This window comes from Micromys minutus (assembly GCF_963924665.1).
Source record: "Micromys minutus genome assembly, chromosome: 13".
Lineage (NCBI taxonomy): Eukaryota > Metazoa > Chordata > Mammalia > Rodentia > Muridae > Micromys > Micromys minutus.
Window position 1 is genome coordinate 14,345,449 of NC_137982.1, and position 60,948 is coordinate 14,406,396.

Consider the following 60,948-nt stretch of genomic DNA (forward strand, 5'->3'; position numbering starts at 1 on the left):
CCAAGGCACTGATCCATGAGTAAATAAAAACTCTGAAGCAAAATCAAAATCTTGCTTTATTGCTAGTACTAGTTGATATCTTAGCAAGTCCCTTCTCGTCTCTCTGGTTAGTGTATTTTTGAGGGTTACTGGAACTAACTGAAAACCTTCGAGGCTCCCAGCCAAGATCTGATAGGTAAAGATGGAGGAAAGAATCAATTGGTATTAACATGGTTAAAGTGCACATGGCCCTTTACTCATAGTCCCATATAGACCACCAGCATATAGACCAGAGCAAAGCACACTAAGATGGTGGGTCTCAGTAATAAGTGACCAAACTGATCAGTTGGAGCCCCTCCTTTTCCAAGCTCCATTCAGCAGCTGCCCCTTTCTCTGCAGTTTCTCAACTGTTCATGACATGATGCGGATAGCAGAACAGGGACACAAGGCCCTGTAATGAACATTTTTTAGTCACTTCCCACCCCAAGAGTAGCAGCCTACCCTTGTATCCTAAGTGGTCTTAAATACCAAACTGAGTTAAGCCGTGTGTGTGTGTGTGTGTGTGTGTGTGTGTGTGTGTGTGTCTGTTTCCAAAGCTCTGAGGGTTTAATGCTTTCCAGGCCCAGGATATGGATACTGGTTGGATAGAATGAATAGGCCTTTGTAAGTGGGATAAGGAGAAATGAGCAGAGTGTGGATTAGTTTTAAGTAGAAGTCTAAAGGTACAACTTCCCAGATAATCCGGATTGTACAAGTTACGATTATACGTATTTTTGGAAATTTTTTGTGGTGCTAAGATTAGGCCCAGGATTCACAATGTTTTTAATTCCCAATGTATTTGGGTTACATCCCCATCTTTGAAGACAAAAACCTTAAAGGTGCTGTAATCTTCAGCACTTTGCCATCCCTGATGTAATTAATAAGAGCTTTTAAAATGCTTAATTTTTACATGTACCATGTGTGTGGAGTGTCAGCAGAGGTAACTGGATCTCCCTGAAGGTTGAGCTGCAGAGCATTTGGGTTACTATGTGGATGCTAGGAACGGAACCCAGGTCTTCTCGAAGAGTAGCAAGTACTTTTTTTTTTTTTAATTTTTGAGACAGAGTTGAGACAGAGTTTCACTGTGTACTCTTGGCTGATCTGGAAGTATGTAGACCAAATTATCTAGAACTCACAAGAACCCTTTGCCACTGTCTCCTAAGTGCTGGGATTAGAGGCATGTGCCACATTACTGGCTATGTGCAGCAGGAACTCTCCAGCCTGGGATTTCTTTTGAGGCAGGGACTCACTAAATGCACACAGACTGTGGATCCTCTTGGCTTAGTCTCCGGAGGATCAAGTATTACGGGTGTGTAATTACCCGTATTACCACATCAGCTTTCTTATCATGAATTTAAAATCCTATCTGATGGCCATTGGTGGTGCACACCTTTAATCCCAGAACTTGGGAGGCAGAGGCAGGTGGATCTTTCAGAGTTTGAGGTCAGTCTGGTCTACAAAGCAAGTTCCAAGACAGCCAGGGCAAAACAGAGACAACCTGTCTCAAACAAAACAGACAAAGAATCCTTTTTGCCTGAACATACATGAACACAAGCTAGAACATTATTTCATCCATTAGCTTATTTGAAGCCGTTTCCCTGTCAAACCAGTATTTTTGATATTAAGTTCCTTCTGACCAAGAGGTTCTAAGGGAGGGACTGGAGTGATGGCTGGGCAGCTAAGAGTACTGGTTGCTTTTCCAGAGGATTTGGGGTTCCATTCCCAATACCCATAAGACATGGTGGCTGTGTAATTCCAGTTCCAAAAGGATCCCACCTTTCCTGGTCTCCAGCAGGCAATACACCCACGTGGTGCACAGAAACACGTGCAGATAAAACTCTTATAAGTAAAATAATAAAAGAGATTCTGGGGATATAAATTTCTGCTTATCTGACTAGCTGGCCATCCCACATTGCTTCTTAGGTATGGGGCAGGACTACATCCAGGATCTGACACTTTATTCAGTGTCTACTTGCTCCCATGGGTGCTTGCCTTTAGCACCCGAAGGTTAGGATGCATCAGCCTTGTGGTTCTTGATTTGAAGTTCAAGAACTACGTAAAGCAAAACTATGTTTCACCCGATTTTCGCTCGAGTTCTATTAAGTGAAAATATAATACTTTTCATATAATTACAAAAAACAGATTTATTTTAGTCTACGGCTGAAACAGAGAAACCAGCATCCCAAGCGTCCTAGAAAGCCACCTTCCATCAGATTCTGGGAATTCTGCAGCCTTCGCCTTCTAAAATGCGCCTCTTTCAGTCAGGAGTACAGGTATTTTCCGGAACGCCCTCAGGGGTCAGTACATCCTCAGGTAAAAATGCCATCAGCCCCTCGATTACACGCTAACGCCTTTAAAGCCGTTTACTTTTAACAAAGAAATCCCTCGTGGATCAATGCGATTAGTGTTTAAGAGACTCCGGCACTACGCTTCACCCCACTCATCCCTCGGCTCAAAGACTTCCTCCGAAGCAGATAGAAACGCAGTATGTGCCTGCACTGCAGTCTGGCTGCTCAGAGGACAGAGTAACGGTTGCAAGGTCTGAACCTACTACAGCAGCTTTCTACAGTCCCGTGTCGCAGCCCCGCCCACAAGAGCTTCCGGTTCCGGCGCAACCTGGAAGTGGGCGGGCGACGGCGGCTGCGCGCGGAGGAGGGGGGGGAGGTACCTGGCGGCCGCTTCCCGCCCCCGAGCGGAGCCGGTGCGGAGGGGAGCCGGTGCGGAGCGGAGCCTAGGCGACTGAGGGGCCGCCGCGCTCCCGCCATGGCCCGGAACACACTGTCCTCACGCTTCCGCCGAGTGGATATCGACGAATTTGACGAGAACAAATTCGTAGACGAGCACGAAGAGGCGGCGGCGGCGGCTGGCGAGCCAGGCCCCGACCCCTGCGAGGTAGACGGGCTACTGCGGCAATATCCTTCCCGGCGCGGCGGCCCGGTTCGGCCTTCGCAGCCTGATCACCCCAGCCCCAGTCCCCTCCTTCCACCCTCCCCCCTCCCGGCTCCTGCCAGTCACAGGCTCCCCGGGTCCGTCGTTGGTGGCCTCACGCCTTTTTCAGCAGCGCGGCCCTGGAGCTCGTCTCGCTCTGCATCCTTCTGGGTGGCCAAGCTTCGGCCTTGGTATCCCTTTAGTAAGCGGGGTCATTCCTGGGTGCTGGTCGTCAGGAGGGACGGAGTTGAGCCACCTTGGAGTCTTTGAGCAGCCAGGGCCACTGCCCTCCTGCGCTTGTCTAACTGGCTTTCTTGGGCCGGATTGCAGCCCGGCATGAAAATAGGTGGGTGGATGGTTGGAAGATTGACTAGAGGGCGGAGGTGAGTGAGGGAGGTGCTGCTTTAGGACCAGCCCTCAGGTGTGGTATTACCAGATACCTTTTCTCACCTGCCACTTGGGTTTTGGGCCTTTATGGGCCAAGTACATTCAACAAGTAATGCGATTATGCCATTGACCTCCTAGTGCAGAAGGTGTGTAAAAAAAACTAGTGATTCAGAGATAAAAAGCTCCATACAGTGTCAAGTGTAAAAGTGGCTGCCCACGACTGAAAATGACTGTTGGTGGCCACAGAAAACAAGCATTTAGAACAGAAGAGTAAAAATAAGGTGATTGTCACAGCTGGCTTGGTCTGTTAGCAGTTTGAGCACCACAGGAAACTGATTTATTCTCACAGGAAGATTTTTTTTCTTTATTCAAATAGCTTGACAGGAAGTGTGTACCCCTCCCCCGTACTTGCCAGGGTAGGGTTGGAGGCTCTTGGTGTATATAAATCAGTTGACTCAGCCTGGGAAGTCAGGTGTACAGCCTTTGGGAGGAGTCCTGTAGTGCTCCTCTAATATATTTTGAAATCAACCCTTTTAGACTGACTAGGAGTGTTGTTTTTCAGATGTAGATATTTCAAACTTGTATTTCCTGCACCATTCAGATGGTTAAATTGGGTCATGAAAAGGCCTCTAGAGAGAAGATCGTTTTTTTTAGTATGGTGCAGGGTACTTGATTGGTTTGTGTGCAGTCATTGTTAACAAGACTCCACAATGATGCATTTGGGCCAGCATTTTAAGTATATTGATGAAGAGACTGGGATCTGTCAGCTGTTGCCTTGGTGTTGTTGCTGGGACTTGTTGAAGGCCCTGGCTGCTTTTTCTCTTCTTTTTGAGGCAGCCTAGAGGCATTGGCTTAGCTCATAGAGGAGATGGCTTCTACACTCATGGCAGTGTCAGAAGTCTCGTTACCATGGAGAGAGTACCTCTTGGGATTGGGAGAAGGGAGGCTAGCAGATGAGAAGTGAAACCCTAGCAGATGTCAGGCCTAGGTAGGGAGAAGGATGGAACTAGTAATTGAGTCCCTGTCAGGTGCCAGTCATTGCATTCAATCTGTAGAACCTCATGTGAGTTTTAGGAGAGAATAGCAGAGAGGTGTGGGGGAACGTTTGGAGGTGGTGGTCTCAGGGCTGTGCTGGGAATCGTCATTGTGGAAGAGTAGAATGTGGAAATAGAAAGCTGCAGTGCATTGATGTAGGCAGCGTCTCACGTCTGACTGGTCACATACCCTCTCAACCTCAGCTTTCTTTTCTTACCACTTCAATGAGAGTATCACTACACTACACACACAGCAGGTGTACTCCAAAACTTGGGTCCAGGTTGTAGGGGCAAAGGATTGTAGAGAGGGCTTGGATCTGAAGGGCAGCTCTGGATTGTAGCTTTGTGACCTTGGGCAGGTAATTTCCCCTCTGACTCAGTCTATATGTCTTGAGGGCAGAAGTTAGGTATTTGTCCTGGAGGTTTTTTAGAATAAAGTGAAATGTGACTGCATCTGGTCCTGGGTCCAAGACCCCCAGGGAGATTTTTTTCCTCCTCTCCAGCAATTTTAAAGTACCACTGTAGCTCATTTTCTTTCTCAGTGAAACAGTTTCTAGCCCTTGAAGTAGGACTGTAGAGCAGTGGTTTTGAGTGATTTTGTAGTTTTTTTCACTTCACCCCAAGGAAATCTGGCAGTGTTCAGTGACATTTTGATTATTTCAGTTTGGTGATATTACTGGAAACTTTAGGGTAGAGGCCAGGGAGGCTGCTAAGTATCCTGCAGCATACATCAAAGAATCATCTGGTTTAAAATGACTGTAGGGCCATGGCTGACAATGGTCTAGAAGGTTCTTCAGTTGCCACAGCCTGGTCTCTGAAATTACTGGAAGCCATCTGGGTATGGAGGCTAGTTTAGTAAATGTTGTGTGATTGTAGGGGTGCCTCTCTGCTCCCCATTCTACCCACCATTTGTGGGCCTTTGCTTGTCTGTTGTTGCTTGTCAACCTGCAGTACTAAACCTAATGTTTTCATCCTTTGGACTAATTATATCATTTCTGCCTTTCCCTATCAACTGTTTTGTGAATGAAATGATTGTTAGTACTGTTAAGCTTATGGGACCTAGCTTATTGCCTGGGGATACAAAGTTAGAAAAGTTATGGGGTGGAGGGTTATCAGTGATCAGACCCTGTCCACCCTATGAGGTAGGTCCATTCCAGCATGGTTAGGGAATGACTTGTCTGGTGGTGCAGACTAGCTTTCAAGATGGCACTCACTGGGGAAGCCTGGAATACAGGTTTGCACTAGAGGCTAGCTGTTCACACATGGGCATTGCTGCATGGACAAAAGTAAAGACCTGAGCAGAGTCATTCTTTGTTCTATTTTCGAAGCTTTTTGTCTTAAGCCAGTATTTCAAATGAGGAAATGAAAGTTGGCTGATGTAATTCAGTTTAAAATAGGTGTAACCTTTGGGGACATAACCTAGATTGTAATTTGTGTGCTGGGTATTCAGAACTCAGCAGTGAATGTGGAATTAAAATTTTAAGGTTTGTGAGGTAAGGGAGCAAACGGCTCATTGTGTGGGCCAAAGTGATAATGTGCTGACCTGGAAGGTCAACAACACCCCTTCCCTCCATGAGACAAGTTCTATTCTTGTAGCTCTGGCTGGCCTTGAATCTGCCTAAGTGCTGAGATTTAAGGGGATGAACTACAAGCCTAGCCTGAGAAGGTATACTTGTCATACTTGATTTCTTTAGCAGTTTGATAAAAGGCACAGAGTGAAGGTGTGTTTATGTCTAGCCTGGTGGTGGTAATATTGGTGAATCTCAGCACTCAGGAGGCAGAGGCAGATTTCTGAGTTCAAGCTCTACAGACGAGTTCCAGGACAGGCTGAGGCGTACTGGGAAATCCTGCTTTCAAAACAAAACTATTAAGCTGTGTTTGTTTCTGTTCCCTTTTAGAATGAGCGAGGGTGAGAACTCCTTGCAGTCCATTATTGCATGATTTGCCAAGAAGATCCTGTAGAGCAGATAGTTCCTAGCACTAAGGATGTGCAAGTAGGCTATGAAGGGACTTTGGCCAGCTTGAATATGGCAAGCATGGCTCTGGCAGGCATTCCTGAAGCTAGCCCCCAATTTCTATTTGGCTTTATTTAGCTACTTCCTATTCCTAAGGATGACTACCAAGGCCCAGCTATCAAAGTATTGATCAAAAGCTCCATTTGGCTCACCTAATTGACATGCCCAATTAAAATGAAACACCTCATTCTAACATGGGTTTTCCCATTTATACTTTTATTTTTAATTTTTGGGGGTTTCTTTGTATAATTTTGTCTGCCCAGGAATTCACTAGAGACCAGGCTGGCCTCAAACTCGGCAATCCACTTGCCTCTGCCTCCAGAGTGCTGGGATTAAAAGAGTGTGCTACCATTGCCCCACCCATTTTACCTTTATAAACCACCATTTTCCTGTGTGTCCCATCTGTTGTTTCTATCCAGAGGCAGTCATTTGTCTTCATTCTCTGGGATAAATATCTTTGCTCCCTTTCCCTTGCTGCTTTCTCCTTCTCCCTCATCTTCTATCTCCCATGTTTATTTCTTAGTCTCTGCCCTCTGAGGCAAATAACTCTTTTGTGCTGAGAACTTGGTCTTGGGGGTTCTGTGCTAATACTCTTTCTTTCAGGTTCTATTAGATTAAGACATAAAGAGGGCAAGTTTTTGAGGAAGCTTCAGGGAGATGCTTCAGGAAGAGCTTGCAAGTTGGCAGAGGTACCCTCTACTCCTTCCTGTGGCTCAGCAAAGGTCAAGGCTATAGCAGCCTATGCCTGCCTGTAAGAGGCCAGCAGGAGACAGTGGATGGTAGGCATAAGATCCCTTAAACTACTCTTGAGCCGATATGAAGTGAGGTCATTAATGAGAGCATGGACATGTTTGAGCCTAGCCATCCTTAACTGGCTTTGATGCACAGGGGACATGCTTCGGGCGTTCCATGCAGCCTTGCGGAACTCTCCAATCAACACCAAGAATCAAGCTGTGAAGGTAAAGAGGTTGTGCTGCAGCTGCCAGGACCAGGACTTTGATTGTGTCTGTAGCAACAGTTTCAACTCCCTGGGGCCTGGACAGTAACTCTGCATCACTGGGAATATGCTGCTACTTGGCATTGCTTTCCACTGAAGCCACCTGGTATTTATTCCTCAGATACTGGTGCAGTAGGTATCGTGATAACCTTGTAATCTGTAAGTCTAAGGCCTTGCTGATTTATCAAAAGTAGTAATGCTTGAGCTGGGCTAAGATCAGTGGTAGATGGCCTGCTTAGCATATGTATGGTCCTGGGTTCAAGCCCTGACATCATATGAAGTCATATTACCTATAGTAAACCTCTTGTTCTCTCCACAGTAAGTGGAGTCACTTATTTGTAAAAATAAGTGAAATTTAAAGCCAAAAAAGTTTTAGCTCACCTATGTAGCTCTATCCAGGATGAATTAGAAAGGATTGGTGTTTCTGGCATGTATTAGTTTTTGCAGTAGTGTTAGGACTGCAGCTCCTGGCCTCACTCTCACTTTTTCCTTCCTCTATAGGAACGAGCCCAGGGTGTAGTCCTGAAAGTACTCACAAACTTTAAGAGCAGTGAAATTGAACAGGCTGTGCAGTCACTGGACAGAAATGGCATTGACTTGTTAATGAAGTACATTTATAAAGGGTTTGAGAAGCCCACAGAAAATAGCAGTGCAGTGTTACTCCAGTGGCACGAAAAGGTACGTGACTGCATTGCTTCACTGTGGCGTGCAGTTCCCCCAGGGTTTGAACTGGGAGCCCAGATTCAGAACACATGTAGATGGTCTGGTGGGCATTTGGGGATGGCGGGCTGTAACTTTGACACTGAACATTCACCTTAGCCTAGAAGCACCTAATGAGGCTCTTCAAATACTTGCAGTCATATTATTTTTGCTTTTTACCTGTGGATTTTTAGGCTAGGCAGGACAAACTACCCTCTATATAGGACAGGAGCAGGTGGCATGGTGAGGTAGGAAGGGAGTTAGTTGGGGCCTCATTGCTTGTGGAAGAGAGCTGCTGAAAAGGAGTTGTTGAAGACATCTTAAAAGTGCAGACCCAGTCTCACTGTCAGAAGGAGCAGTTGGCAGAAATTGGAGTCATTTATTATGGCTTTTGTTCACTTGAAGCAAAAATGTTTGGCTTTTCCCCCCCTTTACTTGAAGGATAGGGGACCAAAGCATGCGTTAAGCTTTTGTCCTGTCTGTCAACTGCACACCACCCGAAGCCCTGTAACACTTCAGCAAATACACCCACCACTTATGGGTTCCAGACTGTGACGAGCACAGTTCTTGCCATTGGTTTAGAATAAGAGTCTCATGTAGTTCAGGTTGACCTCAAATTTGTTTTTTTTTTTTTTTTAAACTGTGGATGGCCTTGAACTTTTGATCTTAGTGTAGAGATTGTATCACCATCCTGAGCTTTACATGGTGCTGGAATGGAATCCTGGGCTTAATGCATGCTGAGTGGGTATTCCAGCAACTGAAGTACATCTCCAGCTTGGTAGAGACAGAACCAGGGTTCTTGTATGTGATCTTGTACTGAATTATATCCCTTGGCAGTACTGAATTTTAAGAATGTTGCTTTTACTGGTCAGTTTCCAGCCAAGTGTTGGGCTGTGGCCTCTGGCCCTGTTGGGTGCTTAAGCGTCATCTTTGCTTGGGTTCAGAGGTTGTTGGTGGTGGTAAGGTAGTCAGCCTGTCAGTAGGCAGTTCTCTATGGGCTGCCATGTGTTTCTGTGGATAGGCAGGTGCTGGCAGGTAGAAGCAGTGAGCATGTTACAAGGAAACTTAGGCTTTGTTGGATCCCAAGCCAGTTCTGCTGCTTCAGGAGCTGAGCTGGCAATTTTTGAGACCCTTTGGCTCTAGGACAGGGCTGTCCCTAGAACTTGATCTTTCTCAGCAAGCCTGTGACATGGTGGGATTGAGGTCTGGGAACATGTGTCCTCATTTCCAGGTGAGTGAAGCTCCCCTCTGGCCAGTCAGATACCATTTGACATGTTTCCTTCTCCTGTCTCCACAGGCTTTAGCTGTAGGAGGACTAGGCTCCATTATAAGAGTTCTTACAGCAAGAAAGACTGTTTAAAAAAAAAAAAAAAAATCCTGTTACCTTGAGAAGAATTTTGGATGCCCAGGCTGGTGAAGAAGGAACTGACAATGGACCATCTTCCTAGAACTCCCAACTAAATACTTCAGGACACAGCTGCTGGAATGTATTTTACTTTTGAGGTGGAGGGAGAAATTGTCTTATTGATTCCTAAATTCTTTGCAGGATCAGAGTGTCTGCCTTTGTCTACAGAGTAACACAGAACAACACTTGACTATCAGGCTGACTGGCCAGATTATGTCAGGTGTACCTGTGAGCACTGTCTGTTTGAAATGGGGAGGGACTTATGTGGGCAGGTGCAGATCTAAGGGCTGTGGTGAAAAGGAGAGCTTGGATTCTGAATCGGAAAAAACCTGAGAGTTTGTACAGACATCCTGTCTTCTCAGAGAAGACAGGTTCTCTTGGGTTCATTGTAAAGTGCCTGCTGCATCAATAAAGCTCTTGGCTTATTAGTCTATTCATTGCAGTGTGTTCTCTGTATGTTAAATGGTAAAGAAAGGGACAATAATGAATGATGATAGTTTGGTTTGGAAAGCTGATGTGAAAGGGGAACAGGTGTCCCTGCCCTGCCATCCCTAGGGGAGGGGGAGAGCAAGCATGGCAATGCCACAGCTGTGCCAAACTTCAACTACAGTGGTGCTGGATGCTACCGAGAGACATTTTACTGAGTGTATTTTTCTTACTCTTTTTGATTTGTATGTAATTTTGGAGCTTATTTAATAAAGTGCCAAACCTTTAATGATTGAGGCTTCAAAAGTCATCCATTTGTGTGATTATAGGTGTAGTCTGGGCAAGCTCTGGTCACTATTTCCTGATACAGGGTCTGTTCTAAACCCCAGCAATAACAGTCCGCTATTAGCCATAAAGTAAGTGCTCCTGAGCATCCTAATTGCAGCTTAAATATTGCTTAAGGGCCACTGGCCCTGCTCTTCCTAGAACCACTGATGCTTGAGAGGTAAGACTAGCTACTAGCTCATGGGTCATTAAATCACATTTATTCACCTTTAATATGAGGAACTTGCTTCCTTTTGAAAGACATCTGTAGTCCTTGAAATACAATACTCAATACAAAGCTGAGTGGTGGTGGCATATACCTTTAATCTCAGCACTTGGGAGGCAGGTAGATCTCTGAGTTTGAGGCTGGCCAGGACTATGCAGAGAGAGCCTGTCTCAAAAATTCAAAACTTCAAACCAAACACCTGAGGATTAGATTTAAGAAGTCAAAATAAACACATCTTAAGCTTTATCAAGTAAGACTCACTGTAGTTGTATCCTTTAAGAGCTTTAATCAAAAAGTATTGCACCACAAATAACTCTGCTACAGCAGTTTTTAGATAATACTATCCCTATTTACATTGGTAGTAAGATCACAGTCCAGTGCTCATATATAAAGGGCTACTATACACTGTTTCTTACCAAACTTTACAGAAGTAAAGTGCATGAAGCCACTTGGAATAGCTACTGCACTTCTCTAGTGCTGGAGGAGCTCAGCATGCAGCAGGAAAGCCATACTAAATGAGTGGGCCCCACAACCACACCACAACCTTGCAGGTGTGTGTATGTGTGTGTGTGTGTGTGTGTGTGTGTTAGACAGACAGACAGACAGACAGATCAGTTCAAGGGCCTGAGAAACCTCTGGTGTAGAAAAGGCTGCGGACTGCTCAGTCCTCTGGGGTTTCTTACCTGGGACAGGAGGAAGGGAAGGAATTCTATTTGGAGAAGCTACATCTTCCTCTGTAAAATTGTAACAGTGGGACTCTGGTTTCATGTCCCCACTAAATGGGAAGTGGCACCCTAAAGGGAAACTTCTGTAAGAAGAGCCACAGTCAAAGCAGTGCCATCCAGATATAATTTAGAAGGCAAATGCTGCAAATACTTGGAGTTTTTTGTACAACACATAAGCATGTACATACTTATGTCGACTTTAAGCTGAAGAACATGAATTTACCTAGATACACAGTAACTTAAGCTCCAGTTATTGGTTTACTTGCTAATGAAACATTCATCAAACTCAATCAAATGGCTCCTTGAGATCTGATGTGGCTTATCTAGAACAAGTGTAAAAATGAACATAAGTTTCTATCAGCTAAAATGGAGGCATGTGTGCTATCAAGTGTGGCAGCCAGCTGGGCTGCCTCGGTGCTGTGTATCAGTGTAGTGTCATCAGAGATAATGAGGGTAGGAGAGGGACAGCCTGTTTCTATTGCATTCAGTATGTTGTCTTAAGTAGAAGAATGATTGACATTTGCTCAGTGGTAATGAGAGAATTTAGAGCAACGCTGGAGCAACATCTGCTTCAGAGAGCAGGTACCACAGAAGGCAAGAAAAATTACAAAGGGGCATGTGTCCTGGCTCTAGAAAGACTTGAAGCTCTGATTTTCCTTTTTAAATGGATTTTATAATACAGAAGACATGTTTATAATAGCGAAGAACTTTTGCTACAAAAATAGTTTTAAAATGGTTTACCAGCAACCCATCCAAGACGAGTACATTCATTAAGAAGGCAATTGAGTGTATTTGGTGCTATATGTAGAGATCATTCCGTCTGCTTGTTAGTTTTCTCAGGACTGGAAAGTTGCATACTCATCAGTCCACACTGGCCCCGTAACCTATGAGATGAACACATCTCAAGTTCTGGGTGGTTGGGGAAACAAAATGTAATGATACTTTCTTGAGAGGCAACAGTGTGTGAAAGCCCAGACATGCTAGTGGAAGGGGACTCTAAAGACCACCCTTGAGTTGGCTTTTTATGAAATGACTATCTCCACCTTCAGTCATGTTACCTCTGCTTGATAATTAGTTTTCACCTGACATGCCAATCACTTCAATTTTAAGTGCTAATATTAAAAGATAGAGGACTTAGGTACAGCTGGCCAGAGCTGGGATATTAGCAGCACTGTGGAAATCTGGGCTGTGCCCAGAATCCTCCTGTTTAATGACCATTATGATAGAATTGGCTCTCTGAAGTTCATTATCAGTCTGCAGGGAGGTGGGCCTAAAGTCTTGTAAACTGTCTAGACACTTGTACAAAATACTGCAGTCACATCGATTTAAAAACCCACCCAGTCTGGCGTGTCAGTATTCACAGGAAGAGTGTCAGTCCATGTAGCTCTATCCTTGGGTGGGTCTAAGACCATGGTATCCGAGGGTTGGAGATGGATGGCCGGATGCTGCCCTTGGGAGCTGGTTTGGATCCAAACCAAGACATCTGCATTTGAAACAGAAAAGACTTCTGAAGTGAGAAATAACTAGATGCAGTGGGAACAGAAACGGCCCTTGCTTTGCCTTTTAGTTATTCCAGCTGTTAAGAGGAGTAACCAAAAAGCCTTCAATGTGCAGGGTCAAGAGCTAAGATTTAGGGAAAGAAACTAGAAAGACAGAGTTGATGAGAAGACAGTGGAACAGTAGGAAGTTTCTCTCACTCCATTAATAGCATTTATGCAGGTGCCTTAGCAATTTCATGGGGTTTGCTGTGGGTCAATCTGAGACTTTGCACACACTAGGCAAGCACTTGACCACTTAGCTACACTCTAGCCCTGGGGGGAAATGTTAGGTGCAGGTGCCAGCCAGAACTGGAACAGCTGAGAAAGTGCCATCAATGAGATGCTATGAAGAACAAAGTCTGGTGGTGACAAAGGAAAGATTAGCTAAAGAATGTTCTTTGAACTGCCTAATCAACTTCATCCAGCAATGGAAACAGCAGACCTAGGAAACTCACCTTATATTCCAGAGTCTCTTTGAGCATATTCTCCTCCTCTTGTGAGAAATTCAGCAGCACTGACACTGCTTTTATGAGATGAAAAGCCTGAAACAAAACCCACTTTTGCTGCCATAGGCCTTGCGAGGTAGGCAGGAAGTTACGGGGCTAAATGGCAGCATTCTTGTTTCCTTGGTTCATGAAGATGAGGTGGTGGGTGCAGCTCCAGCTTTGAGTCATCTCTCACTTTGGGGACTGAGAGCCAAGAGAGCATCCTACCCTGCTGTTCATGGTGGACAGACTATTTAAAGGTCTCTAGCTTCAGCAGCATTCAAGCTAGACTTCAGAGGGAACCACATCTCCCAGGAGCCGCTTCCCATCATCATCTGCTCAGCAGGTCAGTACTGACAGATGAGTGGAAGAGGCAGAACTCTACAACCACCCCCCATCCCCAAAAAGCAGCTTGGAAGCCTTTACCTCAGATTCTCGACAGGACATGAATTTTAAAACAACATGCTTAAGGTATTCAAAGTTGATCTCTCGGGCATCAGTCAGGTCAGTATTATTAGTGACAGAAGGGGCCATATTTGGTATCTCAGGGCCTGTCTTCTCCCGGACCTCAAAAAGCTCACTGTCAGGTCTGATTTTCTGAAAAGCAATGGGAGATATGCTGTGTCAAACCCCTCAAGCTAGGTCTAGGATTATGGGGATTCTCCAGCCCCAGTTGTGATCATTTATTCCTCGTTGACTGACTGTCCCCATCACTGGGTAAAAGGGCCTTTGACTAGAGGTCAAGTGCCTGACCTAAGGAAAGCTCTACTACTCCTCTTGGGGGGAGTGGCTGAGAGGAGTAGCCATGTTTTTCTATCTATTCGAGAACACAGGTAGGTATGGAGAAGACAGATTCAGACCTTTACCCAAGGTCACATGGTCACAAGAACACTTCTCAAGATCTAAGGCCATACTCTCACCAGCCCACACCTGATCTCTGCAATCAACAAAGAGCATACCAGGTAGCCAAGGACCCTGGGTGGACCAGAGTCAAGGGAGGGTATAGGAGCTGGGGTGGGGTGGGGAGGGGAGAAGTAGGGCTGATTATGTGGCGGGCACTCACCAACTCTTTCTGCAAAGTCTTCTTAAGTTCCAGCATCCTCTGCTGCATTTGCTTCATAATCTGAGGTAACCCACCCCAAAGCCAGCTGTCAGTGTCAGGTTAGAAGGCTCATCCCCCTTATCACTTGAGCTGCCTTCCTTTCTTGCTGTTCTACCCCTTGCTTTCCTAGGCCCTTATCGTCCTCTCTACAGTACACTCCCTACCCAGCCTTTCGCGCTGGGTCCTCAAGCCTATTAGCAGTGCTCATGTACTTTGAGAGTGCTGCTTTCAGTGGCTCTGCAGAATATATTCCACTTTAAAAAAAAACAAAACAACTATTTTATGTATGAGTACCCTGTCCCTCTTCAGACACACCAGAAGACGGCACCAGATCCATTACGGATGGTTGTGAGCCATCATGTGGTTGCTGGAAACTGAACTCAGGACATCTGGAAGAGCAGCCAGTGCTCTTAACCGCTGAGCCACTCTCCAGACTCTATTCCGCTTTTTAAGAATAATTAGTTTTATGTGTATGGGTGTTCTGCTTGAGGATGTGTCAGATCCAATGAGACTGGAGCTGCCCTGTGGATTTGAACCAGGTTCTCTGAACAAGTGTGCTCTTAACTGCTGGTCCATCTCTCCAGCCCCTCAGATTACCCACCCCACCCCCCTTTTTTTCTGGTTTGCTTTTCACACTTATCACCATTGCACTGGTAATTTGCAGTATAATTCGGATAATGTAAAAGTACAATCCATGAACACTAGTTTTAGACACACACACACTTTTTTTTTCATGTGCAGTGGTGTTTTGCCTGCATGTATGTTGTGTGAAGGTGTTGAATCCCTTGGAACAGGAGTTACAGACATTATGAGCTGCCATGTGAGTGCCACGTGGGAACTGAACACGGGTCCTCTGGGAATGCAGCCAGTGCTCTTAACTACTGAGCTTTCTCTCCAGACCCTTTATTTTTATATTTAATTAGTGGGTTTATTATTACAAGGCTTAAATGTGGTTTGGTACACATTCATTAGAAAGGCTGGGTTTTATTTTCCTAATTTAAAACTTTATAATCTGTAACACAGGAATTTTATTTTCCTCAGTGACAGGGATCAAACTAAATGAGAAATTGTTAAAGATTTATTTTTAAAAACCTTTGCATATGTGTGTGTGCCTGCCTCAATTTATGGGCTGCACCTGCATACAGGAGCCCATGGAGGCCAGAGAGGGCACTGGATCCCTTGTAACTGGAGTTATACCTGTGATCCAGGCACTTGAGAGGCTGAGACAAGAGGACTGGCTTTGAATTCACAGTAGTTCTCTTGCCTCAGCCTCTCAAGTGCTAGGATCACAGGTGTACATCAGAATGCCCCGCTTTTTTTTTTTTTTTCCTTTTCCATGTATCATTTTCACTGTTTCCATTTCCTCAGTGGTTGTGTGTATGTGTATAAGGGGAGGCAGAGTCTCATATATACCAGACTGGCCTCAGACTTGCTATGTACTCGAGGATGACTTTGAACTTGTTTCCTGTGTCTACTCATAAGTACTGGTATTAGAGTCATGTATAACCATGCCTGGCTTCCTGGCTTCCTAGTGCTAATTTGTAGGGGATGCTGATGCTTTACTGTGACTGGGTTTCCATTTTATTTCATTTTATTTTTGTAATGCTTGGGATGGAACTCAGGATCTTATGCATGCTAATTAGTAAGTGTTCTATTATTGAGCCCCATTTCAGTCCTGTTTCCCCCCACCCCTGGCCTTTCTTTATGGAGACAGGGAAGAGCCCTGGCTGGCCTTGAACTCAAATGAATCAACTTGCCTCTGCCTCCAGAGTGCTAAGGTTAAAGGCGTATACTACCATGACTGAATTTCCCCGTTAGCTACTCTTGAAAGCAGAACTCAAGACATACACCATAATTCCAGGACTGGAAAGGTATGAACAGGTAGATATTTGTGAGTTCCAGGCCCAACAAGGCTACACAGTGAGGTCTTGTCTCAAAAAAAAAAAAAAAAAAAAAAAAAAAAAAAAAAAAAAAAAAAAGGTGAAACCCATCTTTAAAGAAAGCTTAACATAACCATAACCCAGGCTGGCCCTATTTTCTGGCCTTTCTGTATCTGTCTCTAGAGTGCAGGATTACAGGTGTGGGTCACTACATTCAGCAAGAACTGCAGTTTGCACTGAGAGAGATATAAGCAGAGTAGGTCTGAGGAGTGAGGCCAAAAGCTACATGCCTTTAGTCCAGCACTCAGGGGACAGAGGCAGGCAGATCTGAGTTTGAGGCCAGCCTGGTCTACAGAGAAGAGTTCCAGGACAGCACAGTTGGGGTGAGGGTAGGGGTGGGAGAAGCCATGATAAAACTAGCACCAACCTCTAGAGGAAAAATGGCAGACTTGGGAGAGGCTGGGTTTAGAGAAGATCCATCACAGCTAGCCATGTGTGGTATCCTCACCTTATTTTTCTCTGTAAGTTGCTGTTCTAAGTCCTGCTTTTCTTTCTGTAGCTGCTTTAAATCCATGGCTCCAACCTCACCATTTGGAGTTTCTTCTGCAGCTGGAAGCTCATACTCAGAATTCTGCATGGCTTTTGAGATGACCTACAGGATAGTGGAAACAGGACAAAAGGCATAGGGTAAGCTGCAGGTCTGTGGGGAAGGAGTGCCAGCTCCACAGGAAACTTGTGAACCGGTGAACTACTGGCTTTTGGTGATCAATTGGCATATACACATACCACATAGGTGCTGCCACACAGATGCTGCTACAGATCTCAAGCCTCCTAGGCAGCTGAGTACCTTTACCAGAAAGGAAGGGCCCTAACAGTGCAGAGCAGGCACTCTACCCTCCACAACTCTCCCACCAGTATAGGGATAGCTCTTACAAGTGGCTCCTGGCCCTGCAATGGCAGGTGGTCCTCTCCTGTTGTGGCTGGCATTGCCTCCTGGGCCCTGAAAGTCTTCAAGGTCTCTAGTTCCCTCTGCAGTTGGTGCATTTGCATCAGGGCAGAATTGTGACCTAGGATGGTGGGAGTATAGTGTGAACTAGTGACTGCTTTGTGACAGGCTGGCTCACTAATGACACTTGCTGGCCAGGGGTCGACTCCTTACCTTTTTCCAGCTGTTGAAGTTCCTGCTCCTTCTGGAGAAGTACCTCATCCTTTTCACGCAGGCTCTGATTTTTCTCTTCTATGATGGTTGTCAGCTCAGTGGCCTTAGCAGGAAACTCAGCATAAGGGGGGGGGGGGTGACATATTCGCCTCTCCTATAGACCCCTTCATTATATCTGTCGCTTAGAACAAACCTATGGCAATGGGATCCATTCTCTTAAATGGCCTTGCATAGGGTGCTCCCTCTCACTACTCCTCTGGCCCATGCTGGGCTAGCCAGAGTGTGGATATTCTGGTTAGCCTCTCAATACATCCTTTCCTGAGCACCCATACTTCACTAGCCTGTTGCATACCTCATGCTGGTATCAGAAGTTTTTTCTAGAAGGCCTAAGATTGGTCAAGAACTCACGAAGGCCTCTAGCCAGAAGAACTAGAGGCAAGTACTCTGCTTGTCCCCACATATAGTTTTCCCTTGGGGATGGCAGGTGGCGATGTACCACTTGATAGAATCAATGTTTTACAACTAAGTAACCATGAAAATTTATGAAGGGCATCATCTGGAGTAAGGTTTCTTGGTAACAATTTATTGTAGTCACCTATAGGTCATAGGGCATCTTCTAATTGACTATGTTCCTAGAGACCCTTGACATGCTTACCCTGGGTATATGGGGTCTCTCTGATAGCCCCATTACAGGAGGTGCAGTGCCACTGAGACTGCAGGGGAACATGGTTTTGGTCCACACCTTGGTATCCAGTTAGGGACCTACCTGTTGCTGGAACTCTTCTCTCTGTTTCCGCACCTCCTCTAGGGCTTGAGCCATTGCCACACTCACAATTTCTCTTTGGCTCCATTCATCCTAGAATCCAGGAAACAGGTAGGTGACTGAGTCCCAAACAGTCTCTTATCTGTATCCTTTACCTGAAGCCCAACAGAGAGAGGTCCCCTTCCCCCACTTTGCAGGGCCATTCTCCCTGCATCCCTCTGATGACTGTCTTGTTGGACACTTCACCTATTTTCACAAATGAGCACATTAATGAGGACCAGTGGTTCTTGGAGCTCACAATCCAAAATCTAGAACTAGCCCAATAGAACAAGAAAGCTCACAGGCACAGCCTGGTCACAGGAAATGTAATGAAGCAGCTGCTGAGCTTTCCAAGAAGCTTTTTCTTTTTCTCACTCTCACTCACTCATCCATAGAAGCCCTTTTATGAGATCTATTTTTATTATTTTAAGTGTGCAAGTTTATGTCATATGTGTATAGACACCTGTGGAGGCCAGAAGGGGACCATGGATGCCCTGCAGTTACAGACTGGGCAGTTATAAACTAACTTAGGTGTTAGGGTGTCCTCTGTGAGAGCAAGATGTTCTCTTAACTGCTGAGCAATCTCTCTAGTCCCATAATACCATTAAAAATTTAAAGTTATTAACTTAAAGTTATATTTGTTTATTTATTGTGTATTTATGCATGTGGGTTGGCAAGTCATTGTGTGGCTGTGGAGGCCAGGGGCAACTTGTAAGAGCTAATTCTCTCCTTCCACCATGTGGATCCAGGCACAAAATTCAGGCCAGAGGCTTGGTAGCAAGGCCTTTATTTACTTAGTCATATTACTAGTCTACAAGCCCATTTTGTAAGAGTGAAAAAGACCTCCAAGAGGTTAAAGAGATGTGCCTCAGCTTCCAGTACTAGCTGGTGGCAAGACCAGACTGAGAGCCAAAACCAGATGGACCCAAGTCCAGAGACTCTAGATACCAGCCTGTCCTACCTCAAGCATCTTCAATGTGATCAGGAACATCAGTCCCCTAGCTGACTGGAAACACTTGTGCAGAACAGGACTGTTATCACTGCCCTCCTCTGAGAGTTATGTTCATGTTTGTCAAGAGTCACAAGTGCAACCTCTCAGGTCCTGATCACTTACTTGGTCAGGGAAATGCCCTGAGGATAACACAAAGTAATACCTGCTGTTTCTGTGCCCCTGGGTTCTGTGTAAGCTCTTTGTTTCTGTACTCCATTCCAACTTTGAGACTTTACACGGCAAGGGTTGGGCTGTCAATAATAATACCCTAATTTTGTGGCATATGATTCAAGTCTGCCCTTTCATAGTATTTCTTCCCCTTGATTAATAAATTTGGTTAGCAGGTGGTTATGTCACTAAGATGAACAACCAAGAGTCTTTTCTATCAGAGCTCTCTTTATACTTTGAGCTAGGGTGAAGAAAGATCTCACGAAATGTTCCAAGATTAGAATTGACATTATGCCCATCCCCAACACAGGAAACTGTGTACATTGACCAGCCAGCAAAATATCACTGAAGGAGAAAGACCATCAGTTTTTCTAGGTCTGTGGGCTGTCTCTTCCTAACAATTCTCCCCGAGTCAGCTATAGAAACATGGGATATTGCTACTTTAATAGTCACAGTTGTCTTCACAGTGAATCTAGCTCCAACAGAAAAAGACAACTGGTACACTGTGCAAGACTCCTTGCCAGGATCCTTTGATCATTTCTTATTACCAAATGTGGGTTTAGGATGTGGCTGTTGGCATGGGAAGTAGCTAGAGATTCAGGCTTGGTAAGAATTCTTTGCCTGCTCAGGGATACTTTTTGGTGAAGTCTAGAGAGATGCTAATGACTCCTGGTGTCCAGAAAATATGTCTGAGAAGACAGGAAGGCAGGCTGGGAAAGACAACTCATGCTGGGGAACTATCCTTGGTACTTTTCTTCTGTAGTTATGCTTGATCCTCAAAATAGTCTTCTTGGGGTCATAACTTAAAATTTCCATTTTTGAAAAGAGAGGGTGGGCCACGTGTGGAAGCACAGACCTATAATCCTATTGCCTGGGATGGGGTAGTCTAGGCAGAGAATTCTAAGTCCCAGGCCAGTCTGAGCTACATGAAGATACCGTCTCAAAAAGGCAAATCAATGAGGCTAGGGGTTTCTCTGTAGTAGAGCACTCAACTAGCACAAGGGAGGCTCTAGCTTTTGGCCCCCCCCTCCAAACTCCTCCAACACATATTGGATTTCTGATAGTGTGTAGTTCATTGGCATACATGGTCCGGTTAAACTCTGAAGTGCCTCAGAGCCCTATAAGCCCCCAACCAGAAGACTCCAGGCTAATACTCTGCCTGTTAAGTAATCATGGCTTGTATCTTACAGGAGCTGTTAGGCCTCCTATACATGGTAGCTATGACCTGAAACTGAGCCTGTTTACTTTTGAGGAAGGTGTTCAGGGAACAGCTCTATTTTTTTAAAAAATTTATTATTATATTTATATGAGCACAGTGTAGCTGTCTTAAGACACACCAGAAAAGGGCATTGGATCCCTTTACAGATGGTTGTGAGCCACCACATAATTGTTGGGATTTGAACTCGGGATCTCAGGAAAAGCAGCCAGTGCCCTTAACTGCTGAGCCATCTCTCTAGCTTGGAAACAGCTTAAAAAAAAAAAAAACAAAAAAACCAAAAAAACCATATGGTGATGAACACCTTTAATCCCACTGCTTCGGAGGCAGAGTCAGGCAGATCTTTGTGAATTCCAGACCAAATGGGAATACAGAGTGAGACCCTTTCTTTAAAACAACAGCAACATGTTGGAGATTTAGCTCAGTGGTAGAGTGCTTGCCTAGCAAGCACAAGGCCCTGGGTTTGGTCCTCAGCTCTGGAAAAAAAATTTGAATAAAACAACAAACCCTAAAGATATGCATATATCAATTTACAGTCCTTTAAAAATTCATGAAGACAGGAAAAAGGGAGAAAGACAGATCTAGGCATATTAGAGATCTCTTGAACTCTGAGTGAGAAACAAGAACCAAATAGAAAAACCAAATAAGTAAAATACTCGTTGATTTCAACCATGCTATCCTGCAAAGGATGTCTTAGAACTTGCTTTGTAGACTGGCTGACCTCAAAATCGGCCTGCTTCTGCCTTCCTAGGTCAGCTGTGTGAAACTGTGTCTCAGGGGCATTCCAGGAAGATAGGAAGGCTGTTTCTTCCTGGTCCTTATGCATGCCCTTTTGCACTGGCAGCAGCAACTTTGTTCTGAACTAGCAGTCCCATCCACTTTGCGGTTTTCCTAAGACTACCTCCTTCCTACACATACCATCACAGCTGTGTAGGAAGTTTTTTAAGTTCGAATTTAAGTTGTAACTTCCTCACGTTATCCCTTCTCTGAGGCTCTAAAGATGCCCCTGTTGTTGTCACCTCTGTGACATCTTTTTCCTGTTTTACGTCATCTATTGCATCATAAAATATCACAAATAATTTTATCACCCAGGGTCTGGTTTCTGTAGTTGGGCCACAGATTTTATTCATCAGCCTCCTGTACTGTTTTTTTTTTTTTTCTAAAATATGGATGCCACCCCCAAATGGGTAAGACTCTTGTTTTTAACTGTGCGGCTTGCTGAATCAAATTAGCTAAGTTCAGTATCTTTCCTTCAAGGACTAATTTGTCTGGGCTTGAGATGCTCAACAAGTGACACGTGTCCTGATCAGAATCCTGCCAATGCATTTGTCACCCAAAATTGTGGATTTCAACAAGAGACCCACCTCCTGAGTGACTATGATGAAGAAGGAAGCATCCACAGGCCTTCTGTGGCAATGGAAGCTCAGTGTCATGTCTTGTGCATGCCTGTTGACAGCACCAACAGTAGCCAGTTCTATTTCCTAACTGTAAGTCAACGCAAAAGCTGTCATTCTCACAGATGTTTTAAAAAATGTTCCTTTTCAGTTTGTTCTGAGTTATGGTTCCATAATGTGGCATTGGTAGACTTCCAATTGGCTACTAATTGGCCAAGAACGTCACATTAGAATACTTTCTTATTCAAATGGCTATGGTGACAACTGTCTATTTACTGACCCAAAAATGATGTCCTAGACTGTATAGCTTCTGTTGTTATATTAGTTTTTTATAGCTACTGTAACACATTACCTTGAACTTGCTAACATGCTCGATCATGTTAGTAGGTCTACAGGCCTTTGTGTATGCAGAACAAACATGACCAATTAAGCTAAATCCTTAGTTCTTCTGATAGGACTTAACCAAGATATTAGTAGGCTATGCTCCCTCAGGAGCAAAGTCCTTTCTTTGCCTCTCCGAGTTTCCAAGCTACAATCCTCAGACCTAAGCCCATTCCTCAGCCTTCAAAGGCAGCAGTGGAGCATCTCTGAACCTCTACTGGTATTTGAACATGGTGGTTCATGCCTGTAAATCTAGCACTTGGGAGATGGAGACAGGAGGATGGCAAGTTCAAAAACAGCCTTGGCTAGTGATTTTTGAGGCAAGTCTAGGCTATGTGAATCCTTGTCTCAAAAACCAAAACACTTCTGCGTGTTTCTGCTGTCACAGTCATGTTTGCTGTCTTGTGTGGAATCATGCCGCTGCCTCACTCCTTAAGGACTCTTGATCATTTAGAGCTCACCCAAATAACCTAGGAAGAACTCTCTAGTTTCATTCCTTCATTTGATCTCACCCACAGTGCTCTTTGCCAGAGCAAACAAGTATGAATTAGGATGTGCATACAGAGGAAGGCTGCCCTTTAGCTTCTGTACCTGCCTCAGCTCCTGAGTATGGGACGATGGCATACATTGCTATACACAATTTCATATAATTTTTATTTTGTTTTGCAGACAGGGTTTCTCTGTGTAGTCCTGGCTGTCCTGGAACTCCTTCTGTAGACAAGGCTAGCCTCAAACTTGGGGATCCACCTGCCTCTGCTTCCCAAGTGTTAGGATTAGAGATATGGGCCACCACTGCCCAGCAAATTCATGTAACTTTTAACTTTTACAACACACATTGGGTAACCGCTGTGGTATATTCTGTTACTTTTATTTTACTGAGATAGGGTCTTTAGCCTAACTGACCCTGAACTCCCTAAACAGCTAGATATTTGTTGTTTATATTTTTTATAATGTTATGCCTGTAAAATATATAGTAATGTTTTATTTTTCATTCCTGACTTTGGTTATTTATGCTTTTTTTTTGGTGTTGATTTTCTTTATTTCCTCGATCTGTCTCACTACGAGTTTTAACTATTTTACTAACTTCAATGAATCAATTTTAGGGACTAGCAAGATGGCTAAGTAAGTAAATGTCTTAGCCAAGCCTAATGATCTGATCAAACCCTGGGACCAGAGAACAACTTCCTCAACTTGTGCTCTGACCTCTATACCCTCTTCCCAAATTAATATTAGAAAGAAAAAAAAAAAAAAAAAAAAAACCCACCAATTTTAGGTTTCAATGCTTTTTTTATTTTTTAAGATTTACTCATTTATTTCATGTATATGACTACACTGCAGCTGTCTTTGGATGGTTCTGAGCCACCATGTGGTTTCTGGGAATTGAACTCAGGACCTTTGGAAGAGCAGTCAGTGCTCTTAACCTTTGAGCCATCTCTCCAACCCCTGCTTTTTTTTTTTTTTTTAAATATATTTTTATTTAAGTTGTTTGTGTATGTACACATGTTCATATGTGTGTGTGTGTGTGTGTGTGTGTGAAAGAGGGAGTAAGAGAGAGGGAGGGAGGGAGAGAGAGAGAATGTGGAGGCCAGAGGTTAAACTCAACCATTTGTTATATACTTTTTTAAAGATTTATTTATTTACTTTATGTATGTGAGTACGCTGTAGCTGTCTTCAGACACAACAAAAGAGGGCATCAGATCCTATTATAGATGGTTGTAAGCTACCATGTGGTTGCTGGGATTTGAACTCAGGACCTCTGGAAGAGCAGTCAGTGCTCTTATCCACTGAGCCATCTCTCCAGCCCCATGCTATCTAATCTTTTGAGAGAGGCTCTCCCACTGAACCTGACACTTACTGATTTGGTTTGACTGACTGTCCTCCCCAGTCCTGAAATTACATGTGTCCAATATTGTGCCTGACTAGTTTTCTGTTTTTGAGGCAGAATCTCACTATGTAGTGCTAGCTGGTCTGGAATTCAGGATGTAAATCAGGTTAGCCTTGAACTCCAAGATCCTCAGGCTCTCAAAAGCTGGAAACAAAAGGCTGCACTATCTACCATTCTTGGAGGAGAAATATCTACCTACCCACCTTCTCCCCTGCCTCCTTTATTCTTCTCTTCTTTCCTCTCCCGTGTTCCTCACCCCCTACATTCTCTCCCCACTTACCAAGGATTTATCTTTGTAGCCCTGGTTGTCCTGGAACTCTAGCTTCTAAACAGCAGGCTGGCCTCAAACTCAGCTCTGTTACTAAAAGCTCTCTTTTCAGAAATTTCTCTACCTATAGACAGCGAAATCCCATTAGAACAAAACTTCCCCCATGCTCTTCTGCTCAAACCCCACAACGACTCTCCATTACACTTCCCAATTCTTGATGTGTTCTATCCTGAAAGCCTTGATTTCTGTCACTCAGCACTGGCCACATTGGTCTTTCTGCAGCTCTTTGAACAGAACACACTTTCTTGTACCTTTGAGCTACTTAGTATGTTTGGAACAGTCCTTTCTTGAAATGTCTACATTGCTGGTCTCACTGTTCACATCTTTGGCTATAATGCCACCAAAGCCTTCCTTTTCCTCCTTTGTCCTTCACAAGGCTTCGTTTTCTTCATAGCCTTTGCTAGTATTTGCAACTAGTTTACTGTTTCTAGTTAAATGCTCCAAGACTGCCTGTTAATACACACTAATGCCTCCCATGGTGCCTGCAATTAGAGCACTTAAGAAATCTGCTGATGGAATAAAAACAACAAACAAAAAACAAAACAACTAAGTTCCGTGAGGGCTTTATGGTATAGGCCTGTAACCACAGCTCTTGGGAAACTGAATTAGGTTGACTGCAAATTCAGGATCCTTCTCTGGGCTAATTCTAAGCCAGTCTAAGCCAACTTCTTAAAACCCTGTCTAAAAGAAAAATACAGATAGGGATGTATATATAATTTATCTGGTTATATTATCTGGTATGTACAAGAACCTGGGTTTGAGATTTAGTTAAAAAGAAAAAATTCTGATTGCAAGATACATGCTTTTCATGATACAATAGTGCCTAAGAAACTCACTGGACAGTTACAAGGGGCAGGCCCTGTCCTACAAGTGTTGCTACAGGCCTGCCATGACTCATCTCCCAAAAGTATTGTAAAGGGCCAGGGAGCCTAGAGAACTTATAAGAAAGTGAGCATACTGGGGCTGGAGAGATTGGTCAGTGTTTAGGTGCACTGCTGCTCTTCCAGAGGACAGACACCTAACAGAAGCACTGGAACAGGAGCAACTTCCATTTCCTCTTTGCTGTAAGTGCAGGGCTTTCACCTGTGTATTCCAAACATATGTGACAGATAGGAACTTCTATAAAACCAGTTCTATGATATAAATACCTTTAGTTTCTTTAGTTCCAATTGGTGATGTTGTAAGGAATGTTCACATTCATTTCTGCTTTCTTTAAGGGCCACATTTTCCTGCTGCAGTTGCCGCTGTAAATTGAGCAGAGCACAATAGGTCTTACCTGCTATATTTCCTCCTAGCCACAGTCTGATCTCTCTGACATTGTCCTTTTGAAATAACCTTTTTTGGGCTGAGGACATGGCTCAGCTGGTAAAGTGCTTAGGAAGATATGAGGACCTGAAAAAGCTGGAAGTAGTGGTGCACACCTGTGATCCCGGTGCTGGGCAGAGACTGGCGGAACTTTGGATTTGTTGGCCAACTATTCTGGCCAATTAGTGACATTCTATCTAAAAATTAAGGTGGAAAGCAACTAAGGACAAAAAAGCTCATATACAGCCTCTGGCCTCCATAAAAGTTACCTTCCTTTCAGTTGCTGCAAACATTGAGTAAGCAACAGGGTAGGGACAAGGACAAAAACAATGAAAATCTCTAGCGGTAAGAGAGTGGCTCAGTGGTAGAGCCTAGCAGGTATGAGGCTCAATTTCTAGGTCCTTAAGAAAATCACGTCTCTCAACACCGTAGGACACATAAAAGGGTCATAGAGGAGAGAAGCCATTAGGGAGGAACAATATGGATTTCAGAAAAACACAAGGGGACTATTAGAGACCAGGAAGATGTCCCTATAGAAAACCCATCTTCTGTGCATCTCTGTAAAAAAGTCTTTTTACTTCAGCTTCCTAAGCAGGAGGAAAGGTGAACTGCCCTCTCAAGTGGTTCCCCAGTTTAGAGAGGCACCATCTGCTCAGCTGCAGTGACACAGTGTCCCTGCATGTGCTGACTCCCACTCCACTCACCATTGCCTGCTCTGAGGCTATCTGGTCAGCCACCCGTGTTTGTTCCAGAGCTTCGATTTGGGCCTCCAGCGCATGGATGCGCTCCCCACAACGCTGCTCCAGGTCAAGAACCTGCTGTTGGGAAAGGCTGTTCTCTTGGTTTGTAGTGATCTGTAGTAAAATAAGGACAGTTAATGAAAGACACAAAGAAAAAAGATCTCAGAGGCAGGCCGGCTGTTTTCTGACTATCTAACAAAAATTATCTTTTGATCTCTGCTATCCTAGTGTGAGTTCAAATCCCTGCATATTCTACATACTGATGTTGGTTCTGGCCTGCCCTGGAAACTGAACCTCTGTATTTATCCTGATATCACTGGCACACTCTTTATGGTGTATGCTAAGCACCACCCTGTCTTCAGATATAGGCCTCTGTTGCTACTCAATGGATCTCTATAGCTGAGGTTTTCCTAGAGGAGGTAGAAGAATGACGTTGTGAAGAACAGGGCTACGATGAGACAGATATGAGTCTTGCTACCTCTATGCTCACCTCCTCTACAGAATAAGTATGACGGCAGTGCCAATTTATTAGGTATATTACAAGGACTAAGTGAAAAGCATTCTGCACAGTGCTAGGGATGCCACAAACAGAAAAATCATGTTGGCTGCTTTTATTTTTCTAGCTCCAAATTTGTTTGCTTACTCAGGATGTGATGGCTGTACAAATACTTCAACCCATTGTTTGGGCTTTTGAGAGCATCTCACTAGGCAGGCATGGCTGGCTGGAAATCACTCTGTAGACTAGGCTGGCCTTGAACTCTGAAAAAATCTATCTTCTTTACCTTTTCAAATGCTGGGATTAATGGAATATGGGTGTTGACCCAGCTTATTCCATGGCTTGACCTGTTTTCCACACCTCTGATTGAAAGCCAAGCTTTGAACTTATGAGGACCCACAAAAAGGCAAGGTCCTTAACAAAAGCAGATGTTGGGTAGAAACTACCAGTTAGTTCATGTGTAACACTGACCTTCCAAGGGTAACCTCCCCATCCCTTGTTCTGTTCATGTTGAACACTGTTGTGCACATCTGGGACATCTGCAAAGGTGCTGATGGAAAGCTCTGGAGCCTACACATGGTGAACACTTACAAGTTTCTGGATCTGGGCTTCCTGGCCAGCCACAACATCTCTACTCTGGAGTAGCTGCTTTTCTGCAGCCTGTAGGCTCTGCTCTAGGTCCTTTACCTGAGGGGAAACAAAAGCATTCTTTGTCTTTCTGTTCATAAGAAACTAGGCAGGTTTAAAGCATAGTTTTAAAATTAAAACTCCTCAAAAGCAGGGGGTGGGGGGGAGCAGGGGACTGGAGAGATGGTTCCATGGTTAAGAGCACTGACTGCTCTTCCAGAGGTCCTGAGTTCAATTCCCAGCAACCACAATGTGGCTCACAACCATCTGTAATGAGATCTGATGCCTACTTCTGTTGTTTCTGAAGACAGCAACAGTATACTCAAATATGTAAAATAAATCTTAAAAAACAAAAACAAAAAGCAAAACAAAGTAAAACAACACACAAAATTAAAGCCAGAGACAAGGTGTAGTAGCACATGCCTATAGTCAGAGCACTCAGTAGGAAGAGGCAGATGATCAGAAGTTCAAAGCTATCCCTCATTACATAATAAGCTTGAAGCTAGCCTCGCCTACAGAAGAGTATATTACAGGAGGTGTTGTGAATGTTTGTGTGTCTGTGTGCGTGGTGCACGCACATTTACATTAAATGTATACATAAATAGAAAAGGAACATGCCATTCATCCCAGCAGAGGAATGCAGATATTTGAGTTTGAGGCCAATTTGGTATAAATAAAAGTTATAGGTCAGCCAGGGCTATATACTCAGAGCCTGTCTCAAAACAAACAAGAGAGGCTGGAGAGATGACTCAGTGGTTCAGACCACTGGCTACTCTACCAGTAGTTCAGAAGTCCCAGGATTCAATTCTCAGCATTCAAATGGCAGCTCACAGAGGGCCATAACTCCAGTTTTAGGGACTCTGTGGTGCTCTCTTCTGGCCTCTGCAGGTACTAAGCCTACATATAGTACACAGACATTACCCATAAGCAAAATACCCACTCACATAAGTAAATAACTTAAAAATAAGCAACAAACCAAAACCCATTTCCTTCAAAGAAAAAAAAACAATAAAACAAAAAATCAAAACAGAACAGGTAAGGCATGGCAGTTCACAGAAGAAACTTTATAGCACTTGGAAGGACAGGGGAATTACTCCAACTTCCAGGCCAGTCTGGGCTACATACTGAGACATTGTCTAAAAATAAATAAAATGAAAATAAAGTAAAATTCAAACCAGAAAAGAAATTCAACTTAGGGACATAGATGTCTTGGTGGTAGAGAGAGTGTCTAGAATGAAAAAGGTCCCAGTTTTAATTCCACAATACACACTTACATAAGCCTATATTAAAAATGAGCAAGAGAGCCCCGAGTCTCCCATTTTTAACCAATGTCACTTTAATGGTTTTTCCTTTAGTCTTTATGACTTTTTAGAATAGCTTGTATACAGTTTAAGTAATCTGTTATTTTTGCCCTCCCACTCAGATCTGAGACAATTATTTTTTTCAAAGAGCGCTTCCTGCTCTACTGACCACACGGCTAGAGGACCACTTGCAGGTATTTGGACTGTTTTACATTTTTATTTATTTTAGATCTTTAATACATATAGGTACATGAATGCACACACCACAGCATGCTGTAGAGGTCAAGAACAACTCTATTGAGTTGACTGTCTCCTTCTACTCTATGTGGGCTCCAGGGATCAGATGGAAAAGAATCCCAGAAGTGGGATTGCTGATCACAACGTGAATTTTGGACTCACTTAGTCCACACATTGACAATATACTATGGAGATACACTAGCAAGGGTAGAGACAATCCAATGTGTTCAGAAGAACTCAGTGTGTACTAAAGTTAGGTCAGTGACAGTGAGGAAGGGCTATGAAACCTGGGAGAAAAGGAAAGCTGGATTCTTATGAACACCTCACATGACGACAATATGAATGTGAACAAGAGTTCTATTATGAGGACAAAATTATACAATGAATTACCTTTGTGACTTAGAAACATTAGATGGAGTTTCAGACAACAGAGGATAGAAGTGATATCAAACTTCAGAATCTCTGTTCCAAAAGGGCTACATACACAGACTGGTTCAGGACTAGCACTGATGAGATTAGGAACTAGAACATGAAACAAAATCCTACAACCCAATTAAGAAAAGACTGAAACTACCAAAGAAAAGTAGGTATAGGATATGTAGAGAATTCAAAAGTAGAAACCCCAGAGGCTAACATGATGAGCGATAGGTGAAAACTAATTAATAACCACAGCAGCAAACACAATGAACCATTACTTTTCTTTCTCTAAACTGGAAAAAGCCAAGACTGTAAGATCCATGCTGGGAAATCAGAAATGTACTGGAGGGGGGGGCTGAAGAGATAGCTCAACAGTTGGCAGGACTGACTACTCTTTCAGAGGACCCAGCTTCATTTCCCATCACCCACATGGCAGCTCACAACTCTAACTCAAAGATATGACACCCTCTCACAGACATACATGCAGACAAAACACACGCACACACACACACAAATATATAATAAAGAAATAATTTAAAAAATGCAGTTGGGGCCTAGAGGGGACAAAACAACCACTTCAGCACAGCAAAAATAGTTCTTTGAAATGAAGATACTCTGACCAAGGAGCTTCTTAGCTAAGCCACCATCCAGCCAGGTTTTACACATGATAGCAAATACTGGGAGTAAAGTCAGTACCCGAGTCTCCAGGAAGTCAACTGCCTTGGTGTGGCTGTTCCTGGCAGCCAAGAGCTGCTGCCTAGTATCTTCCAGTTTCTGTTCAGCCACTGTTTTCTGTAATTTAAAAGATAAATAAGAGGAAGGGGTTGTTTCTGAATTTGACTACTGATGCTATAACATTTGTGCTAGGCACAAATAGATAAAACCATCAGCAAAGTAGATGTAATTCACGTATCATAGAGGACACACAAATCTGTCAGTCTTGTTTCCAAGGCTGGTACACATGACTAACAATGAAAACATACAGTAGAAGTCAGGCATTGTGGTGGAAAGCATTCAATCCCAGGAGACAGAAGCAGATCTTTGTAAGTTCAAGGACAGCCAGGGGCACATAGTGAGAGCCTGTCTCCAACACACACACACACACACACACACACACACACACACACACACACACACACACACAGCTTGTTTTGTGCAGAGAACTACAGCTCTTCAGAAGTCAATGTGATGATGTTCAGCAAAAGGGTCAAATAATGAGGAATAACAGTAATGCCTATTATGCTCCAATTTTTATTCTTATTTCATCATGTTTGACACAATAAACCCAATTTTATAGAGAAAACAATACAAAGAATTAATTGACTAGTTTCAAGTCACAGTGACTAGACACACAAGACACACTAATGCTTGCCTCTAGAGACCAACTTACAAATCAGAACCCACCTCGTATGCAATGTAGATATTTAAGGGAATTATGGAAGGTGTTCAAGGGAGTGATATGATCAAAAATACAGTTTGAGAAGATTAGTTTCATAGGTGCTAAGAGTGAAGAAGAGACTTTTGTGGGGTGGCCAGCCTGGAGACTTCAATGTACCTTTAGTGCTTTGGGAAGCCCTGCAGTCTACTCTAAGATAGGCTCAGAGCTCATGGCTTTGACAACTTTGTCATGATAAAGCTAATCACTGGGCTATAAAGAGGAGAAAAAGTTTACCTTTACTATGGGGTAAGGTCAGTTGGCTCAACAGTTCCCTCAGCCAAGGCAAACCTATGATGCAAGGTAGTTTTGCTCAAGCTAAAGGATTTCATAACTTTCTTTGCCAGTAGAAAGAGGGAAAGTGTAGGGAAGGGAACAGGGCAGTAAGACAAGACAGCCTGGGCAGCATCAGTCATTATATGGTCAGGATGCAATCTTTCCTTATAGCCTTCTAAACAAAGCTCTCTCCTCTGAGAATTAACATAGGACATATGAAGACTGGTTTCTGTTTTGAGACAGGGTCTCATGTAGCCTAGGCTAGCCTCAAAACTCATCATGTAGTCAAAGATGACCCTAAACTTTTGCTTCTTCCTTCTATATTCTGGAATTACAGACATGCACTTCCACACCTGGTTTAATAAAGTGTCAGTTCCGTCAACCCTGTATGTCCAGAAATTTGGTTGTTAGATAAAGCTGTACATCAGGCTGAGCAGTCAGTACAAAGCGGATGCTAAGTGTGCAACTGGCCCTGTGCAGTAGAAGCTGCTATCCGAGCCAAGTTGGAGCAAGCACTGAGCCCTGAGGTTCTGGAGCTGCACAATAAGAGGGGCGGCCACACAGGCAGTCCCAGAAGGCAGTGGGGCAGTGGTGAGCTCTCATTTCGAGGGGATGAGGCCCTTGCAACTAACGGTCCATGAGGCACTGTTGGAGGAGCTGACTGGGCCTGTACACACACTGGCCATCCAGGCAAAGACCCCGCCCAGTGTAGAGAGAACCCACAGATGGACATTAGCCCACCTTGCCTAGGTGGAAGCAAAAAAACGAGGACCTCTTAATACCCAGATTGGGAGAACAACGATAGAATGGGTCGACTAAGAATAAACTACTGTATCTCTATTATCTTATTCCTTGATTTGTATAGACCAGGGCCTCTGCCCTTTCTGCTAATGTACACTATGCAAAGGTAAAGAAGCTTCTAGTGTAAAGCTAAGGTAGCCCAGGGAGAGAGCAGCCATTCACTCCTGCCCTTGCCTGGGCTAGATTAGAGAAAGGCTGCCTGGTCCTGATGAGTCAGAAGGTCCATGATAATAAAAGAGAAGCCAGTGCATGAGGCTAAACGGTGCTCTTAAAAACCAGTGCCAGAGACTAAATTCAGGGCTTTGTACATGTCAGGCAAGTGGTCTAAGAATTAGGACACACTACCCACTACTATAAGGCTATTTTTGCTTGTTTGTTTTTTAGAGATAGGAATTCTCTATGTAGCCTTGGCTGTCCTGGAACTTACTCTGTAGACCAGGCTGGCCTAGAACTCAGAGATTCACCTGGCTTTGCCTTCGGAGTGCTATGATTAAAGAAGTGTGCCATTACCGCCTAGCTAAGGCTATTTTTATTTTAGTCCAAAGTTGAATAAGCCAAGTGCTATTGTATGTGCCTATAGTCTCAACTACTAGGAACATTAGGGAAAAAGGTGGCTTGATTCCTGGAGTTTGGGGCCCAAAAGAGCTATACAAAGTTGCAGAGAGCTTCCATCTAACCCTCTAGTTCAGAAACTCAGAACATATGCAATATACTATGCCAGCATAGGCAGATGTTACCTCTTTCAAGAGTTCTTGTACATGATCTTCTCCTGATAAATTCTGTTCTAGTCTCTTTTCCAAGAATATAACCTTCTCTTGTAAATGTGTGATGACTTTTTCTTTTTCTTGAGTTTCAGCAGTGACCTGGAGGGGAAAGCAGAGACATTCTTTAAATCCTCTTTAGACTATAAGCCTTCTTACCTCTCCTCCCTGCCCTGTTGTATCATGTTTCCCTAAAATCCTGTGCTCAATCACATCACAGACAAACATGCAACCAAGAAAGCTTCCTTGAAAATTTGGACAGAGATGCCAGGTCAGAACCAACAACATTAAAGAAGGAGACCTACCACAGCATGAACCAGGTGAAGGGACCTAGTGTAACAAGAAACAGGCATGTTCACTAATGTAAGCACCTGGTAGTCTGGTAGAGGCAGCAAGGCCAATCCTATTAAAGAAGTTCCCAGTGTTCCTAAAATGATCTATGGAATCACACTCCCAAGACTCTGGATTCAATCCCTAGCACTGACAATAAATAAACACCACAAACCAGAAAACAATAATGATATTCTTGGAAACTCAAGAGCTGGATACAGAGGGACAAAGCTAAGGTAACTGCTTTAAAGACACCAAGAGAACTTCTGAAAGAAATGACAGGAACCAATGGGCCACAGTGAACATCACAGCTTGGCCTCAGTGATGATGTGATGGTGACAGACTGGGAGCTGGTTCTTTTCATCACCAATCATCATATATTCTTCAATGTCAGATCCAAGAATCAAGGAAGCTTTGAATACAAAAGCATGAAGATCTGTGGCAGTCCTTCATCCACTGAGAATGCCCATTCTTGTCTCTTAAGAGAGTGCAGGTCGTCAGACTTAAACAGTGATGTCTACATGTAAGAAGACTCTGAAGAATATCTGCACAACCCCACAGTTTAAAAAACTTTTGTGAAGATTAAACATTATCTGTTGCTGTCCAAAACAAAACAAAAAAACCCCAAAACCAAAACAAACAAACAAACTCCACAAGAGTCTGATCTCTGGAAGTACAGATGAACTACTCATACAACTAACTATAAGCAACATAATCATCCAGTAAGACAAGTGCATACAAAGTGCTTGAGAAAATAAAGGCAATAGGGAGTCAGCTCTTTGAGGTGCTCAGACTGGGGCTCCTAAACAGGCAGTACAGATGCACAGAGGCAGGAGAAGAAATAGCATTGTGGGTAAAGAGTAGTGTGATGGTTTCTCAAATTGACATAATCTAAAATAACCTTGGAACAGAGTCTTGGTGAGTTACATCAAGTTAGTCCATGGGCATGTTTGTAGAGGGGTTGGTTGTCTTCTTCTTCTTCTTCTTTTTTTTAAAAGATTTATTTTACACACACACACACACACACACACACACACACACACACACACACAAACACACACGTATGAGTGTACACTCTAGCTGTATTCAGACACACCAGAAGAGGGCATCAGATCCCATTACAGATGGGTTGTGAGCCTCCATGTGGTTGCTTGAAATTGAACTCAGGACCTCTGAAGAGCAGACAGTGCTCCTAACCACTGAACCATATTTCCAGCCCAGGTTGTCTTGATTACATTAATTTCCAGCCCAGTCCCTGGTTTGGAGTCTTGTACTAATGTTAAGTGTAAAGGAGTCTAAGTACAAGTGAGCATGTATGCATTTCTTTCCTCTTTGTTCCATGTTGTAGATATAATATGATGAGTTGATTGAAGTTTCTGCCACCTTTACTTCACAATAAAGGACTATGTGGTGGCTTGAACAAGAGTGGCTCCAATAGGCTAATATGTTTGAATGCTTAGTAACCAGGGAGTGGAACTATTTGAAAGGATTCCAAGGTGCATGCGTGCATGCTACCATGTTCCCTACCATGATGATAATAGACTAACCATCTGAAACGGTAAGCAAGTCTCCAAATTAAATGCTTTCTTTATTTACCTTGGTCATCGTATCTCTTCACCATAATGGAATACTGCCTAAGATAGACTGTAACTAAAATAAATCCTTTCTCCTTTAAGGCTGTTTAGCAGAACAGATAATGTAAGCAAAGAGCTAAAAACAAGTTCACCTGGACCAGGAAACTGGGTGGAAGAGGCCAGGAAGGCTGATGCTGAGGTAAACTGCAATATACAGAATGTAGATAAGGCAGGAAAAGATGAATGTTAAGACAGGAAGGAAAACTGCTTTGCTCAAATCTCCCCCATTATAATGCAAACCAGTGTAATAGAAGGACTTGCAAGAAGCATGGTTAGTGGCTCCAGTATGCAAGCATGTACAGCATTTTTCCATTATTTCTAGTCCTTACTGTCACTCTTTTTTGTGTCTGTTACAAAAACCCAGACATTTCTCAGGATACAGTAAGGATTCAAACAAGTCTTCAGAGTTCTGCTGCATAATAATGTGAACTTGAGGAACACTATGGAGACCCATTCCACTGATCAACCATCTTACACAAGTTCCTGTGTCGTTAGGTAGAACATAAAGCTGGGGTCAGCAAAAGAATCAGTTGTCCAGCTCCAGTTAGTCTTCTTATGGATCTCATTCCTACAATGCTTTTGGTCTGGCTGTGCTATATCAGGCCTTTAACACCTGGGGCAGGCTAATGGAACTGCTATCAAACACAATCTCTGCGGCTAAACCTTATTTCCTAAGTCTTCATCCACTCTCTAGCCACACCTAAGCCTCACAGGTATGAGTCTAAAATGAAAGTTGCTCTAAGACTGGGGATAATGGTTCATGCTTTTAATCCCAGCACTCAGAAGGCAGAGTTAGGTGTAATGGAAGGCCAGCCTTGTCTACAGTGTTCCAGACCAGCTAGAGCTACAAAATGAGACCCTGTCTCAACAAAACAAAACAGCAAGGTTTAGAATGCTTACAGTATGATTTCATTTATATAATACTAAGAACGATGTGAGCAAATAAAGATACTATATAGGAAGCAAATATGGTAAAAATAAAAAATAAAGCATGAATTTAAACAATCTATAGCTGTGCTAAATAATAATAATAATAAATAATAATCATTATTATCATTTTGCTTTTTGAGACAGTGTCTCACTATATAGACCTAGGTTGGCCTATGCCTTCTGAGTGCTGGAATTAAGGGTGTGCACCACTATGACCAACTTGTGGTTATTTCTGAAGGGAGAAAGGATGAGATGGAACAGCCAAGGACATACAGAAGCCTGCAGAAAAATACTGTTCTCTTAGCCTGAAGAATTCATACACAGGGCGTCAGCAATTTATTACATATTTTACCTCATCCTTATTCTTATAAACCTGTAAAGTTTATAAAGTCATATGTGGGTATTAAAAACAACAATAAAAACCTACTTTCTCATGACCTTGGTACTAACTGACCTTCTTGTAATGTTCTCTAAGTAATGACTGATAGTATCAGCAACTCAGATACTCAAGCCAGGAACAAAGATATTCAATTTTGTTAGTCTCCTCAGCATTTCTTAAGTTCGTCCAACCTCCACTTGCCATTACTCTCAACAAGATTACTATCATGGGCCAGTGAGATGGCTTAGAGGGTTAAAAGCATGTGCTGCTAAGCCTTAGAGCTTGAATTCAATCCCTGGGATCCACATGGTAGAAGGAAAAAATTGACTCCTGAAGGTTGCCCTCTGACCTCCACATGTATGCAATGGTACAAGTTCATGAATACATATGCAAACACACATATAAATAAAAAATAATTAGGGGGCTGGAGAGAGAAGACAGGGTAAGAAGTCCTTAATTATGCTTTGCAAAGGTCTGTCAGTTGATCCTTCCTGAACCAGAAGGACAAAGACTGATGCTCCAATGTTTTGAGGAATTAGGAGGCTGTCCAAGTGGTCTGCTGTCTCTACAACTGTTTACATTTGAGAAGCTATGTTTGGTGCTTCCTATATATCCAGGTAATGTTTAAGTCATTCTCAGATTTCTGACACGGATGAAGACTAGTTTTAGTTTCATAATCGAACTCTAGTTGTTTAACATCGAGAGAGGTTATAGTGTGAAAGATACGGTTTTCAGATGGCATTACAGGCTAAAATCTAAACATAATCTAGGGACAGAATCATAATTCTTTAAGTTAGGAATAATGGTAGAATACTTTATCTAATTGACAAATATAATGGACTGGATGTCATTTGTATATTATACCGTGTAATCTACATGATTGTTATGGTTTTGTTCAATATATGTCTGAAATTAATAAGTGTGAGTTGTAGGGGCATTTCTGATCCTAAGGTCATGTTTCCCAATTGGTTCTTGATCTTTCAGTAATGAAGCCATAGCCCAAAGGCTATGCGGAAGAAAAAGGCGAAACTTCTGGGTCCCTTGAAGGAAAGAGACAACAGCAAGGGAGAAGAGAGTTAGCTATGCTTTGGAGAGAGAAAAGTCAGTCATGAGAGGTTTCAGGATGAGTGGCGGTCTGTGGGTAGTCAGGGATGTTTAGCAGACACTAGATGTATCTTAGCAAGAAAAGTTTAGGGCAGGTGGGAGGTGTGGAGATAAGAACACACTTTAAGAGTATACTTTTTCAAGCAAGAGATAACAGTGCCCAGCAATTGTGTCAAGAAGGCAAGTTGAAAATGAACAACCTGGGTGTGTATCTTTTATCTGTGGATTCAGGGGAAGCTGGGGGGGGGGGGGAGGGGCTGACAGTGTGGCCTGTACTTGGAGCATAGGCAGGATAGCAAAAGCCACATACTACACTCCTCCAGGTCCTTAACGTGCCAGTTCTTTTACTTGTCTCAGGGTTTTTGCTCATGCTGTTTCCTGAATGAGATTCTCTCCCTTCATCCTTCCCTTTCTAACCCCAGCAGGGTATCATCAGGTGTCACTGAAGGTGGCATTCAGATCTCATGAGGAGATTTCATCTGATGGCCTGAATAGGCTCCACTGCATCTCAAAGTCTTCCTTCAGTGCACTCATCAGTTAGTAATTACATACTGATGTTACTACTGGTAAAAATGTCAACTTTTCAAGACTATAGGCACCAAACAGGCAGGGACAGTATCTGTTCTGATAAATATTGTATTTCTAATAAGCCAGAGATACAGGATGTTTCAGGATTTTCAGAAAGGAGGGACCTCTCTATGACAGCCTCAACTTTCCTGGGCCTATTTCTCAATTATAAAAAAGATGATGAGGGGTTGTAGAGGTGCATACCTTGTATCCCAGCACTTGTAAGGCAAAGGAAGAACGATCTTTGAGTTTCATGCCAGCACCAAGCCAGCCAAGAATGTGTCTATGTCTTAAAAACAAAAGGGATGGATGGATGGTTTTACCAGGGCCTCAGGTGAAGTTTGTCCTTCTGAGTGTCTTACTTGTTGTTATTCCACTTCCTCTGGGCAGACTTCTTAGTCCTTGTCTAGAAATGCACTCTTCTCTGACACATCTTATGTGCTTGAAAAGTCTATGTGACTTATCTGGGGGCTTGAATTTTTCCTTGTGGGAATAAGAAATTTAAGCTTTATAACCAAACTGTAAACCTCTGAGGGAAGACAATAAATGCATATAATTTAATTAAGGGTATGGACTAATTAATTAATACTACAGACATAAGGTAATATATTATAAATTTATTTTTTTCTTCCTTTTTGAGATAGCATCCAACTATGTAGTCCCTTCTCTCTTGGAACACACTATGTAGACTAGGCTGACTTCAAACTTACAGAGGTCTGTCTGTCTCTGTCTCTTGAGTGCTGAAATTGCAGGCATGCACCACCACAGTTGGCTGTTTTAGAAATTCCTAAGTTTTCCAGGCTAGCTTCAAACTTTCTATCCTTCTGCATCTACCTCTCAAGAACTGGATTACAGACATGTGCTGTCCATATGGTTTACTGGGCTCTTATTTTCAAGACTACAAAACTCATTAAAACAAGAATAAATTTTAGGGTGACATTTAAGTTAGAATCCATATCTGAGGGCCAACGAACAGGGCTCAGTAGGTAAAAGTAGTTGCTACCGAGTCTGCTCTCCTGACTTTGAGGACCAGAGCTGACAACTGACTCCCATAAATAGTCTTCTGACCTTTACACACAATCACAATACAGAAATATATATATATACTTTTGAGACAGGGTTTTTCTGTGTAGCCTTGGCTCTCCTAAAACTTGCTCTGTAGACAGGCTGATCTTGAACTCAAAAGACCCACCTGCTTCTGCTTATCAAGTGCTAGGATTAAAGATCTACACCACCACTGCCCAGCCCCTGCCGCCCCCACCTCAATTTTCTTTTTAAAAGAAAAAGAATCCAACCAACAGTGAATAACCTACTACTTTCTATTTAGAAACATGCAAGTGATAGCAAGTGATAACACTTAGCTGAATGAAGTATATAGACTTGTTTTTTAGTTTACATTAATCTTACTGGGTTCTAGGTCTCCACCTCATTTGAGAAAAGTATTTCTCAAGACCTGAAAGCAGAGCGGGATAGTATCAACTGGTAGAAGACATTTGGTCACAACAGAAAGGCTGACTATCAGTGACTGAAGGATGCTGCTAAAATTTAGAACCTAGTGGCCAGGAAAGCATGTCATTTTTTCACAATAAGAAACAATCATCCTACACAATTGCTCTGTTCAAAACTGCAGTAAGAAACATGTCATTAAAAACAGTCCTTTAGAGGCTGGCTCATTGCTAATCAAAAGCACTTGCTGTTCTTGCAGGTTCTTCACATAAGAACTAGACTTCATTCCCAGCACCCACATGGTGGCTTATAACCATCTGTGAACTTCAAATTCAGGGGACCCAGAGCCCTCTTCTGGCCTCTATGGACATTAGGCAGACATACAGAGCACCTAAAAACAAATAAAAGGATGGAGAGACGGCTCAATGGTTATGAGCACTGACCTTCCAGAGGTCCTGAGTTCAATTCCCAACATCTATATAGTGGCTCACAACCATCTGTAAATAGGATCTGACACCCTCTTCTGGTGTGTCTGAAGAAAGCTACAGTGTACTCATATAAATAAAATAAATCTTTAAAATTAAATAAATAAAAACTCAGAGACTGCGACAGAGTAGAATGCCTGTATAAGCTCAAGCCAGACAAAATATCTAAACGAACAAGGGTAAGTGGCCCAAAAGGCTTACTCCTAATCAAAAAGCTTTGTGCAACTGATAATTTCCAGGAGAGGGAAAGTCAGTTTTCTCCAATGGAATAGGACTGTGTGTACCACTCCTACCTCATGCTCAGGAGTTGTTGGCCAACACAAAATGGACTCATGGAATGAGAGCGTTGAAACACTCCTAGTGCTCGGAAGGCAGAGGCAGGTGTATATGTGAGTGTGAGGCCAGCCTACTGTACACAGTCAAGTTCCAGGACAGCCAGAGCTACATAATAGAGAGACCCTGTCTCAAAAAACAAAACAAAAAAAAAAAACAAAAATGGATTTGTGTGTGTGTGTGTGTGTGTGTGTGTGTGTGTATTTGTGTTTTCCTTCTTTAAAAAAAAGAAAGAAGAGGCTGGAGAGATGGATCAATGGTTAAGAGCACTGAGGACCTGGTTCAAGTCCTAGTACCCACATGATAACTAACAACTGTGTCTACTCCAGTTCCAGAAGACCTGGTATACTTACACAGACATATGTTCAGGCATATCAAAATTTTAAAAATGTAAATAAGGGAGTTGGAGAGATAGCTCAGTAGTTAAGAGCAGTGAATGCTCTTCCAAAGACCCCGAGTTTAATTCCCAGCAACTAACTTCTTCTGGTGTGTCTGAAGATAGCTACTGTGTGTGTGTGTGTGTGTGTGTGTGTATAAATGATAGGGCTCAGTAGGTTAAGGCACATGCTAACAAGCCATACAACCTGGTTTGAAATAATTCTTTAAAAAAAATAAAAAGGAGAGGGGGAGGAAATAAAGAAAAAAAAAGAAAAAGAAAAGAGGAGGCCGTTTCTTTCACCTTCCATCTCTGTATCCCTTGATGAGTTTCTAGCAGAGCCATGACAAGTAGGCCCCAGGCAAGAATTTGCCATTTTCCATGGAAGATAAAATGGCAGTTGCTGGCTATGAGAACTGTGTATTTTGGATCTGGATTTGTTGCACCTTTTTTAATAGTAAGGCACCAGCTACTTAAGAAATAAGGATGCTTAATTCATTCTTTTAACAGACATGAAGTATGTTTATAAGGAGCAACCTCTAAAAAATAGAGTAATTCTTGAATGCTTATTCCAGATAAAACTGTAAATAAACTATTGACAGAAAAACAGAGAGAGAAAGAACATGAAGTTGGGCAGGTAGGGAGGAGTAGGGGCCATCTGTGAGGAGTTGGGGAAGGGGAAAGAATATGCTCAAAATATATTGGATGGGGCTAAAGAGATGGCTCAGTGGTTAAGAGCACTTGCTGCTCCTCCAGAGTTCCTGAGTTCAATTCCCAGCAACCACATGATGGCTTACAACCATGTGTAATGGAATCTGAGATCTGATATTCTTTTCTGGTATACAGATGTACATATAGAAAAAGCGCTCATATACATAAAACACAAACAAATAAACCATATATATGTATATATATATATATAAATGAAATATATATATATATACATATATATATATATATATAAATGAAAAAAGGGAAACGATTAGAATAATCCTTCAGGGAAGATGATATAGATATATGGATCAGACAGTTAAGACGTGCCAATAAACCATACAACCTAGTTTGATTCTTAGGACCTAACCAGTGGAAAGATAGAACTGACTATTGAGGGTTGACTTCTAATCTACACACAGAGACAGACAGATATACACACACATAAATACACACAAAGAATAAAGAACAGTCTTTCATACTCAGTTATTATTGTTCCTCTACTTTCAGAATTTAACACAGGCCTACAGTTTTTTTTTTTTTTTTTAATACTGAGCAATACATTTCTTTCAACCAAATGAGAAAAATAAAAATGATGTAAGTTCGAGTAAAATTCTGGGCATGTCAGTGACTGTTAAATGTTCTTCTACTCAAGGCCTATTATGTAGTAGTACTTTAAGACGTAATATTTTTCTTCATGGCGTTAGGGACTGAACTCAGGGCCTTAGATTAAGCATGTACTCTACAGTTGCACTAAACTTCCAGGACCACAGGACATGGTTAGAACAAACAAATGACATGCTTTGCTTTATATGGGTACAGTGGCACAAGCTTTTAATCTTAGCTACTTGGGAGACTAAGGTTAGATAACTAAGTTCTAGACCACTCTAAGCAATTTAGACAGCTAATCAAAACCAAAATAAATAAATACTATGTCTGAGAACTCCTGTTAGGATACTGTTTTCTTTTCTCCCTTCACCTCTTCCATTTCTTTAAAAAAAAAAAAAAAAAAAAAAAGAATGGAGGTCTCATTTTTTTCAATGCCAATCTCAAATGCCTAGGCTAGTCTTAGCTTCTAAAATTTCTAGACTATAGGTACGTACCACCACATCTGGAAATATCATGTTTTCTGTTCAGCAACCTGGGAAGCAAGTAGCTACTCCCTATGAGTACGATTTGACTAGAACAGGAAGTAGAACCTGTGGGACACAGGAGGAAGTCCCTGTTCATGCTCCCGACTTTACCTTCTGTAGGTCAATGGAAAGCTGCTGGATGATTGCCTGGAGCTCTTGTTCCTTTTGTTCCAGGACTACAATCTTATGTTCTGCACCTCCTTTTGAAGCTGTCAAGTGATCTCTTCATTAAAAGAAAGCAGACAATGAGCAAATTTGGTATTTCCTCTATTACTCTCCAAAGGAAGAATGCATATGACTCCTTACATTTCAGGCTGCAAGTGTCATTACAGCTACAGTAACTTTATCTCTGTGAAAATCTCCTTGGCTTTCAGAATCAGGAAGACTACCCAGGTCTAAGCAATGAATTCTGTCTTTGAGTATTCAATAACCTTACAACTCAAACCAGATTATACTGCTTAGCAGGACTAGAATAAATTTGTGCCTATGCAGGGGAGGGAGAGAGAGAGAGAGTCAGTGCTATGACGGAGTAGAGGGTCTGAGGCCTTGGCATGTAAAGATAAATCCAGAAGCCTTTGCCAGCACTGAAATAAAAATGTTGTGATGAGCAATGGGGACATGTGGGTGGGCTTTAGCAATGCTACAGCAACACCTCTCCCAAGGGCCCCACAGACCAAGCAAGAACCTCTGTTCTTCCAGCGTTGAGCAGTGTCTCTGCAATTCTTCTAGCTGCTGGCTTAGGTCAGATGACAACTGATTAGAAGTCACCAACTCCTCCTGAGTACGATTAAGTTCCCTAGTTCGTGCATCTAATTCTTGCTCCATCTTCCCCAAGCATTCTTCTTTTTTTAAAAGCTGATAAGAAGACATAATGTTCCATTAAGCCACTGCTAAGAAACACACTTTAAACAGACAGATGGTCAGACCACTGAGATGGCTCAGTGGGTAAAAAAAAAAACTTGCTTAACAAGCTACCTGAATTCAGTTCCTGGATTCTATGCTGCAAGGAGAGAATGGATTCCTGAAAACTGTCCTCTGACCACACATAAGCTGTGACATATGCTTGCCTTCTCTTCCCTCCACCCCCACAGAGAGAGAGAGAGAGAGAGAGAGAGAGAGAGAGAGACACGGAGGGAGGGAGGGAGGGAGGGAGAGAGAGAGGAGAAAAGAACATTTTTTGTGGGATCAATGTATAATCCTTAAAAAATAGAAGCTAAAAAAGATAATTTCAAACAGAACTTTCCTACTTTAATAAATCTGAAAACACTGCAGTGTGATTAATATCAAAGGATATAAGGTGTTCACAGTCTTGGGAGTGATGGTCTCTTGAGGCATAAAGGCTCACTGCTCACTGGTACTATTACTGAACTTCTAACACTGAAACACCTACCATGTGCTTTATTTTGCTGATTTCCTGTTGCTGGAAACCCTCTAACTCATCAATGTCATCTCTCTTTTGAAAAAGACTCAAGCTCTGGTTCTTTACTTCTTGCAGCTGAGATGTTAGAAACCTTTTATCCTGTAAGAAGAAGTCACCAGCTTAGGTAATCCAAGCACTGTACAAGCAGAACTTTAAAATTAGTTTTTAAACTGTACATGCACCTGCCACAACACATGTGTGGAGGTCAAATGATAACCCGTGGATTCCAGGGATCAAACTCAGGTCACCATTCTTAGCCACAAGTGCCTTTCCCCATTTCTCCAGCCCCTAGAGATTATTGAAAGATAGGCTTTGCTATGTAGCAACTGGCTGCCTATGTAGCCCATTGGTCAATGGTCGAAGGATATCATCTTTGTTTAGCTAAGAGGCTCTCCTATCTCCTCAGTGCTAAACCTTGAGCAATGTTCTGGTTCCCCTAGTTTTGTTAGGCAGCATTCCCAATGTGGCTACAGGGTCAATCAGTGCCAACAACCAGATAGCAGAACCAATTTACCTGTGAGGCAAAGGACACTAAAAAGAGGGAGAGTTTTAAAGAAAAACCATCTCAAAGTGTCCGTCTGAACCAATAGTCCAATGGAAGCTTAATTTTTTTATCATGGGTTAAGGAAATCCAAGGAACACAATGTGGTCAAAGTTGAGGAATAAACAACTGAATCATACTCTTTCTACCATCCCTCTTCCTGTTTCCAAGTGGCCACTCAAAGCCAGAGGGCAACAGGCCTAGTTAATGCAGCAGCCATCAGCCTTGGGGTAAATAAGGACAAGGATGAGGGTAGAGAGTACAACAGGAAGAGCCAACACAGGATACCCAGCATGTCCATTCAGGAGGCAGAAGAGGCAGGCTACCGAAGTCATTCCAATCACCTAGTGTCCTGCTTCAAGGTACTACCGCAATCAGTACTGTAAACTGGGTACTGGGGAGAACAGTCTCGTTTTGGTACAATATATGAGGTTTATTTTTAATGTTTATTATGTGTGTGTGTATGTTTATGTGAACATGGGCTTGTGTGTACCATGGTATATGTGTGCAGATCAAAGAAAAACTTTGTGGGCTATGGTTCTCTACTTCCACCATGTGGTTTCTGGAAACTGAACATAGGTATCAGGCTTGTGGGCAAGTACCTTTGCCAGTTCCCACGTCTGACTTTAAAAGAATTTTGAGGTGGTTGGATCAGTGGTTAAATGCATTTATTGCTATTCCAGAGACGTTCCCAGTACCTGGGAACTAAGGCAAGTAGCTATGTGACTCTAGTTCCGGGGATCCAATTGTTCTGGCCTCCATGGCCTCAATGTGTGACCCATATGGCAGAGTCAGACCAACAAAAATAACACATAGAATTTAACAAGCGATTTTTTTAAAAAAGAATAAAATCTTACAAAGTTGTTAGGACTGGTCTTGAACACTCTCTGTAGCCAGGGCAGGCCTTGACCTTGCAATCCTCTTCCTCAGTCTATTGAGTCACTGGGATTACAGGACTTAACCAACTAGTGCTGGCTGGAGAAAATAATTCTTAAATCCTAGAGATGACGCCAGAATGCATAAAACAAAATGACTGACCTTTTCAAGCTGTTCCATCTTTTCTGACCATTCCTAAAACAAAACAAAATGAGAACTAAGGTTTCCAGGGAAGAGAATCTGCAATACTAAGACTTTTAGAAAACAACTTGCACCTAAAAGTCATCATCAACAACAACAAAAAGAACGACACACAATAACATAAACAAAAACCCCCATAGAATTGGTTTAATATTAAGAAAGCTAAATGTCATTTAAGAAAAAAAGAGAAAAATGAATTTTACATTTACAAATGAACACAATATAACCTGCAGGTGTCTGCTCAGTAGGACATTCATTCAAGCTTTGCTACTCTGTGTCTCCCAGGAACACTGCTATTACTTCCCGAGAGTGGGCAGCTAGAATCTATTGAGTTGGGTCACAAGGCTGACGTTTAGACATCAATTTACTGAAAGTCTTGGGAAGCAAGTATTTGGTAATTGTCTGCTTTCTTGCTTGATTTCCTAATATGTGTTATGACCTAATGGTGTGTGACAAAGGAGAGGGGATATTAGACTCCTCATTCACAAGGCAAAATTCAAGGACAATAATACTAGTACAAAAGGTCTAATCACAATAGCTGCAAAACAGAATATACTACTTTTTGATTGTTTTTTTCTCATATTTACATACATTCACATACCACAGTTATCTATTGAGTACTATTAGATGATGCCTTTATATTTATACTTTAAAACAAGCCAAGCATTTATCTATAGGATTATTACTATGAAACACTGGTTTTTAGCCTAATTTAAAACACTACTGACTATATCAAATATAATATACCCTAGTTACTGTGAAATTATTTTCCCTTTTACATTTTTTGTTTTGTATTAATCAATTAACTAATTAATTAATTAAATTTTTCCTTTGATTTGGAGACAGGATTTCATATAGATCAGGCTGGCCTTGAATACCTGATCATCCTGTATCAACCCAGGTGTTGAGATTATAAGCACACACACACCTGGCTTATTTTTCCTTTTGTTGCCATTTATGTAACACCTTCCAGTTCCTGTTCCTATGGGGATCAATAGTTCCCTTCTGCCTATACTTGATTTTGGAGAAAGGGTCAGAAGGGCTATGTGAACTGCTGTGAGTAATGACCAGTAATTAGGCTGGAAGAGGCAGGTACTTGGGGACATAGGGTTGGGGACAACTTTTTAGAGGGTGAGATCTTTTTTCTTATTTGTAGATTCACTAGTAGATTATAAATACACCACTTTCCATTCCTAATTTACAAAGATACACATAAAGAATAACTCTCTAACATTCTGGACACATTTCATGATTAAAATGTCAAATCTGATTTCATAGGAAAAAGTCAAATGAATCCTTAAAGAACTTATATGAATTCTTTTCCTTCTAGGTTATAAAGACTTTATGTTTGTTTGTGCTTGTTTTAAAACTTATTTATTTTATGTATGTGAGTACATTGCTACTGTCTTCAGAGAGACCAGAAGAGGGTATCAAATCTCATTACAAATAGATATGAGCCATCATGTGGTGGCTGGGAATTGAACTAGGACCTCTGGAAGAGCAGTCAGTGCTCTTAACTGCTGAGCCATCTCTCCAGCCTGGTCATAAAGACTTTTATCAGGTCTATGTCATAATTTTTAAGTTGGGTCCCTAAGTGAATCTTTTCTTAGCCTTGGGTAGTACCACATTTAAATACCTGGTCCTTCCTGGCTAATGCCAAAGCCAGTCCTTCTGCCATTTTGGCTCTGTTGGCTTGGAATGTTTCATTCTGTTCTTGAAATTTCCGCATGGAGGCTGTTAACAAAGAGGCTCTATTTGAGATATGGAAATACTTCAGAAATAGCATGACGAACAGCTCATGTGAGTAGTATACAAATGTCACTATATCAAACAAGCAAGGTCACAGAAATGGATTATGACACTGTGAAAAACTCAAGTTTCTAGAACCTTTCTGCCCTGGTAAGATTCAGGGTCCTTACTTTTGCTTTCTGTAATAGCAAAGACATCAAACAGTTTTTTGAATGGTATCATGACAAACACTTAAGGTAGGTGGGCAGAAAACACCAAGGCTGCTGTGAAGTAACCTCTTCATCAAAATTGAAAAACAAAATAAAAATCAGAGCTAGTAACAATAACAACAAAACAAAAGCTTTATTTAGTTTTCTTCTGACTTCCTGTAGCACCTTTCTTTAATGACAATACCCAAGGAAAACATGAGTTGGGATAGGTTAGGGTAATTTAACAAAATGTATGTCCATTTTATTGTCGGTATAGTGATGTCAGAGCTTCCTCATAGTCTATATAACAGTAAAGAAACTATGTTGAAAATATTCTCTTAGGTTAGACCCAAGAGCCAGGTACTAGACTGTACTAAAACCTAAGAGCAATGAGTAAGTGGGCCAACTAGAGAGACGGGCACAGATGGTCCCCTCTTAAGTAGTGTGCCTACAAGGCAACAAAAATATGCTTATACTTGATAATTTTCAGTCAAACGTCACATCAATCTGATTAAGGACAGTATAAAATAGAGTTATTCGTTCTGATGAATACATGTAATAATATATTAATTCATTTAAAAAGCTAAAGCCTGAGAAGATTAAGGAAAGCAGAAAAAAAAAATACGTACAATCCTGGTGTTTTTCTAATGCAATTTCAAGCTTCTCTTTTATCTTCTGCAAGTTTCGGACCTGTTCAGCATAGTCTTGGGTGGAGGGTGACGCACATACCAGGAGTGGACAAACATCAGGAAAGGAAGTTAATTAAACAAACAAACAGAAAAAATGAATGAAAATGATGATGATTTTAACCTGAAAAGCAGTCCTGTTAAGAAAAGCTAGGTTGAAAGCCTCCCATTAACAATGAATGACACAGGTAAACAAGAATATTACAAACTTTCTATGGTATAAACAGTGAGTACAAATAGGTAGATTTGTTTAGCCTTGACAGAGAACAACAATTAGACTAGGCCTGGTTGTCAGAAATGCCCTGCTATAAAAAACAAAACAAAACAAAACCAACAAACAAACAAACAAACAAAAAAGCAAAAAACAAACAAACAAACAAACAAAAAAGCAAAAAACAAACAAACAAACAAACAAAAAAACCCCACTGTATCTCCATTCTTCTGTTCTAAGTCTCAGTGTTCCTTTGGTGGTTGGAATAAGAATGGCCTCCACAGCCATTTGAATGCTTTGTCATCAGGGAGTGGGGCTATTTGAAAGGTTTAGAAGGATTAGATAAGGTAGGTCTTACTGGAAGTATATCACAGGGGTTGGGCTTGAGGTTTCAAAAGCCAGGTAGAGTCAGTCAGTCTGTCTGTCTGTCAGTCAGTCTCTGCCTATGGATCAGAATATAACTCTGCTACTGCTCCAGCAATTGCCTGCATGCTGCCATACTCCCAGCTATGGCAACAATGGACTAAAACTATAAATATAAAAATATAAAAATATAACTATAAAAATAATGGACTGAAACTATAAGGAAGCCCCCAATTAAATTTTTTTAAAAATAATAGTTTCTTTGATCATGGTTTCTCTACATAGCAATAGAAAGGTGACTAAGACAGTTCCCATTCCCTGTTGCCCTTAACAGTATGGCAGATCAAGGATAATCACTAAAACCTCACTTGCTACTATACAACTGAACAGCAGTGGTTAGGTAAACAGCAAACACCTTAGCATAGAACTGCCTTTATGGTGTAGGTGCTCAATCTTTAGATTGGTGTAGGTGTTTCTTTTCTATATAGGAACTGAATGACATAGGTCACTTCAAGGTGAAAGAATTATCCAGGGTGCCAAAGAACACAGTATGCTGTAATATAAAAGTAGAGAGTAGTTCAAATCTCAACTTTGTCAGTTCTTGGCTAGGAATCTTAAGTAAATTACTGATCTGGAATATTAATTTCTTCATATGTTAACTGGTATTAATAACATCTATTTCTCTCTTTTGGAGACAGGGTTTCTCTGTGTATCCCTGGCTGTCCTGGAACTTCCTCTATAGACCAGGCTGGCTGCCTTCAAACTCAGGGATCCACATTCCTCTGCCTCCTGAGTGCTGGGATAAATGTGCCTAATTACACGTTGGGCCTAATTACCTATACTTCAAAGGAAGCATTAAAGGAATGTACACATTAAGTGCTTGGCACACAGCAATGAGTAAAACATAGCTGCTATTGTTATTACTCATACAAAGTGACAATCCAAAGATGTTAAGTGGGCTGATAAATGTCAAGGCCAACCACTCTCCTTTCTGTATTGGGAAAAGCACTTACTAACATTTCAAGTGACAACATTAAGGAATAGTTATTTCACTTCTGTTACTGGTGTTGTTTATAGATATCAAGAAAGAACAACCAACTATATGGATAGGTGTACAAGGTACTCTAACAGCATATTGTTTGGAGCTAGGTCTAAATCTTAGTTTGGATCCCAGGTTTACCACTCACTACCTGTGTGCTGTGTGCCTTATCTTAGTGACCCCAAGAAACTGATCCTGAGGGGGAAAATGATTAACAACAGTATGAACAATGCTATAGACCTTTGACAGCTATACAAATTTATTTTACATATAATCCAGCGAATTTTAATTTACTGTTTTCACAACAATAAAACTGGCATAAAGGAACAAAAGGAGACATATAAAATCAATAATGAACCACTTCACAGGACAAAGCTATCAAAATATGCCCACTGTCCAAAAAGAAAAAAAACAACCAACCAATCAACCAACCAACCAAACAAACAAACAAAAAAACCCAAAAAAACAAAAAACAAAAAAAAAAAAACCAAACAAAAAAAAACCTATAAAAGTCTCATAATTCTATGCACATGCCTTGTTTGGTTGAAGGGTATGATGGAGCTGTGTGGACTGTAAACTGAACAGAATGAGAATTGAGTAAGAATGGCTCCTACAGGCTCATATATTTGAATGCTTAGTCACCAGGGAGCCACCCAATTTTAGACGGATTAGAAGGTAAGGTCTTGACATTACAGGATGACCCAGTTGATGGAACTGTGTCACAAGGGGTGTGCTTTGAGGTTCAAAGGCCCATACCAGGCCCCCAATGTCTCTTTTTGCTTTCATGATAACAATGGACTAAACTAAACCACTGAAACTAAGCAAGCCCCCAATTAAATGCTTCCTTTTTTAAGAGCTGCCTTGGTCATGGTGTTTTTTTTTACAGCAACAGTAGTACAGTGACTAAGACAGAGATGTAATGAGAATTACAATGCCTAAAGAAGCAGGTAATAAAGTTAGGAAAACCAGTAAAAAGTGGTCTCAAGTCCTGGAGCAAGTCTCACATGGGTGACATGGGTGATGTGCTGTGCTACACTAAGTAGCAGCCAAGCACCAAAGCCTAGCTGTAGAACATGGATTCAACATCTGTTGGTCACTCCTTGTCCTACAGAGAGTGGTCCCTATAATTCTGCATCTGAAAGTAAGCTATGCTAATGGTGGAACATGGCCAAATCTATTCTACATATATTTTTCTCTCATTGAAAAAAAAGGTCTTCAAACCTCATTTTTAAAGAAAATTTCTGTGCACATGCATGCATTAGAGGAAAACTTTCAGGAGTTGGTCCTCTCTTTCCTCCATTTGGGTACCAGGGATCAAACTCAGTTGTCAGTGTTGGCAGCTGGTCCACTGACCCTCTGAACCATGTCTCTGACTCTCCCTGCACCCCTAGCATCTTGCTATGTAGCCTAGGTTGGCCTTAAATTTAGAATCTTCCTGCCTCTGTAAATACTATTATTAAAGGCCAGCACTATCATACCATCCTTTACATAAACTTTAAATACTTTATAGCTGTGGCTAGAAACTTTAGAAACAGAAAAATAGATGCTTTTAAAACATAAGCTTTCTGACTAGGAGATCAACTGTTATGTGGAAGTTACTATGGAGTTACCCTATAAAGCATGCTCATAGCATGGGAGAGACACCTGGCCTATGTCTGCTCTTTATGATTTCTTAACACATACCAGAAAGTCTGGCCTCTAACTTCCGTATCTGTTCATTTCTTCTCAAGAGCTGGGATGAAAGATCTTCTCTGGAGCTGCTTCCATCAGAAGCCTGTTTGGACAGACGAAAGGACAGACCAGTTCATGTGGGTTCTAGCCCTGTGAGCCAGTACTAGTTAGAAAAGCAACATCTCTTCTTTTACACATATTCCATTTTCGTTGACGGTAATCACTAAAGCCTTCCTAATGAGGCCTTACTCCTCCACCTGTAAAGTCAAAGTGACACTACCCTCCTGAGTGACATGAAGGCTGTAGGTGCTGTCACACAAGCATAAGTGTCAGCACAGAAGTCTATGCTGGTGTAAGCTATAGCAATAAATGTAGCCCTTTATGTAACAGTAAGAAATAAATTCCTTATGATCATATTGCACCAAGAATATAATACAAAAAAGAAATCACTTTGTCTTCTAAAGATTTAAGTTCCTAGAATAAAAGGGCGAGGTCTTTAACAAAAAACCATAGTCTTGTGTATGGCTAAGACTTTGTCCTGTATTGATAAAGCTTCAGTATCCCCATTTACAAAACAAAATGTTACTAATCCAAACCTCCAAAATGTATCAGATGTTCACAGAAAACAAGCATTCAATAGTTCAATATGCATCAAAATGCATCTACTTTCTGCCCCAACAGTTATTTTAAAACTGTGGAAAGTTATGTGTGGTGGTACATAACCTTAAATCCAGAACTGGGAGGCAGAGATGGGTGAATCTTTGAGTTTAAGGCTAGCCTCATCTACATAGTCTGTTCTAGGACAGCCAGGACAGTCGGACTCTGTCTCAAAAACAAACAAACAAACAAAGTACCAAACCAGGCATGGTGACACAGGCCTTAACACCCAGCTCAGGAAGCAGAGATGGCATATCTCTGAGTCAAAGGATAGCCTGGGTTATATGGTAAAACCCTGTCCTTAAAACAGTAACAAAAAGCCTCAAAACTTAAGTCTATGCATTCTACTATTACTTTGGATATCATCTGTTTATGCTAAGACATAGTTTACTTTGGGGGAGAGATTTCTTTTTTGTTTTGAGACGGAGTCTCCATTCTGTAGTTTAGGCTGGCCTTGACCTTGGTTGTCTTACTGCTCAGCTTCCTGAATTCTGGAATTACAGGTATAAGACACCATGCCCAGCTAATATTCTAGCCTCCTTTCCCTCATTTGTTTTGCATTTATTTATTTAAGTATATGTATGTACATTTATGTGGAGGTCAAAGGACATTTGCAGGAGTTGGTTCTTATCTACCATATGGGTCCTAGAGATCAAAGTTAAGTAATCAGGCTTGGCAGCAAGTGCCTTTACCTAATAAGCCATCCCTCCAGTTCGACTACTCAGACTCTTATCTCCTCACTACTACTCTTACTTTTTCTGATGAAGAACAACTTGATGAAGGGAAGTAGGGTGGGGTGGGATGAGTAAAACAAAAACTAAGCATATAGGAAAATGCCATAAGCAAAATTACTCATTTGTAAGCTACTTACAAAATATTTTTTGAAATAGGGGCTGGGGAGATGGTTCAGTGGATAAAGTACCTGCTGTAGAAAGACTTAAGTTTGGATCTGTCAGGTATGGTAGTACCTTCCTGTAACCCTTGTACTGTGTGGGAGGGAGGAGATACCATAGCAAAATGGTGAGCTCCAGGCTCAGTGGGTAAGAGTGCTTGCTGGGCAAGCATGAGGACTTGAGTTGAATTTCTAAGCGCCTGAATGAATTGAGTTGAATGTCTGCATGGACCTGAACCCCAACGTTAGGAGAGGAAGGTGGACACAGTGGATTAAAAGAACTCTAGCCTGCATAGCTCCAAGGAATTTCTTACTGAGTGAGAGACTCATTCTGAAAGAAGTCAGAGAGCAAGAGGAAGATATCCAATTTCCTCTTCACTTTTGCATGTGTGTGCACCTAGGCACCCACATACTTACACAAACACAAAAGACCACAAATAAAATAAAATAAAATAGTAGGGATCAACAGAGGAACATTTCTGAAGCTGACTCTCTAGCTTCCACATATGCCTACACAGGTAAGTATACCTGCAAATATATCTGCATACTTAATGCACACCACACACACACACATACACACACACACACACACACACACACACACACACACACACACACACACACACACGTAGGGGCAGGTAAACAAAATTTAAAATAGAAAAAGAAAATCTTTTTACTTTTTTGAGACAGTGTTTTCCTATGTGACCCAGTCTGGCACTGAACTGAAGATCTTCCTTCCTTAGCTTTCCAAATGCTAAGATTATAGGTATGTGTCACCCTGATGACACCTGAGTCTTTGGTTTTACTATAAAAGTTTTCAAAGTAGGGAGAGTGGCCTGGCAATCATTTCCCATTTGCCCCTCAAACATTTGCTTCTTCAATTTTTATTTTGATAAGGTTCAAATAACAGACATTAGAAACTTTCATTCTGAACTCTAAGATACATTTCTAAGAATGCTATTTTTCTACTTAGGCAGAATTCTGTTACCATAACAAACAAAATAATACTAATAATACCTCGTTTTACATCCTGTTTTTTCACTTTATGATGGTATTATAGGTGGATGAACAATTTCCAACCCATTTTGAACATATATTTAACTGTTTGGTGTACTTGCCATTTACTGGGAGCCAGTTTCTTTCTTTTTTCATCTGGTATTAAGTAACCTAGAAACTTAGGGCTTATAAAAAGATTCTGTACTAGGGATTGAATCTAGGGTCTCACATATGTTGGCAAAGTGCTTTTCCAGTGAGTCTTACCCTTCTGAGGGTCAGTGTCTAGGACAGGTAAAAGTCTGTGGTGTCACAGCACCTGGGTTCAAGTCCAGGTTTCACCATTCTTAGCTGCAAGAACCTGTCTGATTACCCAAATGCCCTGTACACTGTTTCCCTCATGGCCAACTGTGACAGTGACCATCACTGACCTTACAGAGCTGTATGAGGAGCACGTAAAGCAGAACCTGTCAGTCCCCAGAACAGAAGCTGCCACACTTTTACTCCTATTACACACGATGGTTGCCTACTACTAGTTGCCTTTTCTGTTTACACATCTATAACAGATGACATTGGTAGCTTAGAGGTGACAGGAATGGGCTTCCTAGTTCTGCAGTTTGAGAACGATAAGATCAAGGTCCAGGGAAAGTTTAATGTTTGATAAGGGCTCACTTCTTAGTTAATGGATGGGCATCTTTTTGCCGTACCCTGCATGGTAGAAAAGGAAAGGCAATGCCTGGAGCCTTTTATAAGGGCACTAATACTAAATACGCAGGGCTCCTGACTTACTCTTCTCTCAAAGGTCTTCCTAATGCCAACAGTGGTGAACTGTGGGGGAAAGAAACAGAACAAGTTGTTTTATTACTGTGGATGAGATATCCTAGGCTCTAGCACTGTGCTAAACATTAGGAACAGTGGCTAAAACAGCAGCAGCAACAACAGAGGCTGATTATGAAATACTAAGAACAGGGTCCTATAGTATTTCTACAGGAAATAAGTATTCTATACGTATGGGTGTTTTGCCTGCATGCATGTGTGCATCACACGTTTACAGCATAGCATCCCTCAGCAGACATTTTCCAAGTACAGTCACAGCTCAGAACTTGGGGAACAGAGTACAATACTGTAGGAGTTTCACTTTCCACCAAGCTTTGTTCCTCATCTCTCCCTTGACCATGGCAGTCAGTGAAAGTCTACACTGAGTACTCCTGGCATATCACCCAGCCTAGAGGATGGTTTGGGAGATCCCTGACATATACTTTAATAAAGATAGATCCAGTTTATATTCCTGCTTCACAGATAGGGGAACTAAACAAAGAAAAGTGAAGGAAGTTGTCTACCTCACACAGTAGTAATGCAGTAAGAAATCCAATTCAGCTTGGTGAGATGTCACCTGTCTTTAATCCCAGCCCTCAGGAAGCAGAGGCAAGGAGATCTTTTAGAGACTGAGGTCAACCAGGCTTACAAAGTAAGACTTGTTTCAAGAAAAAAAGAAAGTAAAGCCCAGGTCTTGGTTTCATAATTGACCTGTGAGTTAAGTGCTTTGCTTTATTGCCTTTCACAGAACTCCTAGTTTTGGTGGAATAATCGTCAAGTGAGTCAGCGATAGTAATTCAGAGTAACAGGTGCTGCTACCGAGGAAAGAGAAAATATGCACCAAACTTAGGAGGAAAGAGTCAGGGTCCAAGGGGGCTTTCTAGAAGTAACATGAGAGGAGACTCTCTGAGGGATGTCCAAGAATCTGTCAGAAGAACATGCACGAAAGAGAGCAACATGTTCTAGAGAGAGTAAATAGTGAAGACAAACAATTCGTGGCAGGAAGCAATAAAGTTTGTTTTAGGAAGTTCAATAAATTAAATATGGATCTAGCATCGGGTATAAGAAAGTTGAGTAAGATCAAGTTGGGTAGGTAAGCTATGACAAAACCATCAGTTCATATACCGCAACAATGAGTTCCTGAAAATGAGGAAACGGAGTTTTAAGCGTTAAGAGACATGACTAAATTTACTTTTAAGAAGATTATCTCATGGGAAAGCTACTAGAGGCAGGGCGTCCAGACTGGTGACTTTCAGCCAGGAAAGAAGGATAGCTTGTGTAAAAGGGAAGCTGTAAAGGCGAGTAGATGGAGCAGAGAGCTAAGTTCTAGACACTGGGAAATGGAATCCAAAATAGCTGTTGACTAAGAAGTCAAAAGAAGAAGGATTTTTAAAAAGCCTTTATGGCTTCTGTTCAAGGACTTGGGTAGATGAAATGCACATTTAAAGATAGAGTTAAGGACTCCAATTTATTCATTTTGAATCTTAAATGATACAGGAAAGATGTCTGTTTAGAAAAATATACTCATTTGTATATAAGTGATCAGAGATAGGGAGTGAGGATCAGACTATGTAATTAGTTAAATTCAAATAGATTACTGGAAAAGTCTCAAAGCCAAATAGTCCCTAAATTCAAGTCAATCTCTATGCCTGAAACAGGATGAGAGACCTCATTTACCATCACTATAAAGGGAAAGCAGACCCTCTGCTGCAGGACGTAGTATTAAAACTAAATTCTTCAGCTAGGTGATCAAACAGTCACTCTTCTATTTGTTATAGGAGCCAATGATAATCTTTATCTTGTAATTTTATTGTTCCACTCCAATAACCTAATAGCTTTTACCATGTAATACAACCAGGATTCAGGTAGAGGAAGAAAAGAGAGGACTCAGCTGACCATGGAAACAATTCAAGTGTCAATCACTGGAAGAAGAAAGATAAAGCATGGCCTTTTCAAATGGTAGCATTTTAGTAAAGGCAAGAATAAATGAGTCATACCTTCAGGGAACAGATGCATTTTGGGAAAATGCTGAGTTAAAGAAAAAAAAAAAAAAAAGACAAGTCCAAGAAGACTCTGGCATACCCTTTTCACAAGCCCAAAAGTACAGTTTTAAATAATAAATTAGTTATGAGCTCAAATATAACTTTCAGATATTTTAAAAAGCAAGAAACTGATAAACACAAGGTTTAGGCTACTGCCTATCTAGCACATCTGGGTAACTTGGAAGTAGCACATAAGTGGCTTCAACAGCATTATTAATGTTCTGTTTCTTACATGGACACTAGATTTGCTTCATGATTTATACTTTACATATACATTGTTCTTTACATGCTTTCTTTTCTAGTAGACCTGGAGAACAAACCTGCTTTTATGTTATATACATTCATATATAAGAATATATCAAGCACTAAAATCCCATAGAGTCATTTAACTTAGTATAATTCTCAAGCATTACAAGCATTACTCTTGCCCAATAAAGCAGCATACTGTGAAATCTTACCAAACACACACACACACACACACACACACACACACACACACTTTAGGAACAACATAGAATACTGAACCCATAGACATAATTTTCCAACAACTTTTCTAATAAACTTCACTCTAGCTAATTCAAGATCATAACTCACAGACACTGCTAAATAACAAATGACTTAAGATTTATGTGCCTGTGGAGAAAACAAGATGTATACTCATTCATCTATCTATCTATCTATCTATCTATCTATCTATCTATCCATATATACATCCATCCATCATTTATTTATTTATTTATTTATTTATTTATTTATTTATTTATTTATTTATGAGACAGGGCTTTTCTCTGTAGCACTGGCTATTAGGATGGCCTCAAACTCAGAGATCCATCTGCTTCTGCCTCTCAAGTGCTGAGATAAAAGGTGTGTACCACCATACAGGGCAAGATGTACATTTTAATAGACTAAAACATAAAAAAGGTGCACAAATTATATAACCAACCAAACAACAAACAAACAAACAAACAAAAAACCCAAGAGGGTAATGCACAGAATACACTAGGGGGAAATGGATAAAAATAACAAAGTAAATGCTAGTAAGAATGAGAAATGCAGAGTTTTCCATATCTATAAACTAGAAAATAATCTAAAAACTTTTACCGCCAAGATTTCTTACAGTAGTATTTAGGAAACATATACTGACTCCATCAAACATTCAATTAGAGAGAAGACACTTACAAAATCATCTCCTGAGTCAGCTCCCATGGAGGCCACAGACTCCTTGCTCACAGATCGTGGGATCCTAGTAGTGCTGCCTGGTCTCTGAGCAACAGCAGTCTCTTCTGCAATTTTCTTCTTTAGTTTTGCAAACATTTTTGCTGTGTGGGTATCTTTCAGGGGAAACTAACCCCTGGACTTCTCAGTGGATGAAATTCATACACAAGTACCTAAAAGGTTTCACACCTCCAGGCTAGCTGCATTCCACTTAAGAATTTTGGCAACACAGAACCTATAAATCAGATGAAAGAGGTAGCTCTAAGTTAAACAGATGTCAGATTCAGGTTTCAAAAGTAGCTTCATAATATTAGAACATAATTATTAAACACTCAGGTGCTTCACTTACATATATGAATAAGGACATCTGGTCTGAAAGAGGCGGAATAACCTGCCAAGGACTGTACGGCTAAATATCTAGGGCTAGTGTCTGAACACAGAGTTGACTCATAAACCTCAACCTTTTGTTTTAGCTGTGGTGCATGACAGATGAATTTTCCAGGTCAACACCATGTAATCATGACTTAATGTTTCCACTCTTTCTTCCAGTCACACTAAGCATTTAGTGTCATTTTTTTTCTCTTTAAGTCAAAAGATACAAAATATATAACTCAACCCGTTTTAAAATCAGTTGCCTCCTCCTAGAGGGGAAAAGTTACAACATAGAAAAAACACCAACAAACCCAGACTAACTATAGTCATCAATACCCTTTAATTTTTCACACCTGTGTGGAAATGTATAATTTTCTTTGTACTTGATAATATTACCTCAAGCCACGATTTCTTCTCATATGATATTTAATATGAGATTCAAAAGGAAAGACTTCTTTCCTTCAATGGTATATAAAACATTACTGGACTAGGTTTGGTGGTGCAGAGACAAAAGGATCTTTGTGAGTTCAAGGCAAGTCTGGTCTACAGAGCTCCAGGTCAGCCAGGGAGCGAAATAAAGCAAACGCCCACTGTTCTGCTTCAGCCTTAACTTTTCACGTCTTGTGAAGGATATTTACACTCTGCTGTTAGATGGCAGATGACTCCTTATCACTTCAGATTATCCATTAAGTCTATGAAATCCTTCAAAACTTTACCCCCAATATCTGTAAACTACCGTACTCACCTGTCTTATCTACTATATGTAACACAGTCTGGAGGTCAAAGTCACTGCCCTGTGTGAAATAAAGAGAAAATAGGTTGGATATTTCAAGTGCAAGATCAAAATGTTCATCGGGAGCGGGACAAAAGAAGTGGGGAGGGCTGATTAAGTGGGCAAATACACCTTGCCACAACTGTACTACGTTCAACTAGATGCTCCTCAGTTCCAGCGATCAGCCTAAGAATTTCACTTTTATGCAGAAAGAATTTCTCACAGCACTGGTGCCTACATTCATGTCTCCCTAGGAGTTCTGAGCAAAACATCTTGAGGCTTTCCAGTGACACTAATTCTTTTTCAGCCTATTCTCATAAGTGTTTACCTGGTCAGGCTTGTGGTCTGGTCCCTGAGCCCTTACTCGCACTAAGTTCTTAGAACAAACGACAGCAAAGTTCAGACAGATGGTTAAGGTCCAGAGGTGCCGGTCACTGCAATTTGGATCCCACCACCTCTGGCTCGCTCCGGAGCCACGGCCCAGCTAGGGTTGTCAACCAATGGAAGGGCTCAACCTCTGTTTGACAGTAGGGAGAGTGGTGGCTTTGCTTAGGTCGCGCAGGGCAGCTCCAGAACCCCAGGCCAAGGGGGCAGCCTCCGCCCCGAGTCCCCTGAGCACTCCGGCACTGTCCCCACCCTTGGGTTGGGGTCCATTATGTCCCCACCTCGCGGTAGACCGCCAGAGGCCACGGGAGAGAGAGAGGTCTACTTGCGTCCAGGGACTCTGGTAGAGCACTTTCAGTCTAAGAGCAGCCACGCCTCCGCGAACTCTCGAGGGCGCTCGGCCCCCACCTCAGTCCGACGAGCCGAATACCGACCCGGAACCGCACGTTTGCCGCGCGCCGGAAGTGGTGGCGCGGCGCCTGGGTTCTCGGTGCACGCATGCGCCCGTGTGCGACTCTGCGACGCGCGAGCGAGGTGCTTGGGCCGTTGGATTGGAACGGCTACTGAACGCGGACACCCCTACCTGTGCTGGCCGGCCACTGCCACGTCAGCGAGCGGCAGGATCGCGGACTGCAACCTGGCCGCCTCGATTGCTACTTTCCCTTCTTAAGAGGGAGGAGCCTCGTGGCGTGGCGTGGCGTGGCGTGCAGTATCCCAGGGTTGGCTTCGGGGCTACAGGGAAGGAAGCCTGTGCTCCAAAAACTGTCACCCTTCTGTCTGAGTTGCTGTCGATCAAGTTTTATACAACTGAAAAAAAATTTCTAGAACTTTATTATCCTTATTCTGCCTATGTAAGATTCCCATATTTCTGTTTCAAGCCACACATTCTACATTCTATTGAGTCCTGCCCCAGAAGCAACACCAGCCTAAGGGTTTTGTTGATTGTATTTATTTCAGTTTCTTCTTGTCCCAGTTGTAGTAGCTACCAGGCAGGGAAAAAACAAATACTTTGTAAACAGTATTCTTAGATCTACAAAATGACATTATAAGAGTGAATCTGAAACTCAAGACAGCTAGAAGCGCCTGAGGTATTACCCCAAACAAGGAAACATTTGTCAGTAATATTGCAGTACACAAAACTTTAAGCAAATAATGTTTATTTTTTATATTGATGATACACTTAATATATACGTGATTCAAGATACAAAATTCATTTACAAGAGTTCACACTAGATGAATGTATACACATTCCTAGAGAATATTTATCAATGCAAAGTTCTTTATTACAGTGACCACAAAAAAAAGACCCACCCCAAATATTCTATTATCTTGTTATTTAACAAACATCAAAACAACAACGTTTTAGTTTTCATCCTAGTATTTAGGTGCCCTCAAAGTAACAGGCACTGTGTAACAGTTAAGAATATTGGACTGCCTATAGAATCTGCTCTGTAGAATCACAGTGTTTACTCTGAAATTCATGTAGTGAAGTGAAAGGCTCACATCTTTTATGACAAATCACA

General features: G+C 41.9%; 2 protein-coding genes across 4 annotated transcripts; one reads left to right on the plus strand and one right to left on the minus strand.

Annotated features, from left to right (window-relative positions):
- The first annotated feature begins 2,662 nt into the window (after window positions 1–2,662).
- Window positions 2,663–9,916, plus strand: ARPC5L (actin related protein 2/3 complex subunit 5 like). The gene is made up of 4 exons (XM_080927296.1): window positions 2,663–2,930; window positions 7,269–7,341; window positions 7,881–8,057; window positions 9,376–9,916. Exons 1-4 carry the CDS (start codon window positions 2,782–2,784, stop codon window positions 9,436–9,438), a joined length of 462 nt encoding a protein of 153 aa, XP_080783422.1. The 5' UTR covers window positions 2,663–2,781; the 3' UTR covers window positions 9,439–9,916.
- Window positions 9,917–10,725: 809 nt separating this feature from the next.
- Window positions 10,726–59,838, minus strand: GOLGA1 (golgin A1). Of its 3 annotated transcripts, XM_080928009.1 has the most exons (23): window positions 59,707–59,838; window positions 59,015–59,063; window positions 57,862–58,132; window positions 51,295–51,385; window positions 47,942–48,016; window positions 47,012–47,109; window positions 45,337–45,369; window positions 43,728–43,856; window positions 43,023–43,192; window positions 42,449–42,560; window positions 32,886–33,011; window positions 30,333–30,428; window positions 27,646–27,741; window positions 26,523–26,672; window positions 25,662–25,757; window positions 18,115–18,204; window positions 17,349–17,451; window positions 17,123–17,256; window positions 16,698–16,841; window positions 14,271–14,330; window positions 13,634–13,804; window positions 13,178–13,264; window positions 10,726–12,667 (listed from the first exon to the last, which is right to left on the minus strand). In XM_080928009.1, the coding sequence occupies exons 3-23, from the start codon at window positions 57,994–57,996 to the stop codon at window positions 12,587–12,589; spliced, it is 2,277 nt and encodes a 758-aa protein (XP_080784135.1). In that variant the 5' UTR covers window positions 57,997–58,132; window positions 59,015–59,063; window positions 59,707–59,838; the 3' UTR covers window positions 10,726–12,586. The 3 variants fall into 3 exon arrangements, with proteins under 3 accessions (XP_080784135.1, XP_080784137.1, XP_080784136.1); XM_080928011.1 differs by lacking the exon at window positions 30,333–30,428; XM_080928010.1 differs by lacking the exon at window positions 13,178–13,264.
- Between the last annotated feature and the right edge of the window lie 1,110 nt (window positions 59,839–60,948).

Coding starts and splice junctions, on each gene's coding strand:
- ARPC5L (XM_080927296.1), top strand. CDS start 2,782: ATGGCCCGGAACACACTGTCCTCACGCTTCCGCCGAGTGGATATCGAC. Junction 2,931..7,268: donor GTAGACGGGCTACTGCGGCA/ATATCCTTCCCG, acceptor GCTTTGATGCAC/AGGGGACATGCTTCGGGCGT. Junction 7,342..7,880: donor CCAAGAATCAAGCTGTGAAG/GTAAAGAGGTTG, acceptor CTTCCTCTATAG/GAACGAGCCCAGGGTGTAGT.
- GOLGA1 (XM_080928009.1), bottom strand. CDS start 57,996: ATGTTTGCAAAACTAAAGAAGAAAATTGCAGAAGAGACTGCTGTTGCT. Junction 16,842..17,122: donor TGCAGGGCCAGGAGCCACTT/GTAAGAGCTATC, acceptor ACTATCCTGTAG/GTCATCTCAAAAGCCATGCA. Junction 13,265..13,633: donor TGTCCTGTCGAGAATCTGAG/GTAAAGGCTTCC, acceptor GTTTTGTTTCAG/GCTTTTCATCTCATAAAAGC.